This window comes from Mobula birostris, chromosome 13, assembly GCF_030028105.1.
Source record: "Mobula birostris isolate sMobBir1 chromosome 13, sMobBir1.hap1, whole genome shotgun sequence".
Taxonomy (NCBI): Eukaryota; Metazoa; Chordata; class Chondrichthyes; order Myliobatiformes; family Myliobatidae; genus Mobula; species Mobula birostris.
The window spans coordinates 80,677,097-80,749,185 of NC_092382.1; the positions used below are offsets into that span (position 1 = coordinate 80,677,097).

General features: G+C 45.3%; 2 protein-coding genes across 3 annotated transcripts; one reads left to right on the top strand and one right to left on the bottom strand.

The window, feature by feature from the left end:
• Positions 1 to 12,709: 12,709 nt before the first annotated feature.
• On the bottom strand, positions 12,710 to 21,343 carry LOC140207038 (NACHT, LRR and PYD domains-containing protein 3-like). The gene is made up of 4 exons (XM_072275359.1): positions 19,924 to 21,343; positions 18,737 to 18,823; positions 14,251 to 14,418; positions 12,710 to 14,086 (listed from the first exon to the last, which is right to left on the bottom strand). Exons 1-4 carry the CDS (start codon positions 21,327 to 21,329, stop codon positions 13,999 to 14,001), a joined length of 1,749 nt encoding a protein of 582 aa, XP_072131460.1. The 5' UTR covers positions 21,330 to 21,343; the 3' UTR covers positions 12,710 to 13,998.
• A 23,123-nt stretch (positions 21,344 to 44,466) lies between these two features.
• Positions 44,467 to 52,307, top strand: LOC140207041 (uncharacterized). Of its 2 annotated transcripts, none has more exons than XM_072275362.1 (3): positions 44,467 to 44,853; positions 45,441 to 45,697; positions 50,391 to 52,307. In XM_072275362.1, the coding sequence occupies exon 3, from the start codon at positions 50,798 to 50,800 to the stop codon at positions 52,268 to 52,270; it is 1,473 nt and encodes a 490-aa protein (XP_072131463.1). In that variant the 5' UTR covers positions 44,467 to 44,853; positions 45,441 to 45,697; positions 50,391 to 50,797; the 3' UTR covers positions 52,271 to 52,307. The 2 variants fall into 2 exon arrangements, with proteins under 2 accessions (XP_072131463.1, XP_072131464.1); XM_072275363.1 differs by having other exon boundaries at positions 45,478 to 45,697.
• Positions 52,308 to 72,089: the final 19,782 nt, after the last annotated feature.

Sequence of the window (72,089 nt, forward strand, 5' to 3'; positions counted from 1 at the left end):
ATGGCGGAAGAAAATGATGTTGAAAATCATTGTCAATTACAGAATGTCTCCCCGGTGCTTCCCGCTCCCTCCCCTCTCCCTCCCACTTTTCCCAACTACGATTCTCTCACCCTGACCCCTTCCCACTCTCAGTCGACAACCGACACCCATATCAGAATCAGATTGAACGTCACCATCTTAAGTCAAGAGATCAGTTCCTTTTTGTGCGGCAGCAGTACAGTGGAATACACACAATTACTACGGTACGGAGGAAAGGTCTCGGGCATCCTCGCTGTATATAAAATACTGTCACTGGTCATCCTGTCAGCAGTAGTTCCGATGAATTCACTCAATGTGCGAGTAATCCCGAGCAGCGGAATCCATCCAAGTTTCACACGACCCATTAACCGATTTGAATCCGCTGACCTGAAGCTCGGAGAAGCTGGTCGACTCTCTGACACGTTCAGCGGGAGACCAGGTTTTGGTGCAGCCGATGCTATGTTCACAAGCCGAAAGTTAACTGGGCAAATGATATTCCTTTGTTTTTTTTTCCTCCACGGTTCTTTATCCCCTTCAGATACTCCTGCCCTTATTAAAGATATTTTCCTCCATTCCTTTGCATTTTATTTCATTCGTGGTAAAAAAAAATGCTTCCCCGCAATAAAGACCCTCTTTTATCCCCAAAGCAATGCGTCGCTGTCAGAATTTCATGGCCTGTTCGTAATCTTTCAGTGCGCAGATTTTTTGTTTAGTTTCTGTCGCTTCAGAACACCGACCGAGTTGACAGTCAAATGTAAACGCTGACGGTAACAAAATGATCACTTGAGGACGTTTTTGAATTTCAATAGGAGAATGGAATCAGTTTTGTACCAGGACAACTCTAATTAACTGAGATCATAGTCAATTTTCGCGGGTCAAAAATAAAAGACACAGAAAGGACAGTGGCATTTTATAATTGTTGAGTTCCAATCGTAGAATCAAATCCGATACAGATATCGATTGGAGGTGGATCGTCAGAGGAGAGCGAATGATTGTGAGGATACTTTAACGATAAAATAGTAAAAATGAGATCGCTTTCCTTTTTTTTGAATAAAATGCCAATGTAATTCAAGGAAGAATTCTGAACTTCGAACGGTATTGCAGAATTCAGTCCATACAGACAACTACATTTTCTGCTGCACAGTGTTATTCAGATGAATATTGTTTGAAGTGACTAGAGAATATTAGAGGCGGGAATATTTACCATATTGTAACTCCTTACAGAAGAAGACAGATAATAAGCAATCTCTGTTTATCATCATTATAACCCAATTCTGCGAAAGCCTCAGAATGACATTTGAAAAGCGAATCAAGGATTGTTTTAAATCACGTGACTTACCACAGGAAAGGCAGAGGTGAAACAATTCAGACATTTGCTGACAAATTCCGATAATGCGGAGATGGAGCTGCAGCGGGACGAATGCCAGTGGTGAACCGTCCGGAAAGGGCCACGGATTCCCTGGACAGCCCGAGAGTTTTAGAATAGCCAGTCGGTTCTGGAGAAGTGGGAAGGCGGAATGTTCTGTTCGGTGACGTGGCAGGCACGTACGAAGCTTGGCGGCGCTGGGTGTGCAGTGACTTTCGCGGGTAGTTGATAGTCAGACGGGTTGTCTGCGAGAATAATCCGCACTTGGAAGTCAGATTAAATTCCGTTGCAAACACAAGGAGTTTGAAGCAACTTGATTCAAAAGTCGATATTTTCGAGCGGACGATCGAGCGACTGAAAGGAAGCAACGCTTCCAGAGGCAAAATATCAGAACCTCGTTCATGAACTGATGTGAGCAACGATTGAACGGGGTTTACCAATTGGATCCTTGGCCATTACACACGCACAATTTCAAGAACCACAGTGAACAGCATCGTTGCAGAATTTGAACGTTTGGAGATTTCTTACCTGGAGTGTGGGACAGTAGCAATAATTTCAAAAGGGTGATAAACATTAGAATTGTAAATTTAACATTGTATAGTTGAGCTTTGAAGAGACACTCACCGGGAAGAGCAATGATAGCGAGACCAGGGTAGTAAATCACTTGAATGACTTTAATGCGTGAGCGATTCGAAGATCTAAGGTCATCCATTCATACTTCGCAAAGACATATTCTGCAGCCCAGAAGACATTCTTAGGATTTTCTGCCACATTCCACGCTGCTGTTCCCGGACTCTGATCCATTACGGAACGAGCAAACCTTCCTTCCGCAGAGTGTGCTCTCCCTGTCCCGCTGTGTGGATCAGCGAACCGCTGTGAGTGCCGGAGCGGCTGATCAGTGAGAACTCAATGATTCCGATGCTTATTAGTAGGAGAGGGGAACTCCTTTCTGACGCCTGAACCCTCCGTGGAAATGACGATGTTGGCATTAATGAAATGACAGATGCAGTTAACCCTTTTTGCATTACAGCTGAGCAGCAGGTGTGGGGAGGTGTTGTCAAATAATTTCGAGCATTAAAGTTTTATATATTCATAATTTGCTTCGACACTTTTCAGCAGATTTAGCAAAAAATGAGGCAAAGTACATTTCGAAGATGAAGTAAAATCTGTAGTTTCTCTTATTAATCACGTTTAAAAAGTAAACGATATTTGTTTCAAGAGATTACTTTAGAATAGTATGATTGTAAAGCAGATTGGCTTGAGTATTTGGCTTAGAGAGAGAGAGAGAGAGAGGAATGAGAGAGAGAGAGGGGAGAGAGAGACTGAGAGGAGAAGAGAGAGGAATGAGAGAGAGAGAAGTGGGAGAGAGGGAAGAATGAGAGAGAGAGAAGAATGAGAGAGAGAGAAGTGGGAGAGAGAGAAGAATGAGAGAGAGAGAGAGAAGGGGGAGAGAGAGAAGAATGAGAGAGAGAGAGAAAGAGGGAGACAGAGTTTTAAATTGCAAAATTTGTTGCATTGAGACAGTTCCACTCTTTTGACCTCAGAAGTCTGTGTCCAGTGGTACAAACAACCGTCACAAACTGACCTCTTTCTTGTTTCCAGTGAAGAACCGTGAGGTCATCTGTGCCTTGACATGTCCTTCGCTCTCACAGAATCTTACAGAATCGAAACCAGGTTTATTATCACCGGCATGTGTGGTGAAATGCGTTAACTTAACAGCAGCGGTTCAATGCAATACATATAATAGAATAAAACATTAAGTAAATCAATTTCAGTATATGTGACATGTAGGAATCGGATAGCAGAGGGGATGAAGCTGTTCCTGAATCGCTGACTGTGTGCCTTCAGGCTTCTGCATGGTAACAATGAGAAAAGGCCATGCCCGGGGTTCTGGGGGTCCTTAGAAATGGACGCTGACGCCGCTCCTTGGAGATGTCCTGGGTACTTAGTAGACTGGTACCCAAGATGGAACTGCCTAAATTTACGACTGTATGCAGATTCTTTCGGTCCTGTGCAGCAGCAACCCCCACCCCAACCCCCAACCCTCCATATCAGACAGTGATACAGCCTGTGAGAATGCTCGCCCATCTATAGAAGTTTTTGAGTGTATTTGTTGACATACCAAATCTCTTCAAACTAAAGTATATTCACTGTCTTGCCTTCTTTATAACTGCATCGATATGTTGGGACCAGGTTAGGTCCTCAGAGATCTTGACACGCAGGAACTTGGAACTGCCCACTCTCTCCACTTCTGATCTCCCTATGAGGATCGGTACCTGATCCCATGTCTTGCCGTTCCTGAAGTTCACAATCAGCCCTTTCGTCTTACTGACGTTGAATGCAATGTTGTTGCTGAGACACCACTCCACTAGCTGGTATATCTCGTTCCTGTGCGCCCTCTCGTCTCCATATCATATTCTACCAACAATGGTTGTATCATCAGTAACTTTATAGATGGTATATGAGCTAGTCATGGGTGTACAGAGAGTAGAACAGTGGGCTAAGCGCACAGCCCTGAGGTGCACCAGTGTTGATCGTCAGCGTGGAGGAGATATTATCACCAATCCGCACAGATTGTGGTCTTCCAGTTAGGAAGTCGAGGATCCAATTGCAGAGGGAGGCACAGAGGCCCAGGTTCCGTAACTTCTCAATCTGGATTGCGGGATGATGGTGTTAAATGCTGAGCCATTGTCACCAAACAGCATCCTGCATAGGTATTTATATTATCCAGGTGGTCTAAAGCCATATGAAGAATCACTAAGATTGCTTCTGCCGTTGACCTGTTGTGGTGATAGGCAAATTGCACTGGGTCCGGGTGCTTGCTGAGGCAGGAGTTTACCCTAGTCATGACCAGCCTCTCAAAGCATTTCATCACTGTCGATGTGAGTGCTACCGGGTGATAGTCATTAAGGCAGCTCACATCAATCTTCTTAGCCACTGGTATAACTGTTGCCTTTTTCTGAAGCAGTGGGAAATTCTGCCCGTAGCAGTGAGAGGTTGAAAATGTCCAGCCAGTTGGTTGGCACAGGTTTTCAGAGTCTTTCCAGGAATTTTATCGAACCTTTCGCCTTGCGAGGATTCACACACTTTAAGGGCAACCTAACATCGGCCTCTGAGACGAAGATCAGAGCGTCACCGCGTTCAGCAGGGGTCTGCACAGCTGTAGTTATACTCCCGCATACCTGGGTATATCTGGTAGTGAAGCACCGCTGCCATTCATGCTATTGGGTTTTGCTTTATAGCGAGTGATGTCTTGCAAACCCTGCCAGAGTTGTCGTACATCCGATGTCGCCTCCAACCTCGTTGGAAATTGTCGCTTCACCCTCCACAAATCATACCTGATTTTCTGGTACAGACCAGATCACCAGATTTAAATGCCGCAGATCTAGTCTTCAGCAGACGACGTATCCTCCGGTTCATCCACGGCCTTTGGTTTGGGAATGTGCAGTAATTCTTTGTAGACACACACTCAGCCACACAGTTTTAATGAAGTTGGTAACAACCACACTATACTCATCCAGATTCGAAAATGAATTCCTGAATGCAGTCCAGTCCACCGATTCAAAGCAGACCTGTAGGCGCTCCTGCGCTTCCCTTCACCGTACCTTCTTGGTCCTCACTGCTGGTGCTGCAGTCTTCGGGCTCTGCTGTACTCAGGGAGTAGAAGTACAGCCAGGTGATCAGACTTCCCGAAGTGAGGGCGTGGAATAGCACAGTAGGCACTCTTGATGGTGGTGTGACTGTGTTTCAGTGTGTTGTTTCCTCTGCTATTGCAAGTAATCTGTTGATAGTAATTGCTTAGAGTTTTTTTTTTCAGACTGGCCTGGTTAACATCCCCCAAAACGCTGATGAAGGCGTAAGACTGCGCTGCTTCGTGCATGTTCCTTCCTTATGCCACCGAATGTAGGGTTCACACCTTTTAGATTTTTGACTGAAGTGTATGTTCTCGCTCTTCTCTCTAAGTTCAAGTATTACTATTATTATTATTATGATTATTATTATTATCATTATTATCATAACTCTTACTATCCGTATACCTATCTTTGAAATCCACACGTATTATCACCTTTACTTTCTGCTTACGACTGGGTGTCCTGGTGTGCTATTCCAAGTATTATGAATTGCCCTGCACATAATACTGGATCGGTCGTCATGTTATTGTCCGACTCTGACTCTGAAACATGACGAGGATTTATAGTAATGTATGGCACCTTTTAAAGCAAGATTTTGGTGAATGAAGTTTGCCGCGTGATTGTGTCTGTGTAAGTAACCAGATGACAAGCTCCCACGTGGGAGGTTGGTCACGAAGGTTCAGTCGCTCGGCATTCACGATGACGTAGTAACTAAGATAAGACATCGGCTTTGTAGCAGAAGCCAGAGAGTGGAGGTAGGTTGTTGCAGCTCTGACTGGAGACCTGTGTCTCCTACAGTCCCTCAGGGATCAGTGCTGGACACATTTTTGTTTCTCGTCTATATCAACCATCTGAATGATAATGTTGTTTCCTGGATATTTGCGGATGACAGTATGTTTGGACAGCGAGGATCTGCACCAGCTGGAAAAATGAGCTGAAAGATATCTGATGGAATTTAGAGCAGAGAAGTGCGTGGTGATGCCCTTCGGTAGAAATAACCGGGGAGATTGAACGGTAGGGCACTGGGGAATGCGGTAGAAGAAAGGGAGCTGGGAGCTGGGAGTGCAAGTCCATAATTTATTGAAAGTGGCGTCACAGGTAGTATCTACTGTAGTGATACTTCCTTCATTTTCATCTTTGTGCTTCAGTTAATTTCAGTTTCGTGTACTTCTTATCACAAAGTACATGTTCGTTGGAGTTGTTAGTCATGTTTCCGTTAAGGAAAGTATATCCTTAGAAGTTTTATCTGACTGTTCTGTAAAGTATTTATGTTTTATTCTGTTCATCCTTCTTTGCTCGTTGGAGTTAATGAAAGTGCGTTTGAGTGTACATGGTGTTTTCTAAAATTTCAGTCCTTAATTTCCATTGTAAGTTTTCCAGATCGGTTTCAGACCAAGATATTATGCGATATATGTATTATTCACGTCAATTTGTATTATTTTGTTTTTCTCGGCTGAAAGTGATAAAACTAGAAGTACGAGCAGACTCATTTCTCAATTGCTGAGAACTTTCCGACTATTCTAATCGTGTTTAGTATTGTGCTTTTCTGGAGATTACTGACATACTGCTGTGTGAGGATTGTGATGGGTGAGGAGTATGGGGGAGATGGAGGAGGTGAGGCGTGTGGACAGAGGAGAGAAGAGGCTGAGGGAGTTACACACACTCAGACAGGGAGTGAGAATTTCTATTCTCTCTGACCCAAACACAGTAACCAAGGTAGCACAAGGGGAGGGGTCTGAGCTTTCCCATTGTCGCACCGTTCGCCAGTTCCTCCTGTTCCCGAGTTACGGTGCGAGTTTCGCTTCTCTGAATGGAACCTTTCACGTGTCGCTGTTCCGTCCACATCTCATCTTTGATTGACACTGATCCTGACATTTACTGTCTTTCTCTGCCTCTATCCCTCTCTCTCTCTTTAACTGTCACTCTCTTTTTTACTCTTACACTCTGCCTCTCTCTCTCTCTCTCTCTCTCTCTCTCTCTCTCTCTCTCTCTCTCAATCTCCTACTCTCTCGGTTTTACTCATTGCTCTCTCTGACTTGTTGTTGTTCGTCCATCGTACGTCGATGAGGACCTCAACACCATAATGATGGTGTCGAGACTAGCGCGTGATTTGGATTTAAGTGAGGGAGAGTTGCGCAGCGTCAGCCTCACTCTCTCTTCCCAATTCCCATCTGGGTCCAGTGGCAAGACAGAGTCTAGACGGCTGGAGATGGGACTAGGCGCAGTGGATGACCAGGACGTTGTCTGTGTCTTGTCCTGCTCTACACGTTCCACGACGCTTGCAGAGACAGCCTTCCTGACCGTTGGACTTTCCATTGGTCTCGTCCACTCAATCCGCCGGAGTCTGTCTTCACATGCTGGGATAGATAACTCCCTATCTCACCAAGGGTTTGAGACCCGGCGGCTACCCTCACCTGGTTTAGCCGGCTTGTCGAAGCCGTTGCCCGGGATATGGCCGCTGTTGCATGCAAACAGCTACAGGGAGCCACAGGTGAGAGCTGAGTGCCAGGTGGGGACCAAAGGTGGACTAACCGCCCTGAAAAGGACGCGACATGTTCCCCCACCAGAGGTGCTACCCCTCCCTGACACCCCATATACCCCTAGGACTTACTCTCTCACTCTCTCCCTTGCGTTTACTTTCTTTTTTTTTCTGTCTCTCACCCATATGTGTCTGCCTGTCTGACTGCCCGTCTCTTTTCTTTCTCACTGCCTGTAAATCTTTCTCTATAACAATCCTTTTCTCTCTCCTCGCACTTGCTCCCGTGGGAGAGTCTGGGGTTTGGGATTGTGAGAAAGGGACTGCAACATCAGGGAGAAAGGGGGGCGGGGGAGAGAGAGTGTGTGAGAGAGAGATAGAGAGACATTTACCCCCAACACACCTCACACTCAACGTCACCGTTGAGGTCATTGGGGGGGGGGGAGAGGGAGACGGCAGAGGAGAAACGAGAAAGAGAGAAGGAAGAGAGAAGGAATAGAGAGTTTGTAGAGGGACTGAGAGTCTGAGGCAGACAGACGAGGGAGAGGAGAGAGTGGAGCCCCAGACTGGAGGAAGAAAACCCTGCCTAATTACCATCAGCATACATATTTCATTGATTCTGTTATGGTTATTATACTATGTTGTTTTTTGTGTATGCCTGCAAGAAAATGACATGTTCGGCACAGCTTTGTGGGCTTAAGGGTCTGTATTGTGCTGTAGGTTTTGTATGTTTCTCTATTCTATGTTTCTAAAATGAATCTCAGAGCTGCAACTGGTGACATATATGTACATACATAATCAATTTGCTTTTAACTTTGAAAGAGACTGTTGGAGAGAGGGAATCTGGGAGAGAGGGAATCTGGAAGGGCGGAGAGAGGACGACTGGGGAAGGAGGAGAGTGATACAGGGAGAAAGGCCAATGAGGGAGAGGGAGAGACCAAGATAGGAGATGGATCAGGACGAGAGGGAGAGAAAGCGTAGATGAGAGAGTAGTCGGGGTGAGGGAGAGATTTGGGATGAGACCGGGGATATAGAGATGCGGCGTGGGGGGGGGGGGTAGAGAGACTGGGGTCCTTGAGAGTAAAAGAGGATAGGAAGAGACGAGTAGGAGCAAGAGCGCGTGTCGGGTAGAGAAAGAGATGGTGACAGCGGGAGAAAATAAATAAAGGGTAGTGAGAGGGGCTGGAGGACAGCGTGGAGGAAGAGCTGAAGAGAGAAAAGGGGACAGAGGGGGAAGTGAGGGGAGTGAGAAAGAGAGAGGCTGAGGGAGTGGGTAATGGACGACACAGAGGCGATGATGGTTTTACTCATCTAGTCTCCTCTCCGCACCTTTTCTTTCTCCCATTCCCCGTCAATCTGATCCCTCCCTCTCACCCCGCTCCCCGATAACTAGCCCGCACCGACAGACCTTGTCTCCATCTTTTCCAGCAAGCCTGCGCCCACTCCTGCCTTTGACGGGCCCCAGTCACGTCACGTTCCCCGCTCCGCGGGACAACCTGAAGGATTCGTGCCGGGCGACCTGAGGAGCGGAGGGAGAATAAATAATGCGGTATTTTGGAGATGGGAAGAGGTGGTAACGGTGCCAAACTCTACCCGTAGCTACATTCCTCCCCATGGGTACCCCTCAGTGTTCCAGCTCCCTTGTTACAAGTTGCCCTGTCCCATCCTCGGCATCCTGTCACTCCTGAAGCATTATGCTCTCTGTTACATCGCTCTCCCCTCTATCACCGCACATTTCACCCTGGCCGGCGGCCATCTTGTGATGGTTACCATTGAGAACTGCTCTCCAAACATCATAGAATGAGGCACATCCTTTTCTTCACCTATTACTCACTTCCCTCCCTGTTTCTTCAATCTCAACTCCTCACCACTCTTTTCCTTACCCTCGGTGCCCGCTCTCCTGACTCTCCATTTAACCTTCTGTCGACAGCCATTTTGTGACAGTGTGTGACCCTCCCTTCCATTTCCTCCACCACGAAGTGTGTCACTCCCTCACACTCACCATCTTGTCAACCCTTTTCCCATCGCATCACTCGCAAACCCCTTCCCTCCCTACCCTCGCTTTCCTCTCCCCACCACCTCGATGCTCTGCATGTTATGCTGGTTGGCTGCCGTTTTGCGATGCCAATATTCGCCTCTCCTCATCGCGCTCTTTGTCTCTGTTACGCAGTGTGTCACTTTCCTATTCACCCCATCACTCCTGACACCCTCCTTTCGCCGCCCCCTTGCCCTTTCTCCCGCCATCCACCATATCCTCGGTGCTGAACATTTTCTGATGGGAATTTCTCTCCCCACCCGATCCCTTCCCTCGCTTCTCTCTCCCTCCGTTGAGAGACTCAACTCTCCGTCGTATCAGCCCTGACGGCGTCCCAAACCCTTGCTCCCCCTTTACCCCGTCCACGTCCCCTTTCTTGCAGCTAGTCTTATTTGCGAAGGAAATGTCACCACCCATCCTTCCTCCACCATTGAAAGAGGCACTCCCCCCACACTCCCCATCCTGTAATCATACCACTCCCTCCCATCCTATTACATCCTCTCACTTCCCATCCCATTGCTTCCCCTCCCTCCCCGTCCCATCAGCCCCGCTCCCTTCCTGCCCTTTCACTCCTCCTCACCCCGTCTTTATCTTATCCATTTCGGCCACCAGTTTGTGACAGGAACCTTCGCCCCTCCACTTTTCGTCCCCTATTGAGTCAGTGACTTCGCCACGCTCACCGTCTCATCAGTCCACTCCTCGTCCCGTCTCTCCTCTTCCTCCCAAACCCCTCACCCCTCCTCCCCAAAACCCGCATATAAAAGTGTATGTGTGACTATCTGAGATATATACATTGGTTTATTCAATGACAACAATATTAAATTAAAACGTATATACAATACGAAAGACTATATAAAACACACATTAAAATATTGTTATTACAATCAATAACACACTCGATCCCGGCATTGTATCCACGGGCACCGCATGTTCCTTCTCCATAGATTCCGTGTGCGACAGTGGTCATTATAAGTCAGTGTCTCACTCCATCCCTGGCGGCCATAGTAACCAAGGATTCGCCAATTTTAAATCAGCGCGTCCCTCCCTCTCTTGTGCTCACTTCTACCAATCTGTCATTCCCTCCCCAGCAGACATTTCCAGTGAAGCGTCGGCCATTTGAAGTCAACGTGTTCTTCACTCCTTCTCTGCCGCTCACTTTAACCAAGGCTTCGCTCCGTCCTTGGTCCCGTTTCAACCCGGCCGAACGGGGTCTCCTTCACTCACCACATCTCTCCCTTTTTCTCAACAACATTAAAGACGGTGAGGGCCGTTATCAATCGGCGACTCACTCCCTTCCTTCCCGATGCTCACTTTATACAAGGTATCACTAACATCAGACATTTTAAGGGAAGCAGCGGCCAGTTTATGTCAGAACGTCACTCTCTCCCATTAGGTCAGTTTACATCTCAGTATGCTGTACGTTATTACTCCAAGCGTCGAGGAGAGAGGAGGATACAGAAACCAGGAAACGTGTGCGGTAAAACTGCCGGTGTCCATACGAAAATAGAAACCGTGCGCAGTATAACTCTCGGTGTGGAGAGATCGGGAAACGTGACTGGGAAAATTCCAGCTTTGGGATATGGAGTGCGGGAACCGTGGTTTGTATAAATTCCGGCGTGCTATGTGGACACCGGGAACGTGGAGCAAAGAATCTCCTGGCGTGGGGACACGGAAACCATCAACCTATCTCAGGACACCCCCAACCATCTTCAAGAAAGCTTACAGAAGTTCCTGAGGTCCGATCGTATCTGCCAGGAGATAGAGCTTCGTCAGTTTTACGAAGTCAACATCCACACGACCCTGGACGTTCCTTGTAACGAATAAACCCACCGACGGTCTGGTCAAACTTCCTAAACACAGCCCGGCGTTCTTTCAAAGACGGAATTCAGACATCCCCGCCAATTTCCAGGATCTCAGTCCCGTTGGAAATGAACTGGAGAGATTCCATTGGGAGTGCGGAATATGGGAGTGAATGGGAAAGGGCGGAGTTTGATTGGGAGCGCGGCCCGTGTGCGTGGACGGGAAGGGACGGCGTCCTGTCGGGCGTGCCGACGTTAGGAAAGGACGGGGAGAGGTGAGGTCCCGTTTTGGCAAAACTATCCTCATCTTCGATTTCATCCTTGGCTACTTATCGACCCTGAAAATAAATGTGATTATTAAACGCCAGGATTCTAATATCCACTTGTACTCCCCTGTCTGTTGTGCCTCTCCCAGTCCCTGCTGCTCCGGGCACCCTGTATCACTCCCCGTCGTCCCACTACTTTTCTTCTGGTCTCTCTGACCACCTCCAGAGAATAAACCGGTGTGGAGGGCAGGTCCTTGTGCTACAGCTTCAAGCTGAGAATGTCCTCTATCATCCGTTTCAACGCGACAATTTATCTCACTCTGCAGAGAACTTGTCTCCGTGTCTAGGAACAAGAGGGCGAGATTGGACAGCACAGAGGGTGATTCATTCTGTGCCTGACCCCGAGGGTGTGTGATGGGAAGGTACAGAGGGAGCTTCACTCTGTCACTAATCCCAGGAGTGTGTGATGGTTCAGTGTTTAAGAAGCTTCACACAGTGCCTGACAACAGGAGTATGTGATGGGACGGTGTGGACAGATATTCACTCTGTGTTTGACCCCTCGTGTGTGTGATGGGAGGATGTGGAGGGAGCTTCACGCTATGTCCGACCCCGAGCATGTTTTATGGGATGGAGTGGAGGGAGCTGCAAACTGTTTCCGACGACGGGAGTGCGTGACGCTACGGTATAGTCGGAACTTCAATCTGTGTCTGACCGCGGGATGTGCAATGGACGATGAGGGGAAGATTCACACTTTTTTCTGAACCCGAGAACGTGTGATGGGATAGTTAGAAAGAGATTCACGCTCTGTCTGACCACGGGATTGTGTGATGGGACGGTGTAGAGGGAGTTTCACTCTGTGTCTGACCCCTCTCGTACTCGGGATCTCAGTGGACTTACCTCTGATATTATAGTCGATTTAAACTGTGTGCGGAGGCCAGGACAGCGCGGGGGCAGAATCAATGAGCCAGGATAGGGGTTGGGTGGAGACGAGATCCTAGGCACCCAAACTCTGCAAGTTCGCCCTCCCTCACCCTGGAGCTGTGACGCTGTTTCATCAGTGACCCGCTGCTGCAGTGCACAGGGTGCGGGGCCAGCAGAAAACTCAAGTCTGACACCAAAACAGGAAGTTGCAGCGGTTTACTGATTTTATCATGACCAATGTAAATTAAACAATGTGTAAGCTGCTAACCGGCAGGAATAAATAAGCTGCACCCAATTCACTCACAGTCACACACATTTAACAGACCGGCGACAACGGGTGACCAGTTGAATAATCAATCCCGTTTCTCACCGTCACTCTGCATCGGGGAACCGATTATTATGATTATGAAGACACGTAGTCCTCTTTTGTTGTCATTTAGTAATGCATGCATTAAGAAATGATACATTAGTTCCTCCGATGTGATATCAAAAAACACAGGACAAACCAAGACTGAAAAAACGGACAAAACCACATAATTATAACACATAATTACAAACAGTGTAACAATACCATAAGTTGATGAAGAAGTCCGTGAGCACAGTAAAGTTCAAAGCTTCTCAAATGTCCCAAATCTCACGCAGATGGGAGAAGGAAGAAAAGCTCTCCGTGCCATGCCGACCACAATCTGAGTCTGAGTCATCCGAAAACTTCGAGCTCTGATCAGCTCTGCGACACCGAGAACTGAGCGCCATCTTTGTCCGAAAGATTCCACCTCCTTCTCGGTCGCCAAAAGCAGGCAAGGCCGTGGATTTTGAGGCCTACTCTCGGAAAGATTCCCGACGACACAGTAATGACAACAGCAGATGGGCGTTTCAGAAATGTAGCCAAATGTTCCTTTGTGCTTTCACGTCCATTCTCCATCAAATCAGAATTGTCCACGGCCCCTATTTAACAGATACGACATCATTTTTCACCGGAGAACTGCGCACGCACAGGCGCGCTGCTATCTTCTCCTCCCGTATGATTATAAAATCACAGTTCGGGGCCGAGTCAGAGATCCCTGCAAATCCAGGTTTACTGCCGAGGGATTTGTCTATTTAACATTATTATATCAACCAGACTGCTGAATTCACCTTACTCTGCAAAGGGAGCAAAACGATTCTCTCCCAGGATAATCCCATCCCGGGTCAACAGTGTCCTTGACTGAGCCCCTGAATCCGGGCTCTTCCTGTCTGTGTAAATCTCCGTCGCCCCACTTGGGGGAGCTCTCGAACCCGGACACGCGCCGGAAGCAGCAGCGCTCTGCAGGAGGCGGAATTATGTCACTACGGGACCTCTTCGGACAAAACAGATCACGAAACTGGAGCGAGTTCCGGTAGAACCGTTGGGAATTACACCTGGAGTGTGGCCATTAAAGGAGAGGGCAAGGAAATAGGCCAAAATGTCCCCATTCAGCGGGCGGGGTTTTTCGGACATTCAGATGTTCAAGGATCAACTCTCAGTCCGGGTCTGGTTTCCTGCAGAGACTCCAGTTCCATTCTCCCGTTCTCACTGAAGGGATTCCAGTCCAGCCTGAAACAGATGGAAGAATAAAGATGGAATAAACAGATTACACAACAGTGTCAGTAACAGTAGACTGGGGTTAATGTTTCAACAACACTCACAGACAAATATCACCAGAAAACCCACGGATCCACTGATATTTTATCACATTGCACATTAATATAAACACTCACCCGATCTGCTCCAGAGTCGGGTGGGTCAGTATGAGGCGGTGAAGAGCGGGGACAGATCGGTCTGTGAGCAAGTTTGATCCCAGGTACAGCTCCGTCAGTGATGGGTTCGCACTGAGAGCGAAGAAGAGATCCTCGGCATCAGAATCTGTGAGACCTACATCCCACAGCCTGGAGAGGAGAGAGAGTGAGGGGGAAGGACACAGAGAGAAAGGAGACAGTAAAAATCCCCAGTGTTTATCAGTAAGGCAATTACTGATCACATTTTTCCCCTTCGGCAGTTGAAATGGGCACGACTGCGCAAGCGTGTGTAAGTCGGACCGTGAGGCAGCTTAAGTGTTTAAAAGCGAGAAGATTAACGAAGCGGGCGACGTTGTAGAGGGTGACGGAGTAGAAGGAGACTTCATTCCAAGTGAGGTAAGGCCGGGTAAGTTCCTTAAATTAATTTAATTACCTTAAGAGTAGGTAATAGAGGCAGCAGTTAGGACAGTTGAGTGCTCCATTTTCAGTACGTGGGAAGTCAGGGCGAGCACAATTGTCGCTGATGACGACACCTATGAAAGGTGCATCAAGCTGCAGCTCCTGACAAACAGAGTTAGGCAGCTGGAGCTGGATGAACTTCGGATCATTCGGAAGGCAGAGGCAGAAATAGAGAGGAGTTACAGGGAGATAGTCACCCCTAAGAGTCAGGAGACAGGTAGCTGGGTGACTGTCAGGAGAGGGAAGGGGAAGAGACAGAAAGAGCAGAGCACCTCTGTGGCCGTTCCCATCAATAATAAGTACATCATTTTGGATACTGTTGATGGGGACGGCCTACCAGGGACAAGTTGCAGTGGTTGCGTCTCTGGCACCGAGACGGGACCCTCAGCTCAGAAGGGAAGAAGGGAAAAGAGGAGAGCAGTTGTGATAGGGGATTCGATAGTTGGGGGACAGATAGGAGCTTCTGTGGGAGAGGTCTAGAATCTCGGATGGTCTGTTGTCTCCCTGGTGCCAGGGTCCGCGATATCTCGGATCGAGTTCTCAGTATTCTCAAGAGGGAGGGCGAGCAGCCGGATGTTGTGGTCCATATAGGGACCTATAACGTGGGTAGGAAGAGTCAGGAGCTCCTGAAAGGCGAGTTTAGGAAGTTAGGTGCCAAGTTGAAGGACAGGAGCTCCAGGATAGCCATCTCAGGATTGCTACCAGTGCCAAGTGCAGGCCAGTTTAGAAATAGTAAGATAGCGCAGATCAACACTTTGGTTCAAGACATGGTGCAGGAGGAAGGCTTCAGATTTGTAGATAATTGGGCAGTTTTCCAGGGAAGGTGGGACCACTTCCGGCGGGACGGTTTACATCTGAACTGGAGGGGGACAAATATTCTCGCAGGTAGGTTTGCTAGAGAGGCTCCAGTGGATTTAAACTAGATACGGGGGCGGGGTGGGGGCGGAAGACGAGGGGAACCAGAATGTGGGAACAGACGTAGGGGAGAAGGAAGAAAAAAAAGAGATAATAAAGTTGTTTGCACCGTTAGTGATAAACAGAGAGTTAGAGGCGGAAAGTTCCTTAAATGCATTTATTTTAATGCTAGGAGCATTGTAAGAAAGGTGGATGAGCTTAGAGCATGGATTGATTCCTGGAAGTATGATGTTGTAGCTATTAGTGAAACATGGTTGCAGGAGGGGTGTGATTGGCAACTAAATATTCCTGGATTCCTTTGCTTCAGATGTGATAGGATCGGATGGACAAGAGGAGGAGGTGTTGCATTGCTTGTCAGAGAAAATATTACAGCGGTGCTCTGGCAGGATAGATTGAAGGGCTCGTTTAGGGAGGCTATTTGGGTGGAATTGAAGAACGGGAAAGGTGTAGTAACACTTATAGGGATGTATCGTAGACCACCAAATGGGGAGCGAGAATTGGAGGAACAAATTTGTAAGGAGATAGTAGATATTTGTAATAAGCACAAGGTTGTGATTGTGGGAGCTTTTAATTTTCCACACATAGACTGGGAAGCCTATACTGCAAAAGGGCTGGATGGTTTGGAGTTTGTAAAATGTGTGCAGGATAATTTTTTTTTTGCGGCGATACATGGAGGTACCAACTAGAGCAGGGGCAGTGTTGGATTTCCTATTAGGGAATGAGATAGGTCAGGTGACGGAGGTTTGTTTTGGGAAGCACTTCGGGTCCAATGATCACAATGCCATTAGTTTCAATATAATTATGGAAAAGGATCGGCCTGGACCCAGGGTTGAGATTTTTGATTGGAGAAAGGCTAACTGCAAGGAGATGCGAAAGGATTTAGAAGGAGTGGATTGGGACAATTTGTTTTTATGGCAAGATGTAATAGAGAAATGGAGGTCATTTAAAGGGGAAATTTGGAGAGTACAGGATCTTCATGTTCCTGTTGGGTTGAGAGGAAAGGTTAAAAGTTTGAGAGAGCCATGGTTTTCAAGGGATATTGGAAACTTGGTTCGGAATAAGAGAGATATCTGCAAGAAATATAGGCAGCATGGAGTAAATGAGGTGCTCGAGGAATATAAGGAATGTAAAAAGAATCTTAAGAAAGAAATTAGAAAAGCTAAAAGTATATACGAGGTTGCTTTGGCAAGTAATGTGAAAATAAATCCAAAGGGTTTCTACAGTTATATTAATAGCAAACGGATAGTGAGGGATAAAATTGGTCCCTGAGAGAACCACAGTGGACAGCTATGTGTGGAGCCAGAAGAGATTGGGGAGATTTTAAACAATTTCTTTTCTTCGGTATTCACTAAGGAGAAGACTATTGAATTATGTAAGGGAATCAGATGGGGAAGTTATGGAAACTATGATGATTAAAGAAGAGCTAGTACTGCCGATTTTGAGTAATATAAAAGTGGATAAGTCTCCAGGTCCTGACAGGATATTCCCCAGAACCTTGCGGGAAGTTCGTGTGAAATAACAGGGGCTCTGACAGAAATATTTCAAATGTCATTAGAAATGGGGAGGGTGCCGGAGGATTGGCGTATTACTCATGTTGTTCCGTTGTTTAAAAAGGGTTCTAAGAGGAAATCTAGCAATTATCAGCCTGTGACTTTGCCGTCAGTGGTGGGTAAATTGATGGAAAGTATTCTTAGAGATGGTATGTATAATTATCTGAATAGACCAAGTCTGATTAGGTACAGTTAACATGGATTTGTACGTGGAATGCCAAGTTTAACAAATCTTATTGAATTTTTTGAAGAGGTTACTAGGAAAGCTGACGAGGTTAAAGCGGTGGATGCTATCTATATGGACTTCAGTAAGGCCTTTGACACGGTTCCACACGGAAGGTTAGTTAGGAATTTTCAATCGTTAGGTATTAATATTGAAATAGTTAAATGGATTCAGCGTTGGCTGGATGGGAGACACCAGAGAGTAGTGGTGGATGACTTTTTCTCAGATTGGAGGCCGGTGACTAGTGGTGTGCCTCAGGGATCTGTACTGGGTCCAATGCTGTTTGTCATATACATTAATGATCTGGATGATGGGGTGGTAAATTGGATTGGTAAGTATGCAGATGATACTAAGATAGGTGGAGTTGTGGATAATGAAATAGGTTTTCAAAGTTGCAGAGAGATTTAGGCCAGTTAGTAGAGTGGCCTGAAAGATGGCAGATGGAGTTTAATGCTGATACATGTGAGGTGCTACATTTTGGTAGGACTAATCAAAATAGGACGTACATGAAAAATGTTAGGGCATTGAAGAATGCAGTAGAACAGAGGGATCAAGGAATAATGGTGCATAGTTCCCTGAGGGTGGAATCTCATGTGGATAGGGTGGTGAAGAAAGCTTTTGGTATGCTGCCTTTATAAATCAGAGCATTGAGTATAGGAGTTGTGATGTAATGCAAAATTGTACAACGCATTGGTAAGGCCAAATATGGAGGATTGTGTACAGTTCTGGTCACCGAATTATAGGAAATATGTCAACAAAATAGAAAGAGTACAGAGAAGATTTATAAGAATATTACCTGGGTTTCATCATCTAAGTTACAGAGAAAGGTTGAACAAGTTGAGTCTTTATTCTTTGGAGCGTAGGAGGTTGCGGGGGGAGGGCGGGACTTGACAGAGGTATTTTAAATTATGAGAGGGATAGATGAAGTTCACGTGGATAGGCTTTTTCCATTGAGAGTAGGGGAGATTCAAACAAAAGGACATGAGTTAAGATTTAAAGGGCAAAAATTCAGGGGTTACATGAGGAGCAACTTCTTTACTCAGATAGTGGTAGCTGTGTGGAACGAGCTTCCAGCAGAAGTGGTTGAGGCAGGTTCAATATTGTCATTTAAAGTTAAATTGGATAGCTATATGTAGAGCAAAGGAATGGAGGGGTATGGGCAGAGTGGAGGTTGGTGGAACTAGGTGAGAGTAAGCGTTCGGCACAGACTAGAAGGGCGAGATGGCCTGTTTCCGTGCTGTAATTGTTATATGGATATATTAATGTTCAGTGTCAGACACCCAGTGACTGTAAACACAATCTCCCACAGTCTGGTACTTACCACAGTTTCTGTATTTTACACTCCGGGTTCCTCAGAGCCGCAGACACCAGTTTCACTCCTGAATCTCCCAGTTTATTCTCCCCAAGTCTAAACACAACCAGACAAATTGACGAACAAAGTGATTCAAACCGTGGGTCTGAAGGAATTTCTCTCACTTGGATATTTCAGGAATGATTAAACCCTTCAGTGTAGCACTGATTGGAGTTCCCATCACTGTCAATGTCCCTCACTGCCCAGCTCCACGGTAGTCACTGAATGCCAGTAATTTTGTCTGTCGGTGAGACCCTGTAAACTCCACATATTCTGTCCCATTCCCCGATGGTCAGAAAATTGTTACTGACGAGTGAGTGTCGGAAGAGGCAGGGTTGGATGGCAGAAAGTCCTACAGTGAGGAGAGTTGTGGGTGGAGATTGTCCATGGGAGTTTGTGGAAGTCAGATCCCAGGAGGACGAGGTGGGGAGAGAGATCCCACAGGGGGAAAGGGATGAGAAAGAGAGATCCCCAAAGGAGGAAGGGAGATGGGGAAGAGAGACCCTACAGGACGAAGTGTATGTGGAAGAGAGATCCCACAGGAGGATACAGATGGGAAAATAAAATCCCACAAGACAGGAGGCAGAAATAGATTGCACAAGAGGGGTGGGTCTGAACAGAGTCCCACAATCGGGAGAGGAGAGGAGCCGACTGTGCTGAGCAAAGCCACAGATTTCGACTGATGGTGATAGTCACACACAGGGAATGTCAGGGGAGGACAATCTCACAATGGTATTCTTCCCTTCTCATTGGGGCAGTCTGCTGACGGTCTCTTGTCCCTCACTGGGAAGTGGGTGTGAATCTCCGACCCACCTGCTGCAGTCAGTGTCGGTCTGGGTGTCAGTAACAGTGAGAAGGAATATTGTCAATGGATGTGTCACAGGCAGCGAGAAACACGGCCATTCCTGTAATTTACTACCATTAAACCAGTGGCCGTTGTTCACTGATCTGATGAACTCTCCAACATCCCTTCACAAGGAACCACAGAACCCTCCTGGCCTTGGGGAATTGCTGACCGATTCCCCCCGCCCCCCCGCCCCATCATTTCACACTGTTCTTCACGATCTGATTTACTACAGTTTTACCAAAATCCCTTGACATTGAAACAACACAATTGGACAGTTTCACAGATCTGAGTGAGAGTTAAATTAAGTTACCTCAAATCCTGGCACTTGTGCAGCCCGGGTCCCAGCCGCTGGATTCCTTCACACTGAATGTGGCAGCACTCCAGGTCGAGCTGTTTTATTGTATCACAGAGTCCGATGGCACGAGACAGGACTGCACAGTCAATCGGGGTCAGTGTCATTCCACGGAATGAAAGTCTTTCTACAGATCCCAGTGAAGCCTGAGCCAGCCCACGATTCTGAGACTCAAACAGGTAATTCAATGTGTTCAGGAGGCTCCTTTTACCAGCATCACTCCTCATGTCTCCACTCTGGCGTTTAACCTCCTCCTTCACCCAGTCAATCACCCGGCAGGTTGTTTCATGAGGAAATGGACCCACAAACTCCTCCAGGCCCCGAGCTGTCATTGGGGAGGAGAGACCAGCAACAAAACGGAGAAATACCTCAAATCGCCCATCTGTCGTGTTGTGGGCTTCAGTGAGGAATTTCAGGATATCCTCGGGATGTGGATTCAGGAATTGTGCGACTGCAGCTATAAACTCTTGGATGGTGAGGTGTGGGAATGTGTACACCACACACCGGGCAGAATCCTCTCTCTCCAAAAGCTCCATCAGGAACCCGGACAGGAACTGGGAAGGATGCAGATTGTACTTGATCAAATCTCCATCTGTGAACACAATCTTCTTCTCGGACACTCCTGTGAAGGCCATCTGACCAACCCTGAGTAACACATCACGGGGGTTCTCAATCTCACGGTTGTGGTTTTTCAGGATGTTGTAAATATAGTAGGAATATAGTTGGGTGGTGGTCTTGGGAACTCGCTGCGGGTCCCTGACTCTTTGTGTGAAGAAGGGGCCCAGTGCCAGAGCGAGGATCCAGCAGTAGGAGGGGTTGTAGCTCATGGTGTACAGGATCTCGTTCTCCTCCACGTGTTTGAAAACAGCTGCTGCCACCGTCTGATCTTCAAAATGCCGGATAAAATATTCCTTCCGTTCCTCACCAACAAATCCCAGGATTTCAGCCCAGACACTGATCTCCGCATTTTCCAATAATTGTAAAGCAGTGGGTCGGGTTGTCACCAGCACTGAACACCCTGGGAGCAGCTTGTGCTGGATTAAATTGTACACAATGTCAGACACTTCACACCACCACTCGGGATCTGGGCACTGGTGCTTGGGTTCTGTATCTCTCCGACTGTCAGCAAAATCGATTCTGTGTTTGAATTCATCTAGACCATCGAATATAAACAGTAATCCCTTTGGGTTCTTCCAGACCTCTCTCAGGAATTCCCCAAAGTAAGGATACTGATCCAGAATCAGTTCCCTCAGGTTTATTCTGCAATTAATCGTGTTTAACTCCCTGAATTTGAAACTGAAGACAAACTGGAATTGTCGATATATTTCCCCCGTGCTCCAGTCATAAACGATCTTTTGTACCATTGTCGTTTTCCCAATTCCCGACAGAACCCGTGAGGTACCTGGTAGGATTCTGAGAGCCGTGCCAACGAACTGGCGGGTGTGTTTAAGTACATTTTCAATCTCTCATTTCTACAGCTGGCAGTTCACACCTGCGTCAAAAGGGCAACAATCATACCCGTGCCCAAGAAGAGTGGCGTCAGCTGTATTGCAGACTATAATTTATAACACAAGCTATTGCGGTGAAATCTTTGAGAGGTTTGCTATGGCTAGAATTAGCTCCTCCCTCAGCAAAGAGGTCCATTGCATTTTGCCTGTATCCACAGTAGGTCACGTTGTGATCTCATGAGCTCGTCACGCGGCTTTGTATTACTTTGACAATGCGAGTACTTACATCAGAATGCAGTTTATCGGCCGTATCTCAACGAGTAACGCAATTATTCCTACAATTTCTGATCAAGAAGCTCAAACCTCTGGGTCTTTCTACCTCCCTCTGCAACTGGATCCTCGATTTCCTCACCGGAACACCACAATGTGTGCCGATCGGAAATAAAGTCTCCACCTTACTGACAATCAATACAGACGGACGGACAGAAGGTGAAAAAAAATCATTCAGCCAAGTCACGCACTGCCCATTCTTCCAGGTCACAGATTGTCTAATCCAGCCCTAGTCTAAAATTAAAGCCATGCTCGATTGTCGTAGATCGGACCACCACATCCTCGCCAATCCTGTTCAAAAATATACTGTGGTTCCAGAGCTACCTAATGCCATGACCGGGCTGCCGGTAACCCGAGGCCGGGTGACTCAGTCTCATTCGGCTGGGCCAGATCCAAAACGAAAACCATGATTTCACTGTGTGGAGCAGAAGGCCCGATGAGCTGAATGGCCTTGTTCTGCTCATGTGTCTTAGGGGTTGGAAATGCTAGATGTGGTGATAAATTGGCTTCGACATCGGTTTTGCAGCAGAAGCCAGCAAATGCCAAGTCCGTGCGTATAGTTAAGGTGGAAGTTGATCGTTCCCTGATCAGTCTGGGCATTAAGGGATCTAGAGAGAAGGCAGGTGCATGGGGTTGAGTGGAATCCGCGATCATCCATGATGGAATAGCGGAGCGGACTCGATGGACTGAATGGTCTAATGCTGCTCCTCTGTCTTGTGGTCTGAGGTTCAGGGGCTTGCAAATGCTGGATGTGGTGAACGGGAGAAGCCAGCAAATGCTAAAAGATGGTTTGACCCTCTGACTGGAGACCAGTGAGGAGTGGGATGCCGCAGGGATCGGTGCTGGGTCCGTTGTTGCTTATCATCTGTGTCAGCGGCCTGGATGATAGAATTACTGCAATGTTCGGCTTTGACTCGGCGACAGGTAATTTACATGTGTTATGGTCCGTTCGAATTAAATGGATTTACGTTAACTGTCGTCAGAGCTTTTCTTGTGAACATACCACGCAGAAATTGGCCACTCAGCCCATCGAACTTTCTGACCCACACAGTGAAATCATGGTTTTCGTTTTGCAAGACCACCTGCCGCTTTCTGTAACTGTCTCCCCACCCCCGACTGTTTTCTATGTATCGAGCCCTCAAGCAAAATCAAAGTCTTTGCTTCTACATGACGTTCAGGAGATCAGCTCGAAACACTCACAATAAGCACAGTCACAAAGAGGAAAGAACATGCACTTATCTGCAGAGACAAGTTTGGAAACCGAACCCGTGTTGGCTAAACAGCTTTTCGCATGCTGGCTTTGAAATCATAACCCCTGGTTCGAGAACTGTTTTTAACCTTGACGTCAATTGTGGAAAATCTCACACATGCAGATGGAAAACTGCAGGATCACTTAACACCATCACCACCAGAGGAGGGTTACAATAGAGCTGATGATTCCCTGATCACATAACGTGCTGATTGGAAAAAGTGATCGGGAATAAATATCAGAAGCTGAATTCGTCTCACCTCAATTCACCAAGAATGTTCTGTCTCCGTGTCGATATTTTTTCAAGTTGTTTTATGCTAACTTCATTCCAACCAGTCCAGCGGCAGATATTTAGTAGCTGCCGGGGAGGGGCCGGTGTTGCTGTTCTGTGAGACTCACAGCGCGAATTTTCTGTGGGCAAGCGGCTGCCTGTCCACCGGGCGGATCCCAAACAAACCAGTTCAACACTCCACTGCAGCTCTGCACAAAGTAGGTTTAATGTGGTATTTAATTATTTCTGTTACAGAAAAGAAATAACAAACACCCGGCGATATAGAAAAGAAAGTTCCCCAGTGTCTGCAATCTTACGGAATACTTGTTACGATTGCTACCAGTCTTTGTGAGATTCCAGCATTTAGTTTTACTCCAAGCTTCCATCATTTGTAGTTTTAATATCGTATTTTGCGATTCAATTAAATAAATTGCTCTGTGGCATTCTCCACTGTCACTTCCCGAACAGTAAAACAGTAAAATCTCACGGTCGCCCTGTTATTCTGAGTGGTTAGTTTTAATTGTGTGTGTGTGCGTGTGTGTGTGTGTGTGAGAGAGAGAGAGAGCGAGAGAGAGAGAGAGAATGAGAGAGAGAGAGAGATCGGAGAAGGGACCCTGCCCTGCCCCGTGGGACATTTTAAATATCACTATCCGTGCGCAAGTTTCATCTGCACTGACTCAGTAGAAACCGCCCTAGAAAATGTGTATGACGAAAGGTAACTACGACGTTTCTTTTAATGCATTTGGTCAATTATTAATTCATTAATTTGAACATTTCAGAGCTTCCTTCTCCCCTTGTGTTCCCTCCCGATCCCGACAAAAGCCGAGTCCCGCTGAAAACGCTCACTGTTTTGCAGAATCGGAGACAGCATTTACCTCTGATGTTGAAACCGGACGGTGTTCAGTGCTGTCCGGGGTGACAAATGTGCCGACCGTGCACCGAAAATTCAGTCTGTGCTGCCGCTCCCGGGGCTATTCGGTTATAGCGCGTCAGTCGTTGATTACGGACAGACTGGTCCGGATGAGCCGGGGTAAATGAGGATTGTCGCAGTTCTGGTCCTCACCAGCTTAGTACAGGTCGGTCAGCAGGAGGAGAGGGGACAACGACAAATGCAGCAAACACAGACAGAACTGCAGAGGCTGTGTGAACGTTCCCTCGCTGTCGCAAGTAGTTTCTGTCTGGATTTCCGTGCAGATCTCTTCTTTTCCTCCTTAGTCCTCTGACGCAGCCAGCGGGGCGGAGTTTCATTCTATAAATTTATCATATAATGATTTATTTATTTATTATAATCAGCCAGTCCCGGGCTGTGAATTTGATTCCGCCGGGTTGAGATCTCCACCCTGTGTGTGTACGGGGCTGTCCGGCGCAGGCGAGTTTCAGCTGAAACACTCCACACCTGTCACAGCTATTTCAGGGAACCATTTTTAAGACGTGACAAAGCGGGGAGGATTAATATAGGTGGGGTAGTGTTACCTTTCAGAGAAAATGTCACGGCAGTGCTCCGTCGGGACAGACTGTAGAACTCGACTAGTGAGGCGATATGTGTCGAACTGAGAAATAAGAAAGTTATGGCCTCGGTAGACGGGCTCTATTACAGACGGTCCATAGGATTTAGAGGAACAAATTTGTAACATCGCAGACTGCTGCAAGGAACTTCTTGAGGTTATAGTAGGTGATTTTAACTTCCCGCATAATGATTGGGAATCCCCCCACTGTAAACGAACTAGGTGGGATAGAGTTTGCCAAAAGTGGCGAAGAATCCTTTCCTTCATCGGTACGCAGAAGTCCCAAAGAGCGAGCGTGACATATTGAATCTGCTATTAAGGAATAAGGCAGGGCAGACGACAGAAATTAGTGTCTAGGGACACTTTGCACCCAGTGACCACGATGCTTATAATATACTTTATACTTTATTGTCGCCAAACAATTAATACTAGAGCGTACAATCATCACAGCGGTATTTGATTCTGCGCTTCGCACTCACATACGTATCCAGCTATGCAAAAGGTTAGGTCTGACCCGGGGGTTGAAATTCTAAATTTGAGAATAAAGCAATTTTGATGGTAACTGAAAGGATCTGGCAAGTGTGGATTGCGACAAGTTGCTTTCGAGAAAAACATGTAGTTGGAAGATGTGAGGCTTTCAAAACGGACATTTTGAGAGTACAGAGCCTGCAAGTGCATATCAGAATAAAAGGTAAGGTTAACAGGTGTAGGACTTTGATTTGCAAGAGATATTGAGACGTTGGTTAAAAGAAAGAAGGAGGAGCAAAAGAGATGATGGCAAGTAGGATCATATGAGGTCTATACTATATGGTAACATGTGCAGGAGAACGCTCAAGAAAGAAGTCAGGGAGGCTAAAATATGGCAGAAATTCCTCTAGTAGAGAAGGTGGAGGAGAATCCTTGGGGATTCCACAGACATGTTCAGAGCAGGAGGATCGCAAGGGATAAAACTGGTCCTCTGGAAGACCCGAATAATAATCCATTTGCGGAGCCAAAACAGATGGCGAAGACCTTAAATGAATTATTTGCATCTGCATTCCATCTGGACACGGATACAGAGTCTATAGAAATGAGCTAAAGCGGCATCAATCTCATGGATCATGAACAGATTACAGAGGAGGAGGTGTTTGGGACCCAGAGGCAGATCAGGGTGGATAAATCCTTCGGGTCAAACAAGGTGTTTCTTCGGATCCTGCAGAAGGCAAGTGCGGAAATTGATAGGGCCCTAGCAGAGATATTCAAAACATCCTTAGCGACAGGTGAGGGTTGGAGAATAACTAATGTTGTTCCCGTGTTCTAAAAGGTCTGTAAATACAAACGAGGAAATTACAGGCCGATGACTCTGACAACAGTTGTGGCAAAGTTATTGGAAGCTATTCTAAGGGACCGGATATATAAGTATTTGGATAAAGGTTGACTGACCAGTCCTGATGAAGTGTCTCGGTACGAAACACCGACAAAACTCTATTGCATAGGTGCGGCCCTCTTCTGAGTTTCTGCAACATTTTGTGCGTGCTGTTTGGATTTCCAGTATCTGCAGATTGTGTCTTGATAAGGATAGTCACTATGGCTTTGTGCATAGTAGGTCATGTCTAACCAATCACATAGGGTTTTTCAAGGGAGTTAGCAGGAAAGAGGATGAAGGCAAGGCTGTGGACATTGTCTACATGGACATTTGTAAGGGATTTAACAAGGTCCCGCAAGGGAGGCTGGTCAAGAAGGTTCACTCGCTCGGCATGCAGGATGCATTCAGCATTCCGCGTTCAAGAGCAGGGTTGATTCTGTGACGTGGGGTGCCGCAGGGTCGGTGCTTGGTCCTTTGTTGTTTATCATCTATATCAATGATCTAGAGGATAATGTGATTAACTGATGAGCATATATACGGATAACACCAAGTTTGCGAGTGTAGTAGACAGTGAGGACGGTTATCATGGCCTGCAGAAGGATCTGCAGCAGCTAAAAAGATGGCTGAAAAATGACCGATCGAATTTAATGCAGATAAGTGCAATATTTTGCAATTCTGAGGAACCAACCAGGGTAGGTCTTACACGGTGACTGATAGGGCACTGAGGTCTATGATAGAACAAAGGGATCTGGGGACACAAGTGCATAATCCATTGATAATTGGTGCCACAGTTAGATAGGGTCGTAAAGAAAGCTTTTGGCACTTTGCCATTAATAAATCAATGTATTGAGTACAGGAGATGCGATGTTCAGTTGAACTTGTATAATGCGACGTTGAAGACTAGTTTGGAGAATTGTCTGTAGTTTTGGTCACCTTCCTACAGGGAAGGTGTAAACAACGTTGAAAGAGTACACAGAAACAATACAAAGATGCTGCCGGGTCTTCGGCACCTGAGTTATAGGAAATGATCGAGCTGAATAAGACTGGAGTCTTTAGAACATGGAAAACTGGGAGGGGATTTGATAGAGGTACAGGAAATTATGAGGGGTTTAGATAGGGGTAAATGCAAGCTGCCTTTTTCTATTAAGGCTCGGTAGGACTACAATCAGAAATCATGGTTTAAATTTGAAAAGTGCGAAGTTTATGGGGAACCTGAGGGGAAACCTTTTCACTCAGAGGGTCGTGACAGCAAATGGTGTATGCTACCTCCATATCAACGTTCAATCGAATTTGGATAGGTGCATGGATGGTAGGGATATGGAGGGTTATGGCTCCGGTGCAGGTCGGTGGGAGTCGGCAGTTTAATTAGTTTTGGTAATGACTAGATGGACTAAAGGGCCTGTTCTGTGCTGTAGTTTTATATGACTCCATTTTACAAGACACGTAATTTCATTCTTTCTTCTGAAAACAAACCAAACCCTTTCGGCCATGTACAATTCAGAGGTGTTTATGACTACTCATTTATTAACACTAGCATTATCTGATTATAGCATTTCCATCCGGGCAATTCTTGCTACCAGAATTCGCCCCTTCGCCCTCGGTTGACCAGCGGGTTGTTGATTCACACTGTGCCTGAAACATTTGTGAAATATATCTTTCTTAACTGACGCCCAATCCAAATGGCCAGAAATTGTGCCCATGTAGAGAGTGATAAGTGTTTTGAAATGGGTGCTACTGAAAGAGTGACGCACGAACTTGAGATGGACGTCCTCACTGTTATTGGAATGGCCGTCGGGGAGGGAGAGACGGAGAAACTGACAATCTTCACCGCAGTTAACCTGGTTGTCAGGGAGGGAGTGACGCATTGATTGGAAATTAGAACCACCCAGGGAGTTGTACCGTAGGGAAATGGGAACTAGAAGGGAATGATTTCCAATTTTAAAATATTTAAGGGAGTGCAGAACAAATTGCTGGTGACAGTCGCAAACTGAGAGAGAGAGAGAGAGGGGGGGAGAGAGAGAGAGAGAGAGAGAGAGAGAGAGAGAGAGAGAGAGATTACGAAACAGTTAACTTCAAGGAAAGATTTCGCAGCGTGGGATACGGAGACCTGTACTGGGCGTAGGAAACCCCTGTTGTGGCGTAGGGAATCCGGGAATAGTGCAGAGGTACTGTACATAAATTTCTGAGGGTATAGACAGGGTTAATGCAAGCAGGCTTTTTCCACTTAGGTTGGGTGTGACTGGAACTAGAGGTCATGGGTTATGTGTGACGTGAAAGATGAAATATTTAAGGTGAATGTAAGGGGAAACTTCTTCGTTCAGAGGGCGGAGTGAGTGGGAACTAATGGAAGTTGGATGTGGGTTTCATTTCCAATAACGAGACATAGATTCACAGAGTCATAGAAAAGTACAACACAGAAACAGTCTCTTCGGCCTATCTATTCTGTGAAAAAAAAACAGACTACTCGCATCGACCTGCCTCGGACCACAGCCGTCCATGCCCCTGCCATCCATGTACCTACCCAACCTTCTCTGAAACGTTGAAAACGAGCTCGCATGCATTAAGTGCGGTAGCAGCTCGTTCTACATTCTCACCATCCAGTGAGCGAAAAAGTTTCCCCTCATTTTCCTCTTCAGCTTTTTCAACTTCCGTACTTCGCCCATTACCATTGACTGTAGTCTCACCCAACCTCAGTGGAAAAAGAAACACGAGGAAATCTGCAGCTGCTGGAAGTCAAAGCAACACGCACACAATGCTACTGGAACTCAACAGGCGAGGCCGCATCTGTCGAAAAGAATAAACATTTCAGGCTCAGTCCTGATGAAGGGTCTCGGCCCGAAACGTCGACAGTTTACACTTTTCTATAGATGTTGCCTGGCCTGCTGAGTTCCTCCAGCATTGTGTGTGTGTGTTGCTCAGTGGAAAACTCCTGCTTGTATTTATCCTATATGTACCCCTCATTATTTATTATGCCTCTGTCAAATCCCCCTCTATTTTCTACGCTCCAAGAATTAAAGTGCGAACCTATCCAATCTTTGCTTAAAACTCAGGTCCTCCAGATCCGACAAGGTCCTTGTAAATTTCTCCTGGACTGCTTCAACCTCATTTATAGCTTTTTTTTTAGTAGTTGACCAAACCTGCACACAATACTCCCAGTTAGGCCTCAATGGCGTCTTGTACAATTTCAACATTACATCCTGACTCCTGTAATCAGTACTCTGATTTATGAAAGCCAGCGTGCTTTCATTTCGACCCCTACACCTCTGCTGCCACTTAAATAAATTATGGACCTGTACTGCCAGATCCTTTTGTTCCACCGAACACCCCAGTGTACCTTTCACTGTGTAACTCGTACCCTGGTTGGTCCTACTGAAGTGCAGCACCTCGCACTTGTCTGCATTAAAATCCACCTACCCGTTGTACAACTGGTCCAGATCCTCCTGTAATCCAATAGTCTTCCTGGTTGTCCACTGCACCCACAATATTGGAGTCATCCGCAAATGTGCAGATCCAGTTAGCTACATTATCATCTCGATCAATGATATAGACGTCAAACAACAGCGGAACCGGCACCGATCCCTTTGGCACTCCAGTAGTTGTAGGCCTCCAGTCAGAGAGGCAATCACTCTCTCACTTCTCACGCAAAGCCAATATTTAGTACAATTTACTATCTCTCATTGAATGCCAAGCCACTGAACTTTATTGACCAGCATGCCATGCCGGACCTTGTCAAATATCTTGCTAAAGTCCATGCACACAACATCAATTTCCTTGCCTTCATCAACGTTCCTAGTAAATTCCCCTTCGAACGCTATCATATTCATTAGACACGACCTACAGGGCACCAAACTGCGCTGACTATCCCTAATCAGCCCTTGTCCATCCAAATACTAATAGACACGACCCGTTAGAATACCGTCCAGTTTCCACGACTGATGTCAAGCTCACAACAGGACAGAACCTTACTTAGACAGCAGAACAACATTACATATTACCAATCGACACTATGGGGCAAGTGACATAATTCTGATCATTTATCCTCTGGTCGTGTAGATTGAGGCAGACGCAGTAATTAGATCAGCCAGGGTGAAATAGCGGTGTCGACTCGATGGCCAAATTCCCCAAATATGCCCCTATATCTCATCGTCTTATTCGCTATTCTCCAATGTTCCCTTGTCTCACATGTCTCTAAGGATGATTTAACTATATCTGCTGGAGCCCAAGCAGTTTATGCACTTGCCATCCACAAGTTCCGAAGGACCTGGATGTATATCCACCGAATTTGCCTCGCTGCATCAGCATGTCCGTCTCTGTAATAAGTATATGGTCCATCAGCTGCTTCGCCTCACTTCTATATATTCTCTGTAGATTCTTCCTCGGTGTCCGGAATAAAACCGATAACACCCCCTCATCCCCCCCCCTCCCCACACACACACCATAGTTGTTGGCTTCACGCATTGATTTCTATTCTGGTCTTCCAGAGGACCGATTTTGTTCTTTGCAATTCTTTTGCTTTTTGCATTTCTGTAGAATTCCCTTCTGTAGAATTCACATTGTCTCCTTGGGCAACCTCATGTTTTCTTTATCCTTGCTGATCTTGTCTTAAGTGTTCTCTTGCATCTCCCATACCCTAGAAGTACCTCAGTTGTCCCTACCTGCCGATACCTGCTAAGAAACTCCATTCATTTCTTCAATATCTGCCTCAATATCTCTTGAAAACCAAAGTTCTTTAAACCTGTTATATTTACCTTCTGTTCTGACAGAGACATACAAGCTTGGTACTCTCAAAATGTCACTTTTGAAGGCCTTCCGTTCACCAAGTACACCATTGGCTGATAACAGTGAGTTCCTTGGTACAATTCTCAAAATCTTTTTAGATACCATCAAAATTTGCCTTTCTTCAATTTATAATCTCAACCCGCAGACCAGACGGTTCCTTATCTATATTTACTTTTAAAATAATGGCATTGTGATCGCTAAATGTTAAGATTTCGCCTACAAAATCTTCTTTCACAAATCCTGTCGCAGTATTTAATAGGGAATCATATCTCGCAAACTCTCTCGTTATTTATTTTTATACACACATTCTTTCTCTCACTCTCCTTTTTCTCCCTCTGTTCCTCTGACTATACCCCTTGCCTATCCTCTGGGTTCCTCCCCTCCTTGTCTTTCTCCTCGGACCTCCTGTCCCATGATCCTCTCATATCCCCTTTGCCAATCACCTGTCCAGCTCTTGACTCCAGCCCTCCCCCTCCTGTCTTCTTCTATCATTTTGGATCTCCCCCTCCCCCTCCCACTTTCAAATCTCTTACTAGTTCTTCCTTCAGTTAGTCCTGACGAAGGGTCTTGGCCTGAAACGTCGATTGCACCTCTTCCTACAGATGCTGCCTGGCCTGCTGCGTTCACCAGCAACTTTGATATGTGTTGTTGCTATCTTTCTCTTTACTCAGTTTCTCCCAAAGCGCCTCACTGGAGGAATTCTGCAGTCTGCCCTGACGGAGCACTGCCCTGTCATTTTCCCTGACTGGTAACACCACCGCTCTTCCTGTAATCCGCCCCGCTCTGTGACGTCTAAAACAACACAATCCCGGAATACATATCTGTCACTCTGCCCCTCTCATAGCTAATTCTCACTAATGAATAGAATATTGTAAATCGTGTTGATTCATGTCCTGATTTCATCTGCCTTCTCCTCAATAATTCTTGCATTAAACTATACGCAGCTTAGAAAATTAGTCGCAACATGCATTACCTTTTGATTAGTGACTTTGTCTGAGGGCTTAACATCTGTTTGAGAAACTTGGATAAGTACATGGATGGGACAGGTATGAAGAACAGGTCAGTGGGAATCGGCAAATTAATAATTTGGTTCCGAGACGGGAAGCAGTGAACAATAAAGCTCCTGGTGTGGAATACAGAGACTGAAGATAGCATGCAGTAAAACTCCCCGCTGTCGGATATGGGACCAGAACCGTACCTGGTAAAACTCCCGGCGTGCAACCGTAATCCCACGGTGGATTTGTTCGGTGATTCGTGAACATACATGATTAACGATCCTGCAACTGGGGACTGAATAAATAGTTAGTCTAACAATTATAATATGACACAACATCTCCTCGCATTTCTGCCACCCCCCTGGCTACTTACCCCGTCTCCCTCACCACTCTCTCCTCACAGTCTCTCTTCATCATCTGGCCCTCTACTCCAGCCTTCCCTTCTTGCTCCCTGTCTCCTCACCTCTTCCTTTGCATCGGCCCTCTCAATCATCCTTGCTTCTTCACCGCCTGTCCCTCACCCTTCCCTCTTCTCTATCCCTCTCAGTTACACCCCTACCTCGACCAGTCTCCCGCTCTCTTTCACCCCTTTCCTCGCTCCCTCCTTCTCTTTCACCCCTCTCTCTACAACTCTATCAACAAATCGTACCCCTTTCTCTTGTCCATCGCCTCACGCTTTCATGCCAATGTATTCATTTCTCTCACACTCCGTCTCCCCTTCTCCCTTTCTATCGCCTCTATTTCTTTTACTCTTCCGTTCTCTCTCCCATCCCACAGTCCTTGCCCCTACCCCTATCACCTGCCATCTCATTCTCAATCTCAGTCATCCTCTGCCTCCCCCTCTCTCCTCCCTCTTACTGTTCTCTCTCACTCCCTCACCTCTGCCTCTCTGTTATCTCCTCTATCTCAAACTCTCCCTCTCTCTATCTCTCTCCCTATATCCCACCCTCTCCCCCTCGCTCTCCCAAACACTCTCCCAGCTGGCTGCCGTATCCCACGCTGTCTTCACTTCTCCCTCACCCTCAAAATGCACCGCTCGCGCCACACGTTCTCCTTCTTCGCTCTCCCTCTCTCTCTCTCTCTCTCTCTCTTCCTCTCTATCTATCTCTCCCCCCATCCCTCCCCGCGCTCTCCACTTCATCCCATACATATGTCAACAATATTTAAATGCCAAGTGGCATTTGTAACTGCGATCTTTGTAGGTTCAGATAGTCGGTAATGGTTTTTATATATGAGGATCAGACGGATCTTGGGGTCCGAGTCCATAGGACATTCAAAGCTGCTACGCAGGTTGACGCTGTGGTTAAGAAGGCATACGGTGCATTGGCCTTCATCAATCGTGGAATTGAGTTGAAGAGCCGAGAGGTAATGTTGCAGCTATATAGGACCCTGGTCAGACCCCACTTGGAGTACTGTGCTCAGTTCTGGTCGCCTCACTACAGGAAGGACGTGGAAACCATAGAAAGGGTGCGGGGGAGATTTACAAGGATGTTGTCTGGATTGGGGAGCATGCATTATGAGAATAGGTTGAGTGAACTCGGCCTTTTCTCGTTGGAGCGACAGAGGATGAGAGGTGACCTATTAGAGGTGTACACGATGCAGTGATCATGTGGATAGTCAAAGGCTTTTCCCCAGGGCTGAAATGGCTAGCACAAGAGGGCGGAGTTTTAAGGTGCTTGGAAGTAGGTACAGAGGAGATGTCGGGGTAAGTTTTTTTCTTACGCAACGAGTGGTGAATGCGTGGAATGGGCTGCCAGCGGTGGTGGTGGTGGTGGCGGAAACGATAGGGTCGGTTAAGAGACTCCTGGATGGCTGCATAGAACTTAGAAAAATGGAGGGGTATGGGTAAAGCCTAGGTAGTCCTAAGGTAGGGACATGTTCGGCAGAGCTTTGTTGGCCGAAGGGCCTGTATTGTGCTATAGGTTTTCTCTGATTCTATGTTCCTATATTAAGGAAAGCCGAAGTTGGGAATAAAGTTGACTCATTTATTTAAATGAATCGTGAAACATATTTTTAAAACAAATGCCGAGCCATTCACATTAATCTGCTCTGCCATAACAAATGAGGAATGAACAAGTGAGAACAGACAGCCAGTAACTTACAAGACAATGTACATCACCCAAACCTGATCACGCCTAAACCTGATGAGAAAAAAGCCGTTCCTATCAGTGACAGAATTAATAAGAATGGCCGCTCCGCTCGCACTTGAATTGTTCGTATTGGCCCTCGGATTGAAATCAGATTACTGCCTGAAGTAGCCGTTTTGAGGGGCTGGCTGGCCTAAAATGCACATTGCTCTGCTCACAAGAGAATCGGTGACAACTGATTTGGAGTAAAGCAATGGAATGTGTGCTTGTTAGGGCACATATAAATAAATTTTTAGTTGGGAGAATATAAAATTAATATTGCACTAATTATGTATTTATATTCCATTTTCAGTGTGAATTCGGGACCTCAGCAGGGGCTGCGGAATCGAACGGTTGCAGGGCAGCACCGTCTGGAAGAGAAGACGCGTTTTCCGTTCCCTTTCACTCATCCTGCAGACCCTCCATCTCCCGCTTGCGCCATCGCAGGCCCCGGCCACTGCGCCACACGGTCCCTCTCACGGAGCTCCGTCAGCATCTCTGTCCGCGTCTCGCGCTGACAACCGGTGCTCCTGTCATCTCCCAGGCAACGTGCCACTTCTCGTCAAATGACTAACGCGATATTTTGCTTCCATTGGTATCAGATAATGTCAATCTTGGTTACCAACCAATAGGAATACAAGATTCGTCAAGAGGGCGTTCCACCCGGTGGCAGAAGAATAGTCAGACTTTGTGACGAACGTTAAGGGGTTAATGGCCTTCTTCTGGTATGTGAAGTCAAAGTCACTTATCTGCGGCTAATGTACACTGCGAGACTGAAATGTGCTTTGTAGACGGGATGGGAAAATAACTATGCCTGTGCTTCCTTGTTCTAAGAGTCATCACATGTCTGCGCTTGGGAAAGCCTGATATACTGTCCTGAGAACTAACCATAACGAGCTACAAGTAACTGACTCGCATGCTCGCTTGTACTTTTAGAAAGAAGTGGTAACTTGTTTCTCTCAGGAATCATTGTTCCGTCATCTGCCCTAACACTGCAGGCAGAGTAACTCTTAAGTTGATTGGTCTTTCGGGTTATCATCTAGATTTAACCGTTACTCATCGTTTTAGAACCGATATTAACCTTGGCATAATTTCTAGAAAAACTCAACCGTGCAAACAGGAAACAAGAGGAAATCAAACACATCCCCCGTCAGACGAGATTTAGAAGAGAGGTGATGACTTAAGACCATAAAATATAGGAGCGGAAGGAGGCCATTCGGCCCATCGAGTCCGCTCCGCTATTCAATCATGTGCTGACCCAATTCTTCCAGTCATCCGCACTCCCCTGCCTTCTCCCCATACGCTTTGATGCCCTGGCTAATCAAGAACCTATCAATCGCTGCCTCAGAAGAGAAAATGGCAGCGCGACGCAGCACGCAGCAGCCACTCCGGAATGAATACCTGTTATCTGTCAAGTAAGATACCCTGATTTGATGGAGACGGACGTGAGAAGCACGGAGAAACATCTGGAGAAACTTCTGAAATGCCTGTTTCGCTGCCGCTGCTGCTCTGCGATCCAGAATCTCCGGAGGGGAAGGCCCCGAATCCTCGGCTTTGCCTGTTGCTTGGCGACCGGGGTCGGGGTCGAAGCGTTCAGCAGAGGATGTTTCCAGGGTGCTGCATCGGTAAGTTTGCGGCGCTGGAAGTTCATGACAGGGAGAGATTTTTTTTTCCTTCTACCGTCTGCGTGAGCTGATGGGACTATCGGGACTTTGAGACATTTTTTTTTTTAACCAGGCCCATAGTCTGCTCTTTATCAAATTACGGTATTGCTTTGCAGTGTTGTAAATATATGTTATAAGTACGTGGATTTTGTAAGTTTTAATCTTGGTCTGTCTTGTGTTTAGATTATGAGGGCACGCAGTCCCCTTTTATTGTCATTTACTAATGCATGCATTTCTGTTATATCGTACTAGAGGAACATTGCATCATTTCTTGATGCATGCATTACTAAATGACAATAAACGAGGACTCAGTGTCCTTATAATCTAAACGCGGCCAATGACTTGGCCTCCACAGCCTCTCTTGGCAACAAATTCCACAGATTTATCACCCTCTGACTAAAATAATATCTTCGCATCTCTGTTCTAAAAGGATGGCTTACGATCCTGAAGCCGTGCCCTCTTGTCCTAGAATCCCCTACCATAGGAAATGACTTAGCCATATCTAATCTGTTCATGCCTTTTAACGTTCGGAATGTTTCTATGAGATCCCCCCTCATTCTCCTGAACTCCAGAGAATACAGCCCAAGATCTGCCAGACGTTCATCATACGGTAACATATTAATCACTGATCGAAAACACAGGCAACTGGTTGGTTGCAAATAAAGATACAAAACACATATCAGAAAATTAATCTTTCTCATCTTAATTCCCCCAGGAATATTCTGAAAGGATGGGTGTTCTGAAGTCATTTCTTTCCCGCCCCTGCACCCACACGCGCCCTCTCGCACACTCGCACTGATCTCTCGTAACCAGGGCAACACACACACTGCTGGAGAAACGTTGCAGGCCAGGCAGCATCTATGGATGGGTATAACCAGTCGATGTTTCGATCCAAGACCCTTCAGCAGAACTGGAATGGAAGGAGAAGAGGCCAAATCATTGATTGATTTCGATGATACGGGTTGTTGTTCTGTGAAACTCGCAGTCCAGGCTCTGTGTGTAAGCAGCTGCCTGTCCGGGCACATTCCTGAGAACAGGGAGCCGCCTTTAGGTTGAAATCAAATCGAACTAGTTCGGCAAAACACTCTTATTCGGGTGTGAACAAAGTCACCTTAATATTGTATTTAACCCTTTCTGCGGTAGGGAACAGCGAAATCATTTATATCTATCCGAACCTTCTTTTTCACGGCTAACTCAGATTACAACCTTCGGCAGTTGTTTGTAAAAATATTTTTCACAATTCATTTTAATATATGATTCAACGCCATTCCCAGCTGCGTCATTCCGTAATGTAAAGACCATTACCGAGGATCTGGAACCTACAACGATCCCAGTTACAAATGTCACTTTGCATTTAAATGTTGTTAATATATGTATGGGATGAGGTGCAGAGTGTGGAACGTGAGTAGAGAGAGAGGGAGGTAAAGAGAGAGAGAGAGAGAGAGAGAGAGAGAGAGAGCGAGAACGAAGAGGAAGAGTGCGTGGGGTGAGAGGTGGATTAAGAGGGTGTGAGAGAGGGGAAGACAGTGTGGGATACGGAAGCCAGCAGGGAGAGAGTGTGGGAGAGCGAGTGGGATAGGGTAGGACATAAGGAAAGAGATAGAGAGGAAAAGTGGGAGATGGAGGAGGTTAGAGAGAGGAGGTGCGAGTGTGAGAGTGGACAGTAATAAAGAGCAGAGAGGGGCAAGATTGAGGGGAAGGGAGAGAAAGAGATAGGGAGGGGAAGACAGGGTAACAGATTGAGAGTGAGATGGCGGGTGATAGGGGCGGGGACAGGGGGAGTGGGATGTGAGAGAGAATGGGAGGGTAAGTTGATTAGACGGGGTAGAAGGGGAGAAGAGAAGAGAGGGTGGGAAAGATAAGAAGAGACAGGACAGAGGGTGAGAGAGGTGAAGAGGGGGACAGGAGAGAGGAGTAGGGAGAAAGGGGAGGGTGAGCTGGGAGGGACTGTGAGGTATGGAGAGTGTAAAGGATAGAAGAGAGACGGAGAGGGAAACAGTTCGGGAGATGGCGAGGGAGAGGAAGGAGGTGTGTGTTTTGGGGGCCAGGTGAGTGGGTGGCTGAATAAGAGAGAGGCGCAGCGAGGAAGAAAGTGCAATTGAACAAGTAGGTGAGGAGAGAGAGCTGAGGGAGACGCATTTGAGGCAAGGGAATGAACGAATCCGGAGGGAACGGTGAACATGTGCGGCCGGTGCGAAAGGAAATTGAGGACGATGGGAGGCGAGGAAGGAGGGGTGAAAGAGAGGGAGAGACTGGGCGAGTTAGGGGTGTTACTGAGGAATAGAGAACAGGGAAAGGTGAGGGAGAGAGGCAGTGAGGAAGCAGGAATGACTGAGGGGGAGATGATAAGGGAGGAGCGATGGAGTGGAGAGACAATGAGGGAGAGAGGGAGTAAGAAGGGAGGGTTGGAGTAGAGTGCCTGATGAGGAAGGGGTACTGTGAGGAGGGACTGCTGAGGGAGAAGAACAAGTAGACAGGTCTGAGGCAGAAAGGCGAAGAGATGGAGATGCGTCTGGTTAGAATTGTTAGAGTAATTATTTATTCAGTCACCACTGGCAGGGTCTTAAACATGTATGTTCACAAGTCACCGAACAAACCTACAGTTCCATACTGGGAGTTCTACCGAGTTTGGTTGCCGTCTCCGTATACGACAACGGGGTGTTTTACCGTACACGATTCTCAGTCTCTGTATTCCACACCGGGAATTTATTGTGCACTGCTCCCCGTCTCGGTGCCAAATTATTAATTTGCCGATTCTCATTGACCTGCTCTCCATACCCCTCCTATTCCCGTACTTATCAAGGTTTCTCAAACAGATGTTAAGCCCTCAGGCAAAGTCAGGAATCAAAAGGCAAAGCATGTTGCGACTAATGTTCTGAGCTGAGTATATTTCAATGCAAGAATTATTGAAGGAAAGGCATATGAGCTCAGAACTTGGATCGAAACATGGTTTTGTAATATTGCAGCCATTAGTGAGAGTTGGCTACGACAGGGACAGGACTGACAGATCTACATTCCGGGGTCCCGTAGTTTTATACGCCACAGAGCTGAACGGATTAAAGAAGGAGCGGTGGCGTTACCAGTCAGGGAAAATGTCATGGTAGTGCCCGTCAGGACAGACTGGAGAATTCCTCTAGTGAGGCGCTATGGGGGAAAATGAGTAAGAGAAAATGTAGGACCACGTTACGGGCGCTATATTACAGACCACCGAACAGTTTAAGGAATTTCGTGGAACAAATTTGTAGAGAGATCCCAGATTGTTTAAAGAAACAGAAGCTTGCGAAAGTAGGTGATTTTAACTTTGCACACATTGACTGGGTCTCCCATACTCAAAAGGCCTAGATTGAGAGAATTCGTTAAATGTGATCAGAAAAGTTTCCTTAATTAGTACATGGAAGTCCCAACGGGAGAGTGTGCGAGATTTGATTCCCGATTAGATACTGAGACACGGCTGGCGACAGATGATTGTGCTGGCGAATTCTTTACATCCAGCGATCACAATGCCATTAGTTTCGAAGTAAATATAGATAAGGAACGGTCAGACCTGAGGATTGAGATTCTAAACGGGAGAAAGGACAATTTTGTTGGTAAGTGAAAGGATTTGAGAATTGTGTATTGAGACAGGCTGTCATCAGGCAAAGGTTCACTGGGTGAATGGGAAACCTACAAAAGTGAAATGTTGAGTGTACCAAGCTTGTATGTGCGTTTCAGAATAAAAGTAAATATAACAGGTTTACAGAGTTTTGGTTTTCAGGAGATATTGAGGCCCTAGTCAAGAAAAATATGGAGTTGCTTAGCAGGTGCAGGCAGGTAGGGGCAACTGAGCTACTTCTGGGGTAAAGTAGATGCAAGAGAATACTGAAGAAAAATCAGGAAGGTTAAAGAAGACATGAGGTTGGCCAAGGAGACAATGTGAACTAGATTCCGAAGGGGATTCTACAGAAATGCAAAGAGCAAAACAATTGCAAGGGACAAAATTGATCCTCTGGAAGAACAGAATAGTAATCAATGCGTGTAGCCAATAGAGATGGGAGAGATCTTGCAGGATTTGTTCTGCATCTGTATTTATTAGGAAGACGGACGCAGAAGCTAGACAGAATATATAGAAGTGGGGCAAAGCAGATCATGGACCATATAATTTTTTACAGAGGCGAACATTTTACTGCCTTGAGGTAAACTCGGTGGAGAGACTCCCAGGGTCTGCCGACGTGTTCCTTCGGAACACCTAGATGGCAAGTGCAGGCATTGCTCGGGCTCCAGCAGAGATACTTAAATCATCCTTAGCGACGGGCGAGGCACCGGAAAATTGGACGATAGCGAGTAAGACCAGAAGATGTAGGAACAGAATTGGGGAAATTGGCCCCGCGAATCGGCTCCGCCATTTCATCATGGGTGATCTAATTTCCCCCTCTGAGTGAATCTACACGACCAGAAGATAAAAGATCAGAATTGGGTCACTTGCCCCATCGTGTCGACGGGTAAGATGAAATGTTGTTCCGCTGTTTAAGAAAGGGTCTCTGCTGATGTGATCTTGACATCAGTCGAGGGAATGATATTGGACGGTATACTAAGGGATCGGGTCTTTGTGTATTTGTATGGACAAGGACTGATTAGGGACAGTCAGCACATTTTTGTGCCCTGCAGCTTGTGTCTAATGAATATGATAGAGTTTCAAAGGAATTTACTAGGAACGTTGATGAAGACAAGGAAATGGATGTTGTGTGTAGAGACTTTAGGAAAATACTTGACAAGGTCCTGAATGGGATGCTGGTCAAGGAAGTTCAGTTGCTTGGCATTCAATGAGAGGGAGCAAATTGTATTAAGCATTAGTTTGAAGGGAGAAGCGAGAGAATGATTGCCTCCCTGACTGGAGGCCTGTAACTAGTGGAGTGCCAAAAGGATCGATGCTGGGTGGGTTGTTGTTTGACATCTATATCATTGATCAAGATGGTAATGTGGTTAACTGGATCCGCACATTTGCGGATGACACCAAGATTTGGGGCACAGTGGACAACGAGGAAGACGATTGGAGTCCAGCGGGATCTGGACCAGCTGCAAAAATGGTGGATGGATTTTAGTATAAACAAGTGCGAGGTGCTGTGCTTCAGTAGGAATGCAGGTCCATAATTCATTTAAAGTGGCGGCACAAGTATACAGGGTCCCAAACCTATCTTTCTCCTCCTTCCCTCCACCCTACCGCTTCCCATCCCCAATCTCTCTCTCCTCCCTTTCGGCCTCCTTCAATCTCTCCATTCACAGCAGTCTCTGTCTCATCCACTCACTCTCGCCCCTCCCTCTCTCTCTTCCACTCTCCAATCTCACTATCCATCTCTGTTTCCCCTCTTCCTTTCCAAATCCCTCTCCCCCTCTCTCTCTCCCCCCCTCTCTCTCTCCCCTCCTTCATTTCTCTCTGCATTCACCGCAGTCTATGTTTCCTCCATTCACTCTCTCCGCGCTCCCTCCTTGACAGCCAAGTTAACCGACGTAAAAATTACTAGTTTCTGCGTCTCTCCCTCCCCGACGGCCATTCTAATAACAGTGACGTCGTCCATCTCACGTCTGTGCGTTACTCCTTCAGTAGCGCCCATTTCCAAGCAACCTATCACTCCCTACCTGGGTACAATTTGTGGCCATTTAGAATGGCCGTCGTTTAAGAAAGATACATTTCTCAAATCTTTCTGGCGAAGTGTGAATCAACAACCCGCTGGTCAACTAAGTGCGAAGGTGTTTCTTGTGGCAAGAATTGCCCGGTTGAAATTGCAATAATCAAATGCTGCTAGTGTTAATAAATGAATATTCATAAGCATTCCTGAATCGTACATGGGCGAACGGGTTTGGTTTGTTTTCAGAATGAAATTACGTGTCCCGGAACATAGCGTCATGTGAAACTACAGCTCAGAAACAGGCCCTTCAGCTCATCAATACCAAAGCCAGTTATAAACTGCCGACTCCCATCGCAACCCTCCATACCTACTATCCACGCACCTACCCAAACTTCGACTAAACGTTGAAATCGAGCTTGCCTGAAATACTTACGTTGGCAGCTCATTCCATACTGTCACGACCTTCTGAGTGAAGAAGTTTCCTCTCACGTTGCCCATAAACTTCTCATATTTCACCCTAAACCCATGACCTCTGATTGTAGCCCTACCCAACCTCAATAAAAAAAGCCTACTTGCATTTACCCGCATCTATGCCCTTCGTAATTTTGAATACCTCTATGAATCCCATCTCAAACGTCCACGTTCTAAAGAATACAGTCTTACCCTACTCAATCTTTCTCTCTAACCCAGGTCCCCCAGACCCGGCAACATCCTTGTACTTTTCCCTGTACTCCGTCAACCTTGTTTACACCTTTCCTGTAGGTAGGTGACCAAAACTGCGCACAATTCTCCAAATTAGGCTTCAACACCGCATTATACGACTTCAACATAACATCCCATCTCCTGTACTCAATACAACGAATTATGAATGCCAACGTGGCAAAAGCTTTCTTTACGACCCTATGCACCTGTGGCACAACTTACAATGGATTATGGACCTGTGGTCCTAGATCCCTTTGTTTATTCACAATCCTGAGTTGCCCTACCGTTGACTGTGTAAGAACTATCCTGGATTGTCCGACAGAAGCGCAAAACCTTGCACTTGTCTGCATTAAATTCGATTGGCAATTTTCAGCCCATCCTTACAGCTGTTGCAGATCCTTCTGCAAGTCATGATAGTCGTCCTCGCTGTCCACTACACCCGCAAACTTGGTGCTATCCGCAAATCTGCTGATCAGTTAACCACATTATCCTCTAGATCATTGATATAGATGACAATCAACAAATGACCAAGCACCGACCCTGCGGCACCCCACGTCACAGGCTTCCAGACAGAGAGTCAACACTCCACTATCGCTTCTTACAAGCCGAATCCTGAATGCCAAGAAACCGTCTTGACCAGCCTCCCATGCGGGACCTTGTCAATTCCTTTACTAAGGTCCATGTAGACAATATCCACAGCCTTGCCTTCGTCCACTTTGCTGGTAACCTCCTCGAAAAATTCTATAAGATTGGTTAGAAAGGACCTACTGCTAACAAAGCCATACTGACTGTCCTTAACTAGGGTCAATCTACAGATACTGGAAATCCAAATAACACACAAAAAACGCTGGAGAAAATCAGAAGATCGGGCAGCATCGGTGCAAAAGAGTACAGTCGACGTTTCGTGCCGAGGCACTTCATCAGAACTGGTCAGTCCAAGTTTATCCAAAGACGTATATGTCCAGTCGCTCAGAATAACTTTCAGTAACTTTCCCAACACTGATGTCAGACTCACCGGCCTGTAATTTTTTGGTTTGTGTTTACAGCCTTTTTTTTTAAACAGCGGACAATATTGATTACTCTCCAGTCCCATGGTACCTCACCTACCTGCAATATCTTTGCTAAAGCCCCGTCAATTTCTGCACTTGTCTTCCGCAGGGTCGGAAGAAACATTTTGTTGACCCTGGGGATTATCCACTCTGATTTGCCTGAGGGTCGCAAACACCTACTTCCCTGTAATCTGTACATGGTTCTTGAAATTGATGCCGTTTTGCTTCAGTTCTATAGACTCTGTATCCGTGTCCCGATGAAATGCAGATGCAATGAATTCGTTTAAGGTCTTCGCCATCTGTTTTGGCTCCATAGATGGATGATCATTCTGCTCTTCCAGAGGACTAGTTTTATGCTTGCAGTCCTTTTGCTCTGAACATGTCTGTGAAATCGTCAATGACTCTCCTTCACCTTGTCTACTAGAGGAACGTCATGCCTTCCTTTAGCCTCCCTGATTTCTTTCTTGAGCGATTCTTGTACTTGTTAGACTCCATAAAGACCTTATTTCATCCTATTTGCCGTCCGCTGCTAAACACCTCCTTTCTTCTTTCAACCGGCGCCTCAATATCTCTTGCAAATCAACGTTCCTATACTCTTTATCCTTACCTTTTATTCTGATCTGCACTTGCAGACTTCGTAGTCTAAAACTTTTGTTTTTGAAGGCCTCACATCTTCCAAGTGCATTTTTGCCAGAAAGCCGCCTGTCCCAATTCACACCCGCCAGAGACTTTCCGGTACCAGCAGAAGAGCGCTTCCGCTAATTTAGAATCTTTGGCCACGGGTCACACCTAACTTTTTGCATATTACTTTGAAATTATGGTCATCGTGGTCACTGGATGCTAAGTGCTCCCATGCACTAATATCTGTCGCCTACCCTGCCTCTTTCCTTAACAGCAGATTCAGTATCGCACGCTCGTTCTTTGGGACTTCTACATACTGATGCAGAAAACGTTCTTCGACACGCTTAACAAACTCTAACCCGCATTGTTCTTTTATAGTATGGGGTTCCCCGTATATTATGTGGAAAGCTAAAATCACCTACTATAACAACCTTAACGTTCTTGCAACAGTCTACGATCTTTATCGCTAGATATTCCTTTATATCTCTAGGACTGTTGGACGCTCTTCAATATAGTCCCATTAACGTGGCCATATATTTATTACTTCTCAGTTCCACACTTATCGCCTCTCCAGTCGAGTTCTACAGTCAGTCCTGACGGAGCACTGCCATGACATTTTCTCGGACTGGTAACGCAACCCCTCCTACATTAATCCTCCCCGCTCCGTCACGTCTTAAAGAATGGTTCCCCGAAATAGCAGTGACCGGTGTGGAGTGTTCGAGCTGAAACTCGCCCAGCGCCGGAGATCTCCGTTCACACACGGGGTGGAGCCTCAACCCGGTGGAATCAAATTCACAGCCTGGGACTGGCTGAATAAAACGGAGAATCTCTACCCCGCTGGTTGCCCCAGAGGAATAAGGAGGAAAAGAGCGATCGACACGGAAATCCAGACAGAAACTACTTGCGACCGTGAGGGAACGTTCACACAGCCTCTGCAATTCTGTTTGTGTTTGCTGCATTTGTCTTACTCCTCTCTTCTCCCACTGGCCGACATGAACCAGACCGGTGAGGAGGTGTGGGACCAGAACTGCAGACTGGCTCATTAACCCCGGCTCATCCGGACCTGTCTGTCTGTAATGAGCGACTGACGCTCTATAACCGAATAGGGTCGGGAGCGGCAGCCCAGGCTGAATTCCGGCGCCTGGTCGGCACATTTGTCATCCAGGATCGCACTGAGCACCGTCTGATATCAACATCAGAGGTATATGTTGTTTCTGGTTTCGCAAATCAGTGTGCGTTTACAGCGGGGCTCGGCTTTGTATGGATTGGGAGGGAATACAAGGGGAGAAGGCAGCTCTGACAGGTTCAACGAAGTAATTATAGACCAAATGAGTTAAAAGAAGCGACATCTTTACCTTCAGTCAAACACATTTTCTAGGGCGGTTTCTACTGAGGCAGTGCAGATGAAGCTTGCTCACGGATAATAATATGAAACATGTCCCGCGGGGCAGGACAGGGTTTCTTCTCCGATTTCTCTCTCTCTCTCACACACACACAGACGCACACACACACAATTAAAACTAACTTCCCAGAATAACAGGGCGACCGGGAGATTTTACTGTTTTACTGTTCGGGACGTGACAGTGGAGAATGCCACAGAACAATTTATTTAATTGAATCGCAAAATACGATATTAAAACTACAAATGATGGAAGTTTGGGGTAAAACTAAATGCTGGAATCTCACAAAGACTGGTAGCAATCGTAACAAGAATTCATTCAGATTGCAGACACTGGGGAGCTTTCTTTTCTATATCGCCGGGTGTTTGTTATTTCTTTTCTGTAACAGAAATAATTAAATACCACATTAAGCCTACTTTGTGCAGAGCTGAATTGGAGTGTCGAACTGGTTTGTTTGGGATCCGCCCGGTGGACAGGCAGCCGCTTGCCCACAGAAAATTCGCGCTGTGAGTCTCACAGAACAGCAACACCGGCCCCTCCCCGGCAGCTACTAAATATCTGCCGCTGGACTGGTTGGAATGAAGTTAGCAGAAAACGACTTGAAAATATATCGACACGGAAACAGAACATACTTGGTGAATTGAGGTGAGACTAATTCAGCTTCTGATATCTATTTCCGATCACTTTTTCCAATCAGCACGTTATGTGATCAGGGAATCATCAGCTCTATTGTAACCCTCCTCTGGTGGTGGTGGTGTTAAGTGATCCTGCAGTTTTCCATCTGCATGTGTGAGATTTTCCACAATTGACGTCAAGGTTAAAAACAGTTCTCGAACCAGGGGTTATGATTTCAAAGCCAGCATGCGAAAAGCTGTTTAGCCAACACGGGCTCGGTTTCCAAACTTGTCTCTGCAGATAAGTGCATGTTCTTTCCTCTTTGTGACTGTGCTTATTGTGAGTGTTTCGAGCTGATCTCCTGAACGTCATGTAGAAGCAAAGACTTTGATTTTGCTTAAGGGCTCGATACATAGAAAACAGTCGGGGGTGGGGAGACAGTTACAGAAAGCGGCAGGTGGTCTTGCAAAACGAAAACCATGATTTCACTGTCTGGGTCAGAAAGTTCGATGGGCTGATGGCCAATTTCTGCGTGGTATGTTCACAAGAAAAGCTCTGACGACAGTTAACGTAAATCCATTTAATGCGAACGGACCATAACACATGTAAATTACCTGTCGCCGAGTCAAAGCCGAACATTGCAGTAATTCTATGCCTCTGTCAGACCCAGTTGCAATCACTCCAGGTCTGGTAACGTGCTTCCAGCAGCCCAGCCCTTTAAAACCGCTCCCATTCTGTGGAAGTCGAATCCGGATAAAGTCACTCAGAGACCGTATAAGTACAGACTCGTTTTTCCAAGCACCTGGGGCTTACTCCGTTATTCGCTCAAACAGGAACAGTCTATGACTGTCCTACCCAATCCACTAACTGACTAACAATTCCCCTTACACCACAGGTATATCCGTCCAGATACCCCACACACAAGACAGGCTGGAGCCAAAGTTATTTACTACATGACAGCCCCTAAAGACAAATTACAAAATAGTCATAATGGCTTACACACACGGAACAGACTGAAGCTGTCCTATCTCTATGCATGAGTGCACAGGGAGATAAGCATCCTGAAACCCCAGCTAGCTACCCTGAAGAAGAAATATGGCTCAGCATGGCTCAGCACATCTGTTCATCACCAGCAGTTTCTTTCAGAAAAACAGGCTGCTATTGTTTAACAAAGTGTTAACCCTTTTACATACTTTATCATTCCCACTTTACATGATCAACGAAGCAGTAATCTTTTACAGAGAAAGCAAACGAGTACAGCATTGACTTATCAGTGAGTAAAAACAGCAGACATCAGTAATTATAACAATGATATGTACAACTATTAGGCCATAATACAATATCATGCCCCACGTATTACCGAACAGGCCTTCGAAGACCACCATTTCGACCCTTCGGTGAACCCGTGTAAATCCTGCCCTACTTCCTTGATGCTGTCAATCTCCTTGGCAGTGTGCTTGGAGAGGGATATAATGTTAGAGTCATCAGGGATATAGGTGCAGCATTCTGTGTCAATAACAGCACAGGTTCCCCCTTTTCTCAGCTGGGATAAAATCTAAAGCCATACAATTCTGTAGGACTGTTTGACGGATTGCAATCATTTCAGTGGATATTTCTGTTACTTGGGCCTGTGTTTCTGTCAGGGCCCCTTCAGTATTGTGGCCAGCTCCTCAAGTGCTGTAGCCAAATTGATTATCTCTCATGAATTCCTGGCTACTCCATAGGAGGGAAAAGTGATCATCCAAAATTGCTCAGTCTCAGTTATTCCTCTCCACTGCTGGGCACCTGCAAGTATGGCCAGGATGCATGATTCCCAGTACAGGAAGTTCCGTTTGGTTGGAGCCTGAGATACCATCCCTCAAAACACTGGCAACCACAGTCATCTCTGACTGGACACAGTCCCTCACCTCACTTCCCCGGGTGATATTTGAGAAAGCCCAGGCTGGGAGTTCCTCAGTCTCACCACTATCAACCAAAACATTTTCCTTTAGTCCGAGAGAGTCCTTCTACTCAGTTCCTTCAGTAACATGTTTGCAGTCTGTTCGATGCATCCACCGAGATTGCCCCTTCAGTTTCACAGCCGTGGGAGTGGTCAGTAACACCTGATATGGTCCTCTCCACCGAGGTCCGAGTTTCCCTCGATCCTAGTTCTTGATCAGGACAAAATTACCAGGTTCTATGGTGGAATAGTCACTCCTCTCTGCAGAGTGGTTCTCTTCCTTGTAAGCCTGTTGTACCTGTGAATGTTATGCTTGGAAAACTTTGGTTAGTTGGCATATATATTTCCCCATCTCTTCCTCCAGGGTATGCATATCCAATTTTGCTGGTAGACTTTCTGGGAACAATGGTACACAAGGTCTTGGTCCCCAGGGTGTCCTCATGGGCCCTCCATAAAAGATTTCAGCTGGTGACAACACTGTTTTCCCCTGTGGGGTAACCCTCATGTGGAATAGGGGTAACGGTAGGACCTTCAACCAAGTGAGTCCAGTCTCCACTGTTAGTTCAGCCAATTTACTCTGCAGAGTGCCATTGGCTCTCTCCACTATGCCAGCGGCCCGTGGGTGGTGTACACAATGGAATTGTTGCTTCATAGCTAGTTCGTTACATACCTGTTCGTTTTCTTTCACCACAAAGTGTGGGCCATTGTCAGAGCTCAGCATCTCTGGCAGGCCGTACCTGGGAATTATTTCCCGTAATAATACCTTAACAACAGTATTATTGGTAGTTGGAATAGCTTCAATCCATCTACTAAACACATCTATAATAACTAAGCAATATCTATAGCAATGTACTGCAGGCAATTCAATAAAATCAGCTTGTAGACATGAATAAGGTTCACCTGTCAAGGGAGTAGTACCCAGTGTGCAGGGTACAGGTTACCAACCATTCCCTCCTTTCCCAGGTGTGTACAATTATGTATTTAATTGACTGATATTGATAAAAACTCTGCAGGAAATTAAATCTGCCCCACTGGGGTGATCCAAGAACCTAGGTCAGGGTCTTTCTGGCACCCATCTGAGAACACAATTTGTGCTCCTCCTCAGAGGCGTCCCCCTGAAAAGTACGTACCTCCAGCATGTCTGGCAAACTCGTTCTGCTTAAGTCACGAAACGTTGCTTGACGGGAACCCGAGGGCACCACAACTACCGAGGATTGTGCCGCACTTTTCACTGTCTCTCCCACTAAAGCATTGCCTTTAGTGACCTGGTCGGACATGCGTATCTGGGCCGCACATTTAACAATAGCCAAAACTCAAGGTAGCTGTAGAACTGTGAGTAAAATTGTTTACAAAGGTGGCATTACTAATGGGGTGGCCAGAGGAAGTCTGGAATCCCCATGTTCCCAGAGAGCCCCGTAGTCATGTACAACTCCAAATGCGTAACAGGAGTCTCTGTAAACGTTCGCACTTTTATCTGTTGCTAGGATACAGGCACGAGTCAGAGCAAACAGCTCAGCCTTCTGGGCGGAGACAGCTGCTTCAAAAGAGGCCTGCTCAACTATTTCAGTGTCCATCACTATCGCATAGTCAGAATATCATTTTCCTGCTGGATTCACAAAAGATCTTCCATCCTCATAAAACGTTGCCTGGGGCTTCAGGGGGTATTGCGGAATGGATGGGAGAGTCTGTCCTTCTTTCATGGTGATCCAGACAGGGGGGCAGTTGGTGTAGTCGAATTCATGGCCTGAAGTTGCCCAGAGATGGGGTACAATGTCTTGAGTTCGGTCAATATTAAAAGAATGTCTTACCAGATGTCCCATCTTCACCTCAGACTCCTTCTAGTATCGGAATTGGCCCATGGCCAAGTCTTGCCAGTCTCCCTCGGTGCTGGAGGCTTGTTTCGTTGAGGTGTAGGCAAGGAACCCAGGTTCTTTGGCTTGAACCCAGGGCAAACCCTAACGGTGGTCTGGGGAAACACCAGTCCTGTCTGTTGCCAAAGGAAATCCAGAACTTCGGTCAGTAATGCATTGCCCTCTCTTCCTTTAACCTCTCCAATCACCATGACTGGGAACTTCTGTCCCTCGAGGGGTGCATAATATTGGCTTTCCTCAGTTGAGTACGTCATAGGGTCATAGCACAGAGTCACGGCGGGTGGACCGCTGGCATTGGGGTTTCAAATGAAGTGGAGTCCTGATTAAGTAACCACCAGTTGGGGGGTCGGTAACTGGGGAAGCTGTCGGTTGTTCACTGATCCCAGGGTTCCAGTAATATGTCAAAGCTCGTCGCATTCAATTTCAATCATAGTAAGGCCAATCCATATTATTTGTTTCAATTATGTGGGCGAACCAAACATTCATCTCAGCAGTAATTTCTTACATGGCATTAAAACTGTGATACTTTAAGTTAATAATACATAAAAGAATATCCCAGCTGCACATCAAGGAAGACTATTTGCGTGAGCGTGTTTCAGTTACTGTGGGGCCAGGAACCCATGCAGCTCAGTGGGAACAAGGAATAATACCAATGGAGAGAGTCAAACTGAGCCAGGTCACAGATTGGAGATGGCAGAAATACCCCATTCTTATAGAAACAGGAAGAGCATCAGAGAATTTGATGGTCATTACAGATACCAGCACTGTGCCCAGATAGAATATGATTTCTCTCTCCAGCTTGGGTTGAACCTCACTTTAACAGTGTGATGTCAGATCACACCTTGGCAAATCAAATGATCTCATCTGAAATGTTGTCCTGCCACACTGATGGATTTTGTAAATCTTTTTACAGGTTAAAAATGAGAAGGAATTTGTCTCCAGGAATCTCAAGCATGGCACGCCAGTTTTGCTGTCTCTATCTAGATATTTAAGAAGTGGAACAAGGGATTCAATCGACCATCCTTCCTGCTCAGACTGTGCGGAGGGATTCACTTGGTCATCTGATCGAATGGCACACCCGTCATCTTACACAGGGGAGAGGCCATTCATCTGCTCAGACAGTGGGAATGGATTCACTCAGTCATCTCAATTGAAGGTATATCAGCAAGTTCACACTGGGCAAGGCCATTCATCTGTTCTGGGTGTGAGAAAGGATTCAGTCGATCTTCCCACCTGTGGACACACCAGTCAGTACACACCGGGCAAAGGCTGGTCATCTGGTGAATTCGTGGGGAAGGATTCACTCAGTCATCTGACCTAATGGCTCACGAGCGAGTTCACACCGGGGAGCTGCCGTTCAGCTGCTCAGACTGTGGCAAGGGATTCACTTGCTCATCTAAACTGAAGGTGCATCAGCAAGTTCACACTGGAGAGAGGCCGTTCACCTGCTCATTCTGTGAGAAGAGATTCACTCACTCTTCCACCCTACAGAGACACCATCGACTTCACACCGGGGAGAAGCTATTCACCTGCTCAGTCTGTGGGAAAAGATTCACTGATTCATCCACCCTACAGGGTCACCAGCGAGTTCACACTGGGGAGAAGCCGTTCACCTGTTCAGTCTGTAGAAAGGGATTCAGTCATTCATCCCACCTACAGAGTCATCAGCGAGTTCACACTGGAGAGAGGCCGTTCACCTGCTCAGAATGTGGGAAGAGATTCACACTGTCATCCACCCTACAGAATCATCAGCGAGTTCACACTGGGGAGAAGCCATTTACCTGCTTAGAATGTGGGAAGGGATTCACTCAGTCATCCAACCTACAGAGACACCAGCGAGTTCACACTGGGGAGAAGCCATTCACCTGCTCAGTCTGTTGGAAGAGATTCACTCACTCATCCACCCTACAGAGTCATCAGCGAGTTCACACTGGAGAGAGGCCATTCACCTGCTCAGAATGTGGGAAGGGATTCACTCAGTCATCCCACCTACAGAGACACCAGCGAGTTCACACTGGGGAGAAGCTGTTCACCTGCTCAGAATGTGGGAAGGGATACACTAAGTCATCTGAATTATTGGCACACCAGTCAGTTCACAGTGGGGAGTGGCCATTCATCTGCTCAAAATGTGGGAAAGGATTTACTCAGTCATCCCAACTATTGGCACACCGGTCAGTTCACACTGGGGAGTGGCCATTCATCTGCTCAGAATGTGGGAAGAGATTCACTCGGTCATCACAACTACTGGCACACCAGTCAGTTCACACTGGGGAGAAGCCGTTCACCTGCTCAGTCTGTGAGAAGAGATTCACTCAGTCATCCCACCTACAGAGTCATCAGCGAGTTCACACTGGGGAGAGGCCATTCATCTGCTCAGAATGTGGGAAGAGATTCACTTACTCTTACACCCTACAGAGACACCAGCAAGTTCACACTGGGGAGAAGCTGTTCACCTGCTCAGAATGTGGGAAGGGATTCACTCAGTCATCCAACCTACAGAGTCACCAGCGAGTTCACACAGGGGAGAGGCCGTTCTCCTGTTCAGTCTGTGAGAATAGATTCACTCACTTATCCAGCCTACAGAGACACCAGCGAGTTCACACTGGGGAGAAACCATTCACCTGCTCAGAATGTGGGAAAGGATTCACTCGAGCATCCAACCTACAGAGTCATCAGCGAGTTCACACTGGGGAGAAACCGTTCACCTGCTCAGAATGTGGGAAAGGATTCACTCAGTCATCCCATCTACTGGCACACCTCTCAGTTCACAATGAGGAGTGGCCGTTGTTATGAATCCCTAGGTTTCGTTTGCTGTGGACTGTCATTTTAAGAGAGAGAGAGAGAGAGAGAGAGAGAGAGAGAGAGAGAGAGAGAGAGAGAGAGAGAGAGAGAGAGAGAGAGAGAGAGAGAGAGAGAGAGAGAGAGAGATTAAGAAGGTGAATCAGTCTGACTTGCAGCTTCTTTACATCGCTCGCAGCTTGTTTAGTTTAAACCGAGGACACAGACACTCAGAGTCAGACAGAGACGAAGGAGGAAAAAATGGAAGGATCGAAACCAGGGAACTAGTGGCCAAGGGTCACTCTTCAGAACTTTCCTATGCCCACAAGGGTGGGTTAATTATCGATTCAGCGAACATCAAATGTATGGATGTCACCTCGTTTGATCCATAGGAGTGGATCTGATTTGAGGTAGCCTGTGAAGACCACTTATGTGTTAACCCTTGCCTGGGTGTGGTGTGGTAATTCACTTGAAGACGATACCCCTTGTGACAAGTCACTTTCAGTGATAATTCGTATGTGGATTTGGAATGATGACAGATAAAATCTGCAGTGACTGTTCTCTTGCTTTACCACCATGGGACCTGTGGAATTCGACATAATTGCCTTCTCTGGAAATTCACCCTGGATTACAAATATCTCTCATCACCTATTCCATGGCTGAACTGAACTTTCATATTTTACCATCTCAAGACTCTAAGCCTTGTTTCCCCCGAGCTCAATAGTTTGGGAGTTATATTTACCCACACATATATACACATAACACTGTTAACTTTTGTTTATCTTGCTTAAGTTACTATATTATGAGTCGATACTAATAAAGATAGTGGTTTTAGCATCAAAGCCAGACTTCAGGTGTAGTCTACTGCTGCTAGTTCATTTCTAAAGCGTTATGGTTTGTAACAAAATTGGGGCCTGCGTCCAGGATATGAACAAATTCGGGGGCGTATTGATTGATTAATTGTCAATTTCATTGGGAAAATCCCTTTTGATTTATTTGTGTGTGGGAAATCAGCAGCAATGAATGCTGATAGATTTCTGCAAGCGCCAACCTTTGAGGCATTAGAGGACGCCAGGATTGAGTTGTTGAGTACTGCTAAAAGGTTAAAACTTGGAAAGGTGAAATTGACAATGAGGAGGTCACAGATGCAGAGGATAATAACTGAGCATTGTGTATCCGAGGGTGTGTTTAAAGTGGAGGAGTTGGAGGTGTTTCCTGAAAGTAAACTGAGTGAACTTGAGCTCCCGTACAAGTTAGAAAAAATAAAGATGGAGGCTGCAGAAAGGCAGAGGCAGTTTGAAGCTAGAGAGGCAGAAAAACAGAAGGAGGAAGCAGAAAGACAGAGGCTGTTTGAGCTGGAAAGATAGAGAGATTGCAGCAAAGTGGTCTAGCATTAGACTCTGGTGATAAGTTTGAGGCCAGTCGGGAAGTTAAATTGGTACCTCCATTTGATGAGGCAGAGGTTGATAAATACTTTCAGCATTTTGCTCAGAGTTTAAAGTGGCCAAAAGAGGGTTGGCCTATTCTCTTACAAAGTGTAATTAAGGGGAAGGCTCAGCAAGCCTATTCTGCTTTGACAGTTGATGAAACAGCTGATTATGACATTGTGAAACAGGCTGTGCTCAAAGCTTATGAGTTGGTCCCAGAAGCATACAGGCAAAAGTTTAGAAATTTGAGGAAATCTCTGAACCAAACTTGTATGGAATTTGCTTATGAGAAGTTTGTGTGTTTTGACCGCTGGCGCACATATAAAATGTAAATGATGACTTTAACAGCTTGAAAGAGTTAGTTTTAATTGAAGAATTCAAAAGATGCGTCCATAATGACTTAAAGACATATTTAGATGAAAAGGATGCTGCCACTTTGCAGGAGTCTGCTAGATTAGCAGATCAGTTTGCTTTAACTCATACGGTTAAATTTACCCTGAATAAAAGCTACCAAAAGAGTAGCAGGGATAACCAGGGTAAACCAGAAATTAATGCTGGGACTAATAACAAAAGTAAGGATGAAGGGAAGAAGTTGAAGGAGAAATATTCTGGTCTTACTTGTTACTATTGTAAGAAAGCTGGTCATATGATGGCTAATTGTTCCATCCTGAAGAAGAAAAAGGAAAAGGAGGCAGTCCCAGATGCCTGTGATCAGTCTGTTGAAGCACCTACAAACCCACATTTTGTTGAAGCTCAGTTAAGGACTGAGAGGTCTGACCGAGTGAAGAAGGAATTTGATCATTTTATGTCAGATGGGTTTGTATTAGTAAAGGAAGGGTCAACCCCAGTACCAGTGAAAATTCTTCGAGATACTGGGGCTTCTCAGTCACTTATATTAGACAGCGTTCTAAAGTTTGGTGATGAGTCTGACATTGGTGAGGTAAATCTTATTAAAGGCATTGGGGGCAGCATGGTTTCTGTGCCATTGCACAAGGTAACTTTACAGTCAGGGTTGGTTTCGGGACCTGTTAAGATCAGATTATGCTCCGGTTTACAGGTGGACGTTGTTACTTTGCTGTTAGGGAATGTCCTGGCAGATGGTAAAGTTGTTCCTGCAGTGCAGTTGACAACTAAGCCGACCACTGACGACCCACAGATGGATTTTAACATTTATCCTTTCTGCGCAGTAACTCGAAGTATGGCTAAATGTCTGCCAACGCAGACGGTTCTGTGCAGCATGATTCTGATACCCATGACAGCCAAAATCGGGATTCAGGTCATGATGACTTAAAACAGAGATCATCTTCCTCTTTCCCTCCTGCTCCATGGAACCAGACTCAGTGCCAGAGACCGGATCACCGTTGTCGTCCTCTGTCAGGTCATCCCTCTCAACAGCATCCAAAACGAGATAATGATTACTGAGGGGGATGGCCACAGGGGTGCTCTCTACTATCTGAGCTCTTCCCATCACTTCCCTGACAGTCACCCACTTATCTAACTCCTGCAGCCTCAGTGACTAACTCCTTGTAGCTCCTATCTAACTCCTGCTCACGTTCCATTATAAGCTGCAGGTCATCAAGCCGCAGCTCCAGATCCCGAACGCCGTCTCTCAGAAGCTGCACCTTGGTGCACCTGGCACAGATATGGCCATATGGGAGACTGGAAGATTCTCGGGGTTCCCACATATTACTCCCAGAGCAATCTCCTAACCCTGCAGACATGCTCTGGTACACGTTTATATGCTCAGTAAACATGTTCACTGCTTAATCACCTGGAGGAGGGAACGAGATGGGAAATAGTCATAGTCATACTTTATTGATCCCGGAGGAAATTGGTTAAATTGGTTATCTAACTATGCTGAGAACACAGAAGCAAAGGAAGAAAATCCAATGATGACATTCTGTTTCTGCATCAAGTAGTTCAAAAGGCAGATTGTATTTTGGCCTTCACCGCACAGGGAGTGGAGTTAATGTAATGGGCCAGTGTAGCTACCATTGTACAGGGTGTCAGTGAAGCTACATCTGGAATTCTATGCATGGCTTTAACCCGCAAGCAGAAAGAAATCTTAAGAGTAACTATGGAGTCAGCCAGAACAGTTTTACCAGTGTAATAAATGGGATGATTTACCGGCAGAGGTGAGATGATTTGGCCCTGAATTTAGAACATATTCACAAACAATAGGTTATTTGTGAAGCATCTTGAAGTATCTCTCCTCGTCAGTCAGAGAGCCACAGAGAAGGGTCGATGAGAGATGCTCATTTCAAATGGAGATGTGTGAAAATTCCTGGAAATTTATATTTTCTATTTAATTTCGCTTTGTGATCAATGAGCTATCTATCTATTTGAGTGTACACTCTTTGGGATTCACTGCCCTGAGGGTGTGAAGGCCGGTTGGCTGGGTATTTTTGAGGTGGACATATATAATTAATTAAGGGGAGCAAGGGGAATGGACACAGGAGCTTAGATCATACACAGTTGTGTTGAATAATCATGAGATCATAAGACACAGTGGGAGAATTTTTCATCTTCTCTGTTCTAAATGGAGGTCCCACTATTCTGAGGGTGTGTTCCCCTGGTCCCCGACTGCAGGAAAAATCCTCTCCACATGCACTCTTTCTCTGCTTTTCGGCATTCGACAGCCTCCCTCATTTTTTTTTTTCTAAATGCTATAGGATACAGGCCCAGAGACATCAAATGCTCCTCATGCGTTAAACTTGTCAGCCTCGGAATCATTTTCATGAACCTCCTCCGGACTCTGTCCAATTTTTCCCGAGATCAGTCCCTACACTATTCATAATAGTCCGCGTGGTTTAACCGTTGCCTGATAATATCTCAACATAGTATCCTTATGAATAGTCCTCTCGTAATGAATGGTAGCTTCATATTTACATAACTTTACTGGTGAATGCCCAGAGTGAAGAATAGAAGGAAAGGCGATGGGCAGTGATTTTTTTTTTCAACTGGAAGGAGAAATCGATACTCATGCCTTCAGGTTTGAGCTACACAGGTGGAGTATGATGTGTTTTTCTTCAACCCTGATGCTGTCAAGTTGAGCAACTCCAGCCATTACTGTTCTGCCATCATCCCTGCTAGTGTCCCCTTCCAATCAACTTTGGTGAGCTCTTCTCCCATGCCTCCATATTTCCCCTCACTCCACTAATAATGACACATCTTGTTGTACCTTTCCCCACTCAAAGTGCAGGGTGAATTCTAACATGTTATGATCACTGCATCCACACGCTTCCTTTACCATAAGCTCCTTAATCAAATTTGGTTCCTTACACAACACCCAATCCAGAATTAACTTTTCCCTAGTGGGCACAATTACAAGCTGTTCTAAAAGGCATCTCATTGGTATTTTCCAAATTCTTTCTCTTGAGATCAAGCACAAACCTGATTCCCATAATCTCCCTCCACCCATCTGGCTCACGGACTGTTTGCCCCACTCCCATCGGGGGGTAGACTGCGCAGCATCCTCACCAGGACTACCAGCCTCTGGGACGGCTACTTTTCCCAAGCAGGAAGGCTGTTAAATAACTCTACCCACTAACCCACCCTTCCACACCATCAGACCCCTCCACTTGTCTGTCATCTTATGTGCAGACATCCTATGCCAAGCGTCACTTTAAGGACATACAATCAATCCGTACACAATATATAAGCTGTGGATGTATGTTTTCACTATTGTGTTTTTGTGCTGCATTGGAGCCAGAGTAAGAATTACTTCGACCTCATTTACACTTGTCTGCTGGAAATGGAATGAAACAACCTTGAATCTTGAATAAACATTTCAGCAGGTTGCAGCGTCACGTTTCTGTCTCAACATTATTGTGGCAGAGCGCCACCTGGTGACAATAGTGTCCACAAATCAGGGGGTCCTGTTATGGCAATTCACCACCAAGTGGCAGTGTTGTCCACAAAAAGGAGAGGTTTGCAGCGATAACGAGAGGTGCAGGGGGCTGGAAGCCAACTGCAAGTGGAAGAATTGCCAGACCTGCTCCAAACCGCTCTCCTCACCAGTAGTCAAGGTCCCAAACAGTCCTTCCGTATGAGGCAACTCTTCAACATCGTGACTGTTGGGGTCATCTACTATTTCCAGTTTTCCCAGTATGGCCTCCTTGACATTAGTGAGACCCGATGAAGTGTCTGCATTCTGCACGCTGTCCCGATGAGATTCTGCAGATGTTGCAGATGCAGAGTAACATACACAAAATGCTGGAGGAAGTCAGCAGACCAGGTAGCTTCTATAGAGGGGGATAAAGCAAAACAGAGATTTCCTGCCGAGACCCTTCATCGGGACTGGAAGTGTGGAGAAGCCAGAACAAGATGGTGCGGGGAGTGGAAAGAGTCCAAGCTGGTCTGGTCCAAGGTGAAGTCAGATAAGAGTGACGGTGAGTGGGTGGGGGAGGTGGGAGATGAAGTGAGACGGTGTGAGGTGGGAGGTGGAAAATGCAAAGGGCTGAAAAGAGGGAATCTGATAGGATAGGAGAGCGGAAAATGGGAAAAAGAAGGAAGTAAAAGAGGAACCAGAGGGAGACAATCTGCAGTGGAGAAGAGAGAAGTGGGAAGACGGAATGGAGGAGACGGACATGTGGGTTGATGAAAAGAAAAGGTGGAGGTTCAAGTTGAATACTTCGATGTTCATATCATGAGTAGTAAACTGCCGGAATGTAATATGAGGTGTTGCTCCTCCAGCCTGAGAGTGCACTCATCGTGTTAGTTAAACAATGAACCAGAAAGGAGTGGATTAGTAATTTTCCCCTGGGATCCCTATTACATCAATCCTCTCTCACCTCAAACTGGTGCCCTCTGTTTGTTGATTCCACAAAAGCGGGGAAAGGGACTGCTCTGTACACTCATGGTTTGGAAATCCTGCACAAGGTCAGCCTCAATCTCCTGCACTTCAAGGTGTGAAGTCCCAACCTGCCCAACCTCTCTCCAGAACTCAGTCCCTCGAGTACCGGCACCATTCTCGTAAATCTTCTCTGCACTCATTGTAGCTTCACGTCATCTCTCCTATAGCAGAACGACCAAAACTGAATACAGTAATCCAGGCACGGATACCCAAACAATACCCTAACCCTAATGCAACCTCACTAGCCTGTTCTTCAGGCCATGAGCCATGAGGTATGAGACAGGGGCTGCTCAGCCAATCAAGTCTGCTCCACCATTCCTTCGTGTCCAATTGGTTATCTCTCTCAACTCCAATCTCCTGCCTTCTCCCCATGATCTTTGAACATCCATTTAAAATACACTCACTGACTTGGTGTCTACTCTGTCCATGGCAATGAATTCCAAAGATATACCAATCTCTGCTAAAGAAATTCCTCCTCATCTCTGCTTTCAATCGATGCCCTATATTATTGAGGCCGTGGCCTCTGGTCCCAAACTCACACAGTATAAGGTGCATCTTCCTTATAGGCAGTCTATTGAGGTCTTTCAATATTTAATAAGTTTCAATGAGATCCCCTCTCTTTCTTATGGACCAGCGAGTACAGGTCAAAGCCGTCTAATACTCCTCACACGTTAACCCTTTCATTCCTGGAATCATTCTCATGAACCTTCTCCGGACCCGTTCCAATACGATCACATCTTTTCTCAGATAGGAGGTCGGAAAGTGCTCACAATACAAGAAGAGAGAACAGAAGGAAATCTGCAGATGCTGGAATTTGAAGCAACACACGTAAAAGTTGCTGGTGAACGCAGCAGGCCAGGCAGCATCTCTAGGAAGAGGTACAGTCGACGTTTTTGGCCAGACCCTTCGTCAGGTCTCCTGATGAAGGGACTCGGCCTGAAGCGTCCACTGTACTTTTTCCTAGGGATGCTGCCTGGCCTGCTGCGTTCACCAGCAACTTTTATGTGTGTTACACCAAGAGCGATCTGACAAATGTGTTATTAAGCTACAGTATCACATCCTTGCTCTGAAATGCTAACATTACAGTTGTTATCCTTTATCAACTCAATCTGCAAGCAAAGCTTTTGGGACCTCTGCTCAAGGACCCCCAAGTACCTATGCACCTCTGATTTTTGAATTTTCTCCCATTTATTTATTTTTTTCTTCGCCCTTATTCCTTCTACCAATTGTACGTGACCGTACACTTACATACACTGTATTTCATCTCATACTTCGTTGCCTGTTCTCCAAACCTATCGAGCTCCTTCCTGATCTTGCAGCGGCTATCTCAGATGCAGGCCACTATTCCTGAACGAAGGTTCAATAAGGTCGATCCTTTATAAAACCGCCGAACGACACCAACTTTACTCAATCCTTCGTGTTCTCGTATTTCAGTAAGGTCTTCACTCTCCTATACTAGACTGTAAAGGTAAATCAGAGGTGCAACACACAAAACTGGCAGCGATTGGTGAAACTGCCGGCACAACGATATCACCTTACAATAGAATGTATAACTCCACTTTAAAATGAAACCTCAGCATGAGACGAATACGCAGCAGGTCGAAGTAACTGACGAATTAAACAATGAATCAACTGCGACACAACAGGGGTTTCCCCTTTTATATACCTGTAGGGAACATGTCATCACGTGACGTCATACTAGCGGGAAAACTACATCACCCCACCATCACAAGACCATTACATCATGCTCACAAAACACTCAATTACATCATCATCATAAGACAGTCACAAGATACCCACGAGGTATGTAGCACCTTCCTGCAAAATGGAAAATTGTGGTCTTTGATGAGAAAAATTTAACAACTATTTACAGAAAAAAAATTACAAATCTATAAAATCTACAACATACACAATGTACACAGTGTTATCATACAGCACCTTACAAACTAATATACAGTAGGACTATTAGAAATGTTAAAATACCTTTACAGGAAATACATTACCACGCCATAAAAAATACATTGTACATTCAACATCTAGATAGACAGTCAGCAATCACGTTATCTTTGCCTTTAATATGAGTTATCAAAATATTATACTCCTGCAACATCAAACTCCAATTCAGTAACCTTCTAATTTTGTTTTTCATCTTACTCAATATCACTAACAGATTATGATCGGTGTAAACTATGAGTGGTTTCTGAGTTGTACCAACATACACATCAAAATGTTGTTAAGTCAAAACGAGAGATAATAATTCCTTTTCTATGGTTGAATAACTTCTTTGATGCTCATTAAATTCCTTAGAAAAGTAAGCTATTGGACAATCAGCCTGATTACCATCATCCCTTTGAAGTAACACTGCTCCTGCAGCCTCATCACTAGCATCTACAGCTAATGAAAATGTGTTTTCAAAGTAAAGTGACCTGAGCACAGGTTTGTGACATAGCATAGTTTTCAATTTATCAAAGGCCTCTTAACAAGGCTCTGCCCAAACAAACTTTTCACTTTTCTTCAAGAGATTAGTTAACGGTAATTTACGGTAATATCCTACCATTCCCAAGAATTTTCTGAGAGTCTTTTTAGCAGTTGGAATTGGTGCCTCTAAAACTGCCCGAACTTTTGCCTGAACAGGAGCTAACTTACCCTGACCCACAACATAACCAAGGTAGGTCACAGTGACATGACCAAATTCACTTTTAGCTAAGTTAATAGTTAAGTTAGTTTTTGAAAACTTTTCAAATAGTTTCTCCACCTCAGTAATATGGGCTTCCAAAGTATCATTTCCTGTAACTAAATCATCAGTATAGGCATCTGTATCTTTTAACCCATGAATCACAGAATTAATCATCCGCTGGAAAGTACGTGGTGCATACTTCATCCCAAAGGGAAGAACATTATATTCATATAACCCAGATGGGGTTACAAATGCAAAAATTTCTCTACCTGTATCCGTCAATGAAACACACCAATAACCTTTTACCAAATCAATCGTTGTAAGGAATTTCACTTTTCCAACTTTGCCCACACAATTACCCACTCTAGGGATAATACGCATCAGTTTTTGTCACAGCATTCATCTTCCTGGAATTCGTACAAAACCGAATACTACTGTCTGGTTTAGGCACCATAACACAAGATGAACTCCAATTCGAATTAGAAGGTCTAATAATATTATTCTCCAACATATACTTAATTTCATGTTCAGCAAGTTCACATTTTTACATGTTTATCTGATATGGATGTTGCTTTACGGGTTTGGTATCTCCAACACCTACATCATGTGAAGCTACTGTGGTTCTTTTAGGAACGTCTGGAAATAAATCCCTATATTTAAGAATTAACTGCTTCATCTGCTGCCTCTGCTCCGGCTGTAAATGAACGAATTTCTCATCAATATTTTCCAGAATTGTTGAGTTTGGTTATCTGGCATAAATAATGTTGGGTTTAAAATGAGTTACAGATGAATCAACCATTAAGTTCCTCATGGGATCAGACTCATTATCATTGACCACAACAGTCATACTAGTGGACTGTTTCTCATAATATGGTTTTATCACATTTATATGACAAAGCTGTGTTGGCCTTCTTCGATCTGGTGTTTTTAAATCACATAATCCACATCATTAACTTTAGATATACCTGATAAGGACCATGAAATTTAGCTTGTAAAGGGGTTGTTTGCACCGGGAAAAGAACCAACACCTTATCTCCGGGCTTAAATGACCTCATTCTAGCTTCCTTATCATACCAAGGTTTCATTTTTCCCTGAGCCGATTTTAAATTTTCCCTTGTTAAGCTAAAAGCTTTATGTCATCTTTCTTTAAATTTTAAAACATAATGCAGCAAATTAGTAACACCATTCACGGGTAAACTGGGTTGTGGTCCTACTTTAACAGGTCCTTTAACTAACTCTGACCTTAAATTTACTTTATGCAAATGTACAGGCATAAGGGCACTGGGCACTCCCAACACCTCGTATATAGTTCACCTCACCAATGTCAGACTCATCACTAAACTTAGAACACCGTCTAACATAAGTGACTGAGAAGCTTCAGTATCCCTAAGGATTTTTATTAGCATTAGAGTGGTTTCCTCTTTCAAGGATACAAGTCCTTCGGTTATAAAATGATCATATCCACTCTTAACTTGGTCAGACTCTGACAAAGCTTCATTCGAATTTTTCGAACCCTGTGGATTTACAGGTGTTTCAATATGTTGCACACAAACATCTGGGACCGCCTCCTTCTCCTCCTTCTTCAATCGGAAACAGTTAGCTATTACGTGACCGGGTTTCTTACAATAATTACAAATAGGACCAAGATGTCTTTCCTTCACATGTTTCCATTCATCCTTACCTTTCTCACCAACCTCTGATTTAATTTCTGGTTTACCTTGACTCTCTGTGCTATTTTTCCTTTTGAAAGTTCTACCCAGACGAAATTTACACTTGTGGATTAGAACATACTCATCTGCTAATTTAGCAGACTCCTGCAATGTAGCAGTGTCCCTCTCATTTAAGTATGTCCTTACTTCAACGGGGATGCTCCTTTTAAATTCCTCCATTAAAATAAACTCTTTTAAGTCATTATACTCTTCATTCACATTTTTAGAGGAAACCCATTACTCGAAACGCACAGATTTATCGTAGGCAAATTCCACGTAAGTTTTTTTTTGTTCTACAGGTTTCTTCAAATTTCTGCATCTTTCTCTGTAAGCTCCTGGAACCAGTTCATGCACTTTCAGTATATGATGCTTCACAATATCATAATCAAGTGTTTGCTCAGCAGTTAAAGCTGTATAAACTTTTTGAGCTTTAACTTTAATTACACTTTGTAACATCACAGGCCATTTATCTTTCGGCCACCCTGAAATCAGAGCTTCAGTTTCAAAGTGTTGGAAATATTTATCCACTTCTGTTTCATTAAATGGAGGAACTAATATAACTTCCCGACTAGCAACAAACGGGTTTCCTAGGACCAGAGGATTGATTCTCCATCTTTAATTTCTCCATGGCTAGCTCAAATTCCCCCCGTTTATCTGTTTCTCTGTCTCCAAATTCGCTTTTCCTGTAAGCTTCTCTTTCGGGCACCTCCGCTTTAAATAATTCCAATTTTATCTGTTCAATATGTAATTGCATCTCTAGATTACTCATTGGAGACATATCTAACACTTCTTTATCAAAATCACCCGAATTTATACAATATTCCGTTATTTCCCCTTGAATTACTGGCTTTGTTGTAACCTTCGAAATACCTTTAAGGTCCAGACTTCTAGAAATCTCGGATACATCATCCCTTTTGGCCTTCGCTAATAGCTCCGGGTTTGGGGATGCCATAAACTCATCAATATTCATTGCTGCCGAATACCACCCACAGACCAATCAAACAAAAGAATCGGGTATTTCCCTTTTCACATCAGGTTGATAATTAAAGAAACACTTAGCCTCAAAATCGGAACATATCACAGACGAGCCCCAATTCTGTCACCTGTCCAGCAACACTGAATATAGAATTTAGTCAGGTTTTACAAAGAAACACAAACATAAACATTTATTAAACTCTGCTGAACAATGGCAAAAAGTATTCAAACGACTAACTTAACCGGAAGTTAACCGTTGTACGGCAACTCTGGAACAGTTCTTAAAGTGGTAAATTCAAAAGTTCAAGTGATTTATACAGTCGGTACGGAGAGACTTCTCTGGAAACGGAATTCATCCAGGCGTGACGTTACTGCTGATCCCGTGCAAAGGATTCACAACGAAGGAAATAAAATGGCTTAAAGGAACTGATCTTTTGAATGCTGCATAAACCTTCCTGATCCTTCAGGGGCTCTCTCAGATGCAGGCCACTATTCCTGAACGAAGATTCAATAAGGTCGATCCTTTATAAAACCGCTGAACGACACCAACTTTACTCAATCCTTCGTGTTCCCGTACTTCAGTAAGGTCTTCACTCTCCTATACTAGACTGTAAAGGTAAATCAGGGGTGCAACACAAAAAACTGGCAGCGATTGGTGAAACTGCCGGCACAACGATATCACCTTACAACAGAATGTATAACTCCACTTTAAAATGAAACCTCGGCATGAGACGAATACGCAGCAGGTCGGACTAACTGACGAATTAACAACGAATCAACTGCAACACAACAGGGGTTTCCACTTTTATATACCTGTAGGGAACATGTCATCACGTGACGTCACACTAGCGGGAAATTTACATCATCCCACCATCACAAGACCATTACATCATGCTCACAAGATACTCAATTACATCATCGTCATAAGGCAGTCAGAAAATACCCACGAGGTATGTATCAATGGATACAGTCTTACGATGATGGGTAAATGAAATCAGTTCAGTTCGTGTGATTGAATTGAGCAGTGATGGAGAGAGAGAGGTGTGGTGGTTATATGAGTAAGCCGATGCCGTCGACCCTCCGTTGTCCTCCGAAATGACCTTTAAGTCACCGAATGTGACCACATAAAGGAGACCAACTTCTGTAGTTATTAACCCAGGCAAGGATTGGATACACTGATATCTTCCCACCGGTCAGCCCTTTTCCACACTGCGAGAGCCACTGATCAATCCTCCAAAAACCCACCTTTCTGTGGGGACTACAAAGCTCATCCAGTGTGCTAAACCATGTGTGTATGTCTAACAACCAGCTGACCTTGTGTTTATCTCAGCATGCTGAACACCAGCTGTCCATCACATAACACCGCCCTCAGTCACCATGACGACTCACGAGCTGCTCGTTGCTCTCTCTCTCTAAATCAGCTGTACCCTCTCTCTCTATTTAAAGGTACAGTCCATAAGGGATCATTCAGGATATCGTTACACCTACTTACCTTTTGGAAAAATTGTGATCAAAGAGCAAAATTTTTAACTGTGCATTACAAAATATAAAGCAATGCAGATGTGATTATCATGTAGCACATGACAGAATCGTATACAAATACTAGTTTCTATTTCACTTTTAAAATTAACATTCAGATAGTCAATCTACCATGATATCGTCTTTCTCTTTCACATGCTTTGTTACAAAAAAAGTCAAATTCCTGCAGAACCAGATCCTGGTATATTCAAACTGGCGTTTCATCACCCATTGTCCCTTTTCCACTTCACCAGAACGATTAACCATCACGTGATCAGCTCGCATAACTGCCTGAACTTCATGCTGCACAGGTAACACCTTATCACCAGTGTTTCCCAAACTAAGCCCATTCGGTGAACTTCCAAACAAGTTGTTAATTCCAAACAAGTAATTACTTTTATCTCCAACATATTTAGTTCCACAGGTTTCCATAGTAACACACACAGATGGTCCCTCCTGGTCAAAACAACACTTCAAGTTTTGTCTCTCCACACCACAAACTTCAGTTTGTTTATTTCTAAAGTCCAAAACAAACGGTAACAGACTAGCAGGCACCTTGTTACCAAACCACCGTCCCTTCAGCAAGGTCAACGGTCCTGAAACCAATCCAGACTTTAAATTTACCTTATTCAAAGGTTCAGAAACAACACTTTTTTCTTTATCTTCAATAACATTTATCTCACCAATTTTCATCTCATTTCCAACTTTTAGAACACTGTCTAATACAAGTGACCGAGAATCCTCAATTTCCACTGGTACCAAGGTTAACCCCTTATTCACGGAACCAAGTCCATCTTACACTAAAGGACTGCATTCCTTTTCAACCAAGTCAGACACCTCAGACCTTAACTGAGTTTCAACACAAGGTTCAGTACCTGTGAATCCACAGGTACTTCAACAACCTGAACGCAGGCAATCGGGACGGCTGCCTCTTCTAGGCCTTCATCACTGGTCCCAGTTTCACATTGCAGGTTACCCTGATCCTCCCAGCTACTCTCTGGGAAACTCTCATCCGGAGTAAACTCAACCTCTTGGGTTAAAACAACCTCGCCGCTGACTTAGCAGACTCTGAAAGGGTCTCAGCCTCTTTCTCATCCTCCCTCTTTAATATTTCTAACCGAAGCTGATCCTCAGCCTCAGTAGGTTTACTTTCAACAAACATTTCCCACATATCCTCTTCAAAGGTTCCCTTGGATATATAATGCTGTGCTATTAACGCCTGTATTAACACCTTCCTCATTCTAGTGGTCACAATAAGGTTTAACATGTCAGCAATTCCCAACAGCAGAGCCCTCTTAGCATCATCCAAGTCTTCAGGGGTTTGTTCTGACATAAATCTTTCAATACTAGCCTCCATTTCTGCTGTTTTTTTCCTGTTTTCCCAACAAACAAATCTTCCCCAATCAAATCGAAATTTAAAGAACCAGTTGCTAAACTGGAGATCCCAGCGGTGCCTCCAATTTTGTTACGAACCCCATAAAGGGTTTAAAGAACCAGCAGTAATGAAACATACCTGGAGTCTGGTTTTGCTGTTAACTATTTCTATTTTTATGAGTAACTACGCAAAACAGTCACATAAAATCAGATAAATCAAACAGGTTAGCAAAGTTTATGCATATATAAGTGTGGAAATATATAAAAGCCAAGCTTCTTCAAGCTTAGGAAGTAAATGGATAGTCTAACGATGATGGGTAAATGAAATCAGTTCAGTTTGTGTTACTGATTTGAGTAGTGATGGAGAGACAGAGGTGTGGTGGTTGTTCGAGTAAACCGATGCCGTCGATCCTCCATTGCCTTCCGAAATCCCTGAATGTGACCACAAAAAGGAGACCGTCTTCTGTGCTTAAGTTATCAACCGAGGCCAGGGTTGGACACATTGCTAACTTCCCACCGGTCACCCCTTTTCCACACTGATCGATGCTCCAAAGACCCACCTTTCTGTGGGCACAACAAAGCTCATCCAGTGTCCAGAACCATGTGTCTGTCTAACAACCAGCTGACCTTGTGTTTATCTCAGCATGCTGAACACCAGCTGTCCATCACATAACACCGCCCTCGGTCACCATGACGACTCACGAGCTGCTCGCTGCTCTCTCTCTCTAAATCAGCTGCACCCTCTCTCTCTTTTTAAAGGTACAGTCCATAAGGGATAATTCAGGATATTGTCACACAATACTGACCCCTATGGAATACCATTAGTTACCGTCAGCAAAACAGAATTCTCTACATTATTCTGACTCTTTCTCCCTTGTCAGTCAGCCAATCTTCGATCCATGCAAGTATCTTTCCTGTAATTCCATGAGCTATGATCTTGTTAAGCAGCCTCAGAAACAGAGAAACATAGAAAACCTGCAACAAAATACAGGCCCTTCGGCAAATTTACTAACCTATCCCTCCACTTCGTATCCAGGTCATTTATAAAATCACGAAGCGTAGGGGTCCCAGAACAGATCGCTGAGGCACCCCACTTTCACAGACCTCCATGCGGAATATGACCCATCTACAAACACTCCTTGCCTTCTGTGGGCAAGCCAGTTCTGGATCCACAAAGCAATGTCCCCTTGAATCCCATGCCTCCTTACTTTCTCAATAAGCCTTGCATGGGGTACCTTGTTAAAGATCATCTTAAAATCCAAGCTGACAACACCCAGTGCCTCTGCTTATCTGTCCCGCCTGTTATTTCCTCAAAGTATTCCAAGAGATTTGTCAGACATAATTTCCTCCAAAGGAGTCCTGCTGAGTTTGGCGTACTTCATCATGCGTCGCCAATTACAGTACCCAAAAAAACTCACCCGTAATACACACTATCATCTTCCTGACCACTGAGGTCAGACAAACTGTCCTATAATTTCCTTTCTTCTGCCTCCCTCTCTTGTTAAAGAGTGGAGTGACATTTGCAACTTTCTGGTCCGCCAGAACTGTTCCAAAATCCAGTGATTCGTGATAGGTCATTACTCATTACTTTCAGAGAAAACTAAGGGGGGTTTTCTTCACTCACAGGCAGGGAGAGTATGCAACGAGCTGCCAGAGCAAGTGGCAGGGACAATTTCAATCTTTAAGTGGAGTTTGCTTAGGTCCATGGATGAGAAGGATATGGAGGGCTATGGTTCAGGTGGAAGTTGTTGGAACTAGATTGGCCGAATGGCATTTTCCTGCGCTGTAGTGTTCTATGACTCTAATGCCTTCACAATCTCTTCAGCTACCTCTTTCTGAATCGTGGGGTGTTCACCTTCTGGTCCAGGAGTCTTATCTACCTTCAAAATTTTCAACTTCCAAAACATCTTCCCTCCTTGGTAAAAGCACGTAACCTCACTTCTGACCTAGATACTCCTGAATGTTTGGCATTTATGTAATAAATTCAATGACACAATTGTAGTAGGTGACTTCAATCTGCAGGAGAATTGGGAAAGTCAGCTTTTTGTGAGATTGCAAGAGAGGGAATGTATTGAATGCATACGAAATAGCTTCTTAGAGCAGCTGATGGTTGAGGCTGCCCAGGGAACTGCTATCTTAGATTTGGTGTTCTGTAATAACCCAGGTCTTATTAGGGAAGGTAACATAAAAAAAAAAAAACATTAGAAGGCAGTGATCATAATATGATTGAATTCCTACTGCAATTTGTGAGGGGGAGCATAGGTCACATGCACAGTATTGCAATGGAAATGGAATAAAGGGAATTACAGAGGCAGGAGACAGGCGGTTCCCCAGGTGGCTGACGTTTCTGAGAATAGTTCATAATGTACAGGATAGATATGTCCTCCAGAAGTAGTTCCCAAACAGCGGTGCTACGCTACCGTGGCTGGCAAAGGAAGTTAAGGACTGTATAAAAGTCAAGGAAAGTGCTTATAAGGTAGCAAAAGTAAGCAGGAAATTAGATAATTGGGCAGCTTTTAAAATCGAACAACAGGCAACTAAAAAAAACTATATGAAAGGGAAAAGTGAAATATGAGAGCCAACTAGACAACAATATAAACAATCATAAAAATGCGAAAGGGAGGCAGGAGTTGATATTGGACCGCTGGAAAATGATGCTCATGAGGTAGAAATGGGGAAGAGATGGTAGATGAACTTGATAGGGACTTTGCATCGTCTTCTCTGTGGAAGACACTAGCAGTGTGCCAGAGATCCGTGAGTGTCAGGGAGCAGGAGTGAGTGCCATTGCTATTACAAAGGAAAACGTGCTAGGCACACTCAGTTTCTTAAAGTTGAAAAGTCACCTGAACCAGATGGACTACATCCCAGAGTCCTGAGGGAGGTTGCTGAAGAGGTAATAGATGCAATGGTCGTGGCCCGTTCAGAATCACTTGATTCTGGCATGGTCCTGTAGGACAGGAAGATTGCAAATGTCACTCCAGCGTTTGAGAAGGGAGGAAGGTATAAAAAAAAGCAAATTATAGTCCAGTTAGCCCAACCTCAGTAGCTGGGAAAGCGTTTGAGTCTAATATAACAGATGAGGTTTTGGGGTACTAGGAGACGAAAGATAAAATAAGTCAAAGCTTCTCTACAGGGAAATCTTGCCTGACAAATCTGTTAGAGTTCTTCGAGGAAGTCATAAGCAGGATGGACTAACGAGAGGCAGTGGATATCATTTAATTGGACTTTCAGAAGGTGTCACACATGAGACTGCTTGACAGGATAAAAATCAGAAGAAATACTGGCATGGACAGAGGAATGGCTGACAGCCAAGAGGCAGCGAGTAGGAATAAAAGAAACCTTTTCTGGTTGGCTAGCAGTGACTAGTGGTCTTCAGGCGTCAGTATTCGGTCCGCTACTTTTCACATTGTTTGTCAGTAATTTGGATAATGGAACTGATGGCTTTGTGGCAAGGTTTGCAGATGATACAGAGATAGGTGGAGACATTGGTAGTACTGAGGAAGCAGTGCGATTGCAGCAGGACACAGACAATTTTGAAGAATGGACAAAAAAGTGGCAGATGAAATACAATATTTTGAAATGTACGATAATGCATTTGGGCAAAAGTAACAACAGTGAACTATTATCTGATTAGGGAGAAGTTTCAAACAACAGAAGTATAGCAGGAAATATGGGTCTTTGGGCAAGACTCGCAGTAGGTTAGTTTACAGGTTGAGCCTGTGGTAAAGAAGACAAATGCAATGCTGGCATTTATTAAAAGTGAAGTGGAATTGAGAAGCAAGGAGATAATGCTGATACTTTATAAAACACTACTTAGGCCACAGTTAGAGTACTTGGGACCCATATCTCAGAAAAGGTGTGCTGTCGTTGGAGAGAGACCAGAGGATGTTCAAGAAGATGATATCGGGAATGAAGGGGTTAAGATATGAGGAGCATTTGCCAGCCTTGGGCCTGTGTTCCTTCACTGACTTATGTTTAATAAATGCAGATGATGGGTGGTAAATCTCACTGAGACCCACCGAATGTGGGAAGGTCGAGATAGTGTGGAGGAGGAGAGAACTTTTCGTATGGTGGGGGTAGCCATGACAGAGGGCATGGCCTCAAAACTGAGGAGCGACCTTTTATAGTAGTTAAGGAGGATTTTATTTAGTCAGAGAGCAGTGAATCTGTGGAATTCTCTGACACAGATGGCAGTGGGGTCCAAATCTGTGGGTACATTTAAAGCAGAAGCTAGTAGTTTGCTGATCAGTCACGGCATTACAGGATATGCTGAGGAGGCAGGTGCATGAGGTTGAGTGAGAACCGGGATCAGCCGTGATAGAACGGCGGAGCAGACTCAGTGGGGCTGAATGGCCTAATTCTGCTCCTATGTCTTATAGTCTTATACTGCTAGTGTCTTACGCAGTGAAAATTGACACAAAATATTTATTACATTTGGCCGCTATTTCTTTACTAACTCACCAGCATCATCTTCCAGCTGTACAATATCAACTTTTGTCTCTCTTTTACTCTTTGTATATCTGACCAACTTTTGATAGTTGATATTATTGGCTCAATTACTTTAATTTTTCATCTTGTCTCTCCTGAGTGTTTTTTTCTTTAGTTGTCTCCTGTTGGTTATGTAAAGCTTTCCAATCCTCGAACATCCCACCAGTTTCTTGCTATATTATATGACCCCACTTTTGCTTTCATCAAAAACAGGAGAAAATCTGTGGATGCTGGAAATCCAAACAACACATACACAAAATGCTGGAGGAACCTAGGAAGCCATTAATAATATTACAGGATAAACAAGCAGGAACAACTCCCTCAATAGATAAAACCAACCCAACACACACATGTTCCTCGACCAGTGGAGCACCTCACCACAGGTATTATTTGTGTCATCAGTCAGACAACTGAAAGATTTTTTCTGTCAATCAGCTTCCAAATGTTGCTACTCTGTCATTCGTTGCCATGCCCCGCTGTTGATTCCCTTCTCCTCATCATATGTTCTTACCCTGACCATCGTCCAGAGCCCCAAACTCTGCCCTGTGCAGACCTGCCTCTGGTTTCTGACCCTGCTTCACTGAACATCCAACTGATGGTTTCTCATTCTGCTTTCAGTCTTTACAGGACAGTGGTGTTTTCTAACAACCCTTTAGAAGCAGGGAAAATGACCCATAATGTGGAAATGAATCATGATTAAGGAGGTTAACTACCAATGTCATTCTTCCTCAGTCCAGAGATTGGAGGGGCAAAGAACATGTCAGTCAGAACTGCAGTCAGCTCAACTTCTTCAGTCTGCAGAAAATTCAAG

Bases quoted from the DNA above. Each gene is read 5' to 3' on its own strand.
- LOC140207038 (XM_072275359.1), bottom strand. From the start codon at position 21,329: ATGGTACAAAAGATCGTTTATGACTGGAGCACGGGGGAAATATATCGA. The intron at 18,824-19,923 runs GTAACTTAATTT...GGTTGTGTTTAG, and splicing joins CACAAGTGCCAGGATTTGAG to ACTTGGGGAGAATAAACTGG. The intron at 14,087-14,250 runs GTGAGTGTTTAT...CATCTGTTTCAG, and splicing joins CCGACTCTGGAGCAGATCGG to GCTGGACTGGAATCCCTTCA.
- LOC140207041 (XM_072275362.1), top strand. From the start codon at position 50,798: ATGGCTCACGAGCGAGTTCACACCGGGGAGCTGCCGTTCAGCTGCTCA.